This window comes from Polypterus senegalus, chromosome 12 (assembly GCF_016835505.1).
Source record: "Polypterus senegalus isolate Bchr_013 chromosome 12, ASM1683550v1, whole genome shotgun sequence".
NCBI lineage: Eukaryota > Metazoa > Chordata > Cladistia > Polypteriformes > Polypteridae > Polypterus > Polypterus senegalus.
In genome coordinates this window covers 76,943,009-77,001,409 of record NC_053165.1, presented here as the reverse complement: position 1 = coordinate 77,001,409, position 58,401 = coordinate 76,943,009, and the positions used below count along the sequence as shown (strand labels likewise).

The 58,401-nt window shown below is 50.7% G+C and overlaps 4 protein-coding genes across 7 annotated transcripts; 1 reads left to right on the top strand and 3 right to left on the bottom strand.

The window, feature by feature from the left end:
- Positions 1-13,703: 13,703 nt before the first annotated feature.
- LOC120541117 (C-type lectin domain family 4 member M-like) lies at positions 13,704-22,664 on the bottom strand. The gene is made up of 11 exons (XM_039772450.1): positions 22,541-22,664; positions 21,476-21,577; positions 21,075-21,116; positions 20,598-20,651; positions 19,547-19,600; positions 17,686-17,715; positions 17,073-17,126; positions 16,713-16,754; positions 14,891-15,069; positions 14,685-14,788; positions 13,704-14,513 (listed from the first exon to the last, which is right to left on the bottom strand). Exons 1-11 carry the CDS (start codon positions 22,599-22,601, stop codon positions 14,378-14,380), a joined length of 858 nt encoding a protein of 285 aa, XP_039628384.1. The 5' UTR covers positions 22,602-22,664; the 3' UTR covers positions 13,704-14,377.
- Positions 22,665-22,667: 3 nt separating this feature from the next.
- LOC120541113 (CD209 antigen-like protein E) lies at positions 22,668-36,226 on the top strand. 4 transcript variants are annotated; one of them, XM_039772443.1, is made up of 13 exons: positions 22,668-22,760; positions 28,490-28,561; positions 28,895-28,996; positions 30,243-30,299; positions 30,436-30,498; positions 30,900-30,941; positions 31,103-31,156; positions 31,758-31,799; positions 32,954-32,995; positions 33,097-33,150; positions 34,308-34,444; positions 34,731-34,834; positions 35,963-36,226. In XM_039772443.1, exons 2-13 carry the CDS (start codon positions 28,510-28,512, stop codon positions 36,099-36,101), a joined length of 888 nt encoding a protein of 295 aa, XP_039628377.1. In that variant the 5' UTR covers positions 22,668-22,760; positions 28,490-28,509; the 3' UTR covers positions 36,102-36,226. The 4 variants fall into 4 exon arrangements, with proteins under 4 accessions (XP_039628377.1, XP_039628376.1, XP_039628375.1 ...); XM_039772442.1 differs by lacking the exon at positions 22,668-22,760 and adding an exon at positions 28,152-28,232 and having other exon boundaries at positions 34,311-34,444; XM_039772441.1 differs by lacking the exon at positions 22,668-22,760 and adding an exon at positions 28,152-28,232.
- A 3,049-nt stretch (positions 36,227-39,275) lies between these two features.
- On the bottom strand, positions 39,276-51,828 carry LOC120541115 (C-type lectin domain family 10 member A-like). The gene is made up of 11 exons (XM_039772448.1): positions 50,844-51,828; positions 50,528-50,623; positions 44,499-44,600; positions 43,572-43,613; positions 43,417-43,476; positions 43,095-43,148; positions 42,779-42,832; positions 42,467-42,517; positions 41,581-41,711; positions 41,205-41,308; positions 39,276-39,766 (listed from the first exon to the last, which is right to left on the bottom strand). Exons 1-11 carry the CDS (start codon positions 50,902-50,904, stop codon positions 39,628-39,630), a joined length of 894 nt encoding a protein of 297 aa, XP_039628382.1. The 5' UTR covers positions 50,905-51,828; the 3' UTR covers positions 39,276-39,627.
- A 13-nt stretch (positions 51,829-51,841) lies between these two features.
- Positions 51,842-54,889, bottom strand: LOC120541120 (hemagglutinin/amebocyte aggregation factor-like). Its single transcript, XM_039772454.1, has 5 exons — positions 54,799-54,889; positions 54,320-54,398; positions 53,460-53,648; positions 52,172-52,324; positions 51,842-52,004 (listed from the first exon to the last, which is right to left on the bottom strand). The coding sequence occupies exons 1-5, from the start codon at positions 54,875-54,877 to the stop codon at positions 51,881-51,883; spliced, it is 624 nt and encodes a 207-aa protein (XP_039628388.1). The 5' UTR covers positions 54,878-54,889; the 3' UTR covers positions 51,842-51,880.
- Between the last annotated feature and the right edge of the window lie 3,512 nt (positions 54,890-58,401).

Genomic DNA, 58,401 nt, shown 5'->3' with positions numbered 1-58,401 from the left:
TGGCCAATTAGACGAGACCCCCGCCTACTCAGTTCTTCATTTATGATTCTTGATGTCCCCAACGCTGACCGGTCCACAAATTGGTCTGTGGAGGAAACTGAACTCCTCGTGGACGGGACGCAGAGTCTGGCATGGGAGCAGCCATAGAGGGTCTTGACTGAGTGACTTTACAGGGGGTCCTTGCAGACCACCGAGTGCACACGTTCGACAGGAAGGCCCCTCTCAAGTACTTACTGTTTTTGGTGCAGTTGCATTGCAGGTTTTCAAGGATGCACAACAGCTTAGTATCTGAAAAAGAAGACAAGAGGGTGAGACGGGGGGCACAGCAGTTCTAGTGGGCTCAGGTCATGAAGTGCCCATGTGGGGGCTGACCTCTGCAGAAAGGCCGAGCAGCTCAGTGACAACGGGGACACCAGAGGGACAAATAAGAGCCCACCTCGTCTGACGGACACACCAGGAGTACGTCACTGGAGTTAAGTGGGGGACGCCACCATGTCAGACCATCGTCACCAGGCAGCCCACCCCACTGTCCAGCGCTGTAACTGGCCGGAGATTGCCTTCTGCTGGACACTTTTAACTCGTCCACATAGAGAACTGGGAGGTTACTGGCGGACCAATGAAATGACAAGACATGCTGCTGTGGTCACAGTGTGTCCTCTTAGTTCTGATGTACGCTTCACTTGTTTATCTGATTAGTGTCACATTGTCCTTTACAGTAGGAGTGGAAGATACTGGGGTGGCAGCACTACGTGGAGTGTCCTACATCTCCCAGCAGCCCCGGCGGTATGACGCTATTGGACAGCTTCTGAGGGAAGAGGACTGAGCAGGTGGGCCCTTCGAAAGGAACCTGAAAGACCCTGGGGGGGATCACAATCACCCGTCTGTTCTGTTAATACACGCCGCTGGACGAAGACGTGACCACCTGTGTGTCTGTGCTGTCCTGCGCCGGCCCCCCAATCACCTGAGCCACACACCGCATCAGGAACCTGGTAGGACAAAACTTTATGTCGCTTTCAGGGAGCTTCATTCACATGCCCATCGTCACCCGCCACTGCTGTACCAGGCTGTGTTGTCACTGGGGAGGCGTATGTGGCTTTTGCTGAATTGTCCCTTCTTTATTCATTATTTCTCTAATATATTTCAATGTCATTTATCTGTTCATTGTGCCACCACCAGTGTCACTGTGTGTGGTCAAGGCACGCTGCGTTCCTGGGGTCCCCGTGTGAATCTTAGCACCCTGTGACCGGACACTGAGTATCAGATGTGACAAACAAGACAAGTGACACCACAAGAGGGACAGCACATGAATCAGGTGACATACTCACTGTTTGTCCTCAAGTCGTTCTGCAAGGCATGGAGTGTGGAAGACGTTTTGTTAACTGAAAAAGAAGACAAGCGTGTCAGGAAGTGGCGCGTAATCCTGTGAAGAAACGTCCTCACGCCATCCTGAGCAGAGGTCCCTTCATCCTGTGGAGATCTCCTCAAACGGTTTAAGGACACCAGACTCGTAATGACACCACCTCTAATGCACCTGAAGGTCCCCTGAATGACCAAAGCCAGCAGCGGCTGACAACATTCAAAACTGTCACAAAGGGACAACTCATCACTTCAAGATGGCAGCTCGGAATCGACAGGTCAGCCACCTCCAAATACTCACTTGAGTGCATCAGCTGTGACTGCAGCTCTGCCAGTTTGGTGGACGTGGCACTGACTGAAAAAGGCGACAAGAGCTTAAGAGAGTGGCACCCATGAAGTCACAGAGGAGGACATGAAACCTTCACAACAAAGACGTGCATCCTGCCAAAGCAGTTATAGGACTATCTATCTATCTATTATATAGCCTTTCATCTATCTATCTTAGAGACTGCCTTTCATCTATCAACATATAGTGCCTTTCATCTATCTATCTATCTATCTATCTATCTATCTATCTATCTATCTATTATATAGCGCCTTTCACTCTATCTATCTATCTATCTATTATATAGCACCTTTCACTCTATCTATCTATCTATCATATAGTGCCTTTCACTCTATCTATCTATCTATCTATCATATAGTGCCTTTCACTCTATCTATCTATCCATCCATCCATCTTCTAACCCGCTAAATCCGAATACAGGGTTACGGGGGTCTGCTGGAGCCAATCCCAGCCAACACAGGGCACAAGGCAGGAACCAATCCAGGGCAGGGTGCCAACCCACCGCAGGACACACACAAACACACCCACACACCAAGCACACACTAGGGCCAATTTAGAATCGCCAATCCACCTAACCTTCATGCCTTTGGATTGTGGGAGGAAACCCACGCAGACACGGGGAGAACATGCAAACTCCAGGAAGACAACCAAGCGAACCCGGTCCCTAACATGAGGCAGCAGCGCTACCACTGCACCACCGCGCCGCCCATTCTATCTATCTATCTATCTATCTATCATATAGTGCTTTCACTCTATCTCTATCTATCTATCTATCTATCTATCTATCTATCTATCTATCTATCTATCTATCTATTATATAGCACCTTTTCATCTATCTATCTATCTATCTATCTATAGTGCCTTTCACTCTATTTATCTATCTATCTATCTATCTATCTATTATATTATGTAGCACTTATCTATCACTATCTATCTATCTATCTATCTATCATCCCTCCCATTACTGTCACCTATGGACGTTTATTTTTTATTGTCCTTTTAAATTCTTCAGGGAGTTCAGCAGTCAAGCCTTTCCCTCGATGTCCTGCTGTGTGTGTCATTGTATGTGACAAATAAAACTTGATGTGATTTGAGGTTAAATCAGAATCAGAATCAGAAAACTTTATCCATTAATTTATTAAAAATAACAAAGGGGGCCGAGTCCCCACGTGTGTAACTGTGGCTGAGACCCTCAAGTGACGGCTGACCGGACAGAAGTGACGAGCGTACTCACAGTTTGTCTTCAGATTTGTCTCCAATTCGCTGAGCCTGGAAAGCATTTGAACATCTGAAGAAGACAAGAAGAAGATTGTGAGGAAGTGGAGACCACCCGGTGACTGAGCAGCAGCCCACCCTCTGGCCGTCATCTACCTGCTGAGCCACTCGCGTTGCCTCCTTCAAGTCGTCTGCAGTTTCTCCATTTGTGTCAAATCGTCAGAGACAGGAAGAGAAGCAGAAAGAGGAGAGGAGAGCTTTGGACTGAGACAACGTCCTCCTCCTCCTCCTCCTCCTCCTTCACACCCTGCTCATCGTCACCTGAAGCCCCCTTGAACAGAAGTGGCACACTGGGGGTCACATGCCATCTGAACTATTGGCTCAGAAGGAGGGCAGACCTGGACTGATAAGTGACCCGCTGTGGGACCCCCGGGACATGGAGGTGTGAAGGTGTGTGGTGGCACCTCCTCCTGTCCTCTTTTAAGGGTTAAGGTGACCTCCGACTGCCGGTGGGCTCCTGCACAGGCCCCTCAAACGATACAAACAGCACGAGAAGAGGGGGCCGGTAGAGGACCCCAGCACCACAACACCAAGAAGGGGAGTCGGGATTCGTTACGTTTGAATGATTTATTAGCAGAGACGTCCAGACTCAGGCCTCAGTCACAGTGACAGCCCCTCATCGGCCACGAGACCCCACACTTCCTTCTGCTTTTGTGTTGCGGTTCACGTTTGGTGTTCTGCGACTTTGGAAACTCAAAGAGGGTCTCATTTTATTAAATTCAAAGAGGACCTCAAGGAAGACATGAAGTCAGGTAAAGTGACCCCAGGACCCCGCTGACCGCTCAGTGGCTGGACGGCGTGGTCTGCGCCCGCCACGTTTGCCTTTCGTTTTCTTAATTGAAGTCATCAATGGAGGCAATGCAGAGAGGCAGAGGAAGGCGAGACAGAAAAAGAGGAAGAGTTGGCAATGGGGGGCTTCTCTGCTCTGCCATGTCTACTCACAGCTGAAGGACATCAAGATCAGGACGGCTATCCAGACTGCAGCGCCAACACCGTGGACCACAATGACTGAACAGACCGGGCAGTGCCACCTCCGAGTACCATCTGCAGGGCAAAGAAAACGTGAAAGAAACGTCAGCCTCAGTCAGGAGAACAAAGAGCCGAGACGCTGAACTGCACGCTGCATGTGGGGGGCACCGCTGCCCACCAGGAGAGCCACAGAGAAGCTGCACCCTGTGGGGTCTCCGCTGGGACAGAAAGAAAATGTCAGTACAGTTGAGGCTGCGGGGTCTGCCTGGTCGAGACCACCTCCCATGAGCACAACCCATTAAGAAGAACACCACAAAGTGGGAAGTGGAAGACAAAGGGAGTGCGCAGCTCAACGTGCCCAACATGTCACCAGCGAGTCACGGAGAGGACACCAGGCTCATTAAGGTGACGTCTGAGAAGTGGCTGGACACTGGGGGGCCACATAAGCAGCGCCAGGCTGGCCGGCCCCTCAGTCCTTCCTGTCCTCCCTGATTTGCTCCTCATGCTGCGTTTGCAGCTCCTTGGACCCCCATTGTGTCCTCTAGTGGGTCTGCTGACTGCTGTGCCCGCTTCACTGGTCATCCAAACCACAAAGCACTGAAATGGACCTGAGGGAGGCCACCACAAGAGAGGTGACAGTCCTTTCTTGTGTCACATCTCGTTCTCGTCACCGTCTGCTTCACGTCTGCCGTGTCAGGAGAGCCGAGACGTTCATAAAATGGAAGAAGAAGAAGAAGAAGAAGAGAAAGAGCAACTCGGGCACAGCCTCACAAATACTGAGCGATGAATGAGGTGTGTGTGCGCGTGCGGAGGGGACAACGCAAGGTGGAGGTGACATAGCCTGGTATCTAGCAGAGTATTCTGGGGGGCACTCCTTGTGGGAGGAAGACCACCTTGGCGAGTCAGAGATTGTGCATCCTGGCGATGTGTGACTTTGTGTGACAGTCTCTTCTGTCACCGAGCTCGTCACATTGTTAAAAGTGCAAGTCACCAAATGCCGAGGCCGCCAAGTGTATGCGGACCACCTCAGCGGGTGGTCACCTTCATAACTGGCACAGCATAAGCAGGAATGGCGCCGCAGTGGGCTCGTCAGATAAAGAAAGAAGAAGAGAAAGAGTCCAAAGTCGGCGGCCCCCCAGCATCACAATAAAGGTAAAGGCGGGCGAGCGAAACCACAAAGGGGCAGCCGAAGAAAACAAAGGGACGAGAACGATGGGCGCCTGGCGAGCCCCCCGTGCAGCTGAGTGCAGCACAGCCCACCAGGAGTGAAGAGCAAAGGTGAGGAAACCTTAAAAACGACACACGCAGACCACAGGGGGTCCAGGGGGTCCGAGGGCTCATAGGTCAGGTTTACAAACCTAGGAGTACTTTAATTATATAGCGCCCTTCACAGACAAAAGGCCACAGAGCGCTGAGCAGCAAATACAAACAGTGAAAACCAGTACAACCAGTAAATAAACAAACTGGGACTATTCAGCCTTTTAGTTGTTTTTTAAAAGAATCGACAGACTCGACTCCACGCAGACCACCAGGCGCGCTGCTCCATAGTGTCGGTGCCACAGACGATGCCCACGGGCTTTAAGCTGACCGACTGCGTGCCCCGTTGCCCAAATGTGTATGGCGCTGGAGCAGGCTGGTTAGGACCTGAGGGGCTCGCAGTGAATTGTATGAAACACTGGGTGCCAGTGCAGCGTGTGCGGCGTGTGCAGGATCGCCAGTTAGCAGCCTGGCACCATTCTGGACTAACTGAGGGCGTGAGAGGCGACTTGTAAACCAGTAAAGAGAGCGTCCCAGTAATCGAGCCGCGAGGAGGTGACGCGATGAACAAACATCTCCGATTCTGACTTTGAAAGAGCATTTCTGAGTTTGGAGAGACTGCAAGAAGCACGAGCGGCTGACCGACTGACCGACTGACCGTACACGTCCATCAAGCGTCAGGGACTGGTCAGAAATAACCCGAGGTGACGGAGACTCGACTTGACAACAATTTCAACTGACCTCCGAATGACGAACAGGAGGAGCACCAGTGGGCACCTCCGTCTGTCCGGAATTCAACCAGCGAGCCAGTCGGCATGCAGACAATCAGCCAAAGTGACCAAAGTGGTCATTTGTTTAGGCTTCTGCACATCGAGAGAAGATACGAGACATCCTTAAAAGAGCGAAGAACCTGTGATAGGGGAAGGAAACATAAAGAGAAAAGTCCAAGAGCCGAGCCCGGTGGCACCGCACATGTCGCATGAAAAGGCAGCCGCACCGACTGAGAAACTCGGAATGGACAAGTAAGAGGAGAGCCGGAGACGCCCACCAGCTCTGAGCGAAGAATTGAGACCCGGTGGTCCACCGTATGGAGAGCTGCGGTCCGATGTGACAGTACAGGCGCAGAGCACCGGCGGCGATTAAACGATCGCTACAAACTCCTAGAAGAGCCTCCGAAGACCGGACTGAAACGAATCAAAGAGCCGCCGCTCCGCTACGAGGGCACACAGTTGCTGTTCAACCAACTTTTCCAAAACTTTGGCAATTAAAGGCAGGCCTGGAATTACTCGAAACAGAGGGATCAGAATCCAGTAGAACGAACCGCAGCAGATCTCAAGGAGCAATTCATGATATTGAAAAGGCGCGGACCCGAACAACTCAAAGATTTTAACATCAGTGACGCTGCCAACGGGTCAGGAGGACAGGATGAGCGAGTCGGAAAGATCTGGAAGTGAAACTGAGCACACGAGCGAACGGGAGCAGCAGGTACGACATTAGCCCTGCCAATAAAAATGTAAGAAAATGGTTACAGTCGCTATCAGAAAAAAAAAAAAACGAGTAATAAACTGGGACGGAGAAATAATATTGGGAACAGGATCGAATAGCACTTTGGGATTACGCTTGTGAGTCTGAATACGATGAGAACAATAAGCTGTGCAGGATTTACGTATTAACTTCACACGCTATAGCTTAGGGCCCTAACCCTAACCCTGCTTGGGGACCCCCAAATCAAATTGTCCGAGTGAGTAATTGTCATATGTACTTCGAAAGGGCCCCTTAGGGTCTAAATCCGGCACTGACAATAAGCGCTTCCAGCATCCCTCACCAAAGCTAGTAAATCCTTACGTTTGAACGACGAACTTCCAGATTAGCTTTTCGGCAGGAGCGCCTGACATTCCGAATGGAGCTGAGTGGGTCACAGATTTTAAGAGGAGCCATCTTATTCCAAATATCAGTGCAATGGTCATTAAAACATCCAACTGCTAACTCCACATTGTCGACATTACTGCTGGCATCAGACGCCACAAGCGGATTGATCACCGACTCCCAAATGAAACGAGGACGCCTGGCGTTAACACAGGGTGACAACTCTGAGTCTGAAGACAAGTCAAGCAAAGCACACCTCTGGTCACTAAAAGTTACGTTACAAATTGTAAATCATTCAAGCGAACTGCATAAGAAAAACCAAACGCATTGTCACGTTGTACAGAATGAAAGGAGTCGCTGATACACAGAAGCCACGCCACGTGAAATGTCACCACATGGATGCTGAAGTCACCCAGCATTGTTATTCTATCCAGCTTAACAATGGTGACCACTCAACATGAGAGGAAGGCACCGCAGACCCCTGAACCCCTCAGACGGCACGCCGTACCTGCTGGCTTCTCCTCTGCTGGCTTCTCCTCCGCTGGCTTGTCCTCCGCTTTTTCTTGCTTTTCTTCAAACACACAGCCTTCTGTGCTGACATTTTCATAATCAAACTCATCAGTGTCACTGGGCTCTGGTGACAATGACAAAAAAATCAAAATCAGAGAAGTACAACAGAGAAGGAGAAGAGCAAAAAATAGAAAAGAGCAACGAAAAGTCACAAAGTGAGCTCTGGACACGTCTGTCTAAAGATCCCCCCGCTATATAGCGCCTTTCACATCTGCCTGTGTTATATAGCGCCTTTCACATCTGTCGGTGACATGGCACCTTTTCTATTATCTATCTATTACATTTTGCCGTTCTCATCTGTCTATTATATAGCGCCTTTCACATCTGCCAGTCTAACAGTCTTCAGCCCATCAGGCCCCTCACCTCGCTGTGCCCCCCTCTCCTCCATCAAGAAGTCATTCCCGTAGATGCTGTCGTGTGCCATGTCGGCGATGTGCGTCTTCTTCTCCGTGTGAGTGAAGCTCGAGTGCACCATTGGTGATGCACTGAGTGCTAAAATGCATGCCAAGTGCTGATGGATAACCACAAGAGCAAACGCGAGGGTCTGCCCAAAAAAGCACAACTCTGTGAAAGCAGAAGTTACAAAGAGGAAGACCCCCTGCTTTAATGTGGCATGGCTGGCCAGATGAGCTGCTAGGCAGGCTGAGCCTGGTGACACAGAAGTTGACAGCTGGCAGCACTGAAGGAGAAAGACCAGGAGCTCCCAAAGCTACAACACCTGGCAGTGCCAGTCCACTGTCACCAGGAGAACCAGTGGTTGAAGTGGCCAAGTCCTGCAGGCCTGCCACCCAAAGTGGCCTCAACCCGTTCCCAGGATGGGACAACAGATGAGTGTGGTGGCCCTCAACAAAAGGACATTTGTGAAATGCGCACACATCTTCTGAATGTCACACATTTTGGAATAACTCCAGTCTACAGCAGGGTGGCACAGTAGGTAGTGCTAATGTCTGACAGTGCCAGTGACCCGGTCTGAGTGGCATTGGCCTGCTCTCTGTGTGACTTTGTGGATTTTGCACCCACATTCCAAAGATGTGCCCATCAGGTTTTATTCACAAATCTAAACTGGGCACTTCTGGTGTGTTTATGAATGTGTGCCCATCACCAGCTTGGCACCCCATCCAGGATTGATTCTTGCCTTGTGCCACCTTAAAGTAGATAATTAGATTAAAAATGGATGGACCATAAAAGGACAAGTGGGCTTCTTTACTTCATGCCCCAACATGCTGGGTGCAGGTTGACCAGAGGGCCCCCATATTGTGACATCCTGTTTGGGGTCCCCAGCTGGGTGACTTATTTATAACAACAATGGAAGATGAGGTGAGTCACACAAGTTTAAGATACCTATGCTCGTCTTCAGCTGTGTCAGTCACTGTCCAGAAATAAAACGTGTACAAGAGCCTGGTGACAAATGACAAGAAATGACAGTTTCATTGTGCAGCTCGCTGACTACCGGCAAGCTTGGGGACCAAATGCCCTTGTTTGTGGGTTGCAGGGGCATAAGCAGAATTTGATGGGCCTGGCAAAAGTGGGTGACCTGAACGGCAAGGGGCCATTCAGCCAGCATAGAGGCAGTCCTGCCACAACTGGCGATGAGGTCCTTATGTGTGCCCATTGCCACCGACTGGCACACACACACAGTGCTTGAAGTGGAAGAAATCAGTGCCAGTAGTGCCCGTACTGGCATAAGAGCTGGCAAAGCAGACAGCATTTTCAGTTTGTGCTGTTATTAAACTGCAGGGGTGGAGTCTGCTGATGCCCACCTCACCCACCTCAGCTGGTCCCGCTTGGGCGACTCAGCAAATGGCCGGCCATGAGAGATCAGAACGCTCGACAAGTCGCGTGGTGTTCGGCCCTGCGCCTTTCTCGATTTTTTTGTGAGGCCATCTTAGGCGCTCCTGCAGTTTACAGTCTTTGGCTTCCTTATCTTCAGCGTCTCCAAGTGGGGGGGTTGAAACCTCAGCGCTCGGTGGTCGGCCCGGTTCAGTCACATTCAGCGCGTGTGGATTTGTATTTACGGTAACGGGATGCGAGGTGCGGAATGCAGCAAAGTGGAGGCCGAAATGAAAACGCGTGTGAGCGGCGCTACCGACAGAGGGCGCTGTGGAAGGCCAGCGAAAGATAAAAACTTAAAGGACACGAGAACACGAGGACGCGGAAATACACGTAGACAACGGGGGAGGGCATATGGTGGCATTGGCCACCTTAACAAAATTATCTGCCACCGCATTTGCCCTCAATTGTAAATATAATTTAATTATACAGTTATAATCAGTAACCAACTTTTATAAAAGTTATTTGACGCAGAGCATGTCCTGCGGTCTGCCTTTTTTGTAAACTCTCCCCCTCTGAGAGTAATGGTTTGTCCCACGCGCCTGCTTCCTGCTTCTCCTCCTCTCCCTTCAACGGCGCGCGTCACGCAGTTTGTTTGTGACGTCAGGTGAAGCGCCGCGGATGTAAACTTCCGAAGAATTCACCGTTTCTGTCGTTTTGTTCTTCTGGATGTTTAGCTGACGTTAAAGACTGTGGCAGGCTTAAAAGAGAATTAAATGCGCTATAATTCCGTGTTTCAGCGGTGGGCTGGCACCCTGTCCGGGGTTTGTTTCCTGCCTTTCGCGCTGTGTTTGCTGGGATTGGCTCCGGCAGACCCCGTACCCCTGTGTTAGGATATAGCGGGTTGGATAATTCCATGTTTTATGTTTACGGCCTTTCAGACTCTGTTTGTTGTTATTCTTGTTTCATGCGAATGGTTTGAGATCTCCGAGTTACCCAAAGACTTCCACCCTTACGTAGTTAAACTTCGCGTTTCTACTCCTTCGCCATTATTGGTGTCGATACAAAAAAAAAAACGGCGAAAAGCAACTTTTATTTTCCGTTTGAGGACGACGCTGCTGCAGTTATACGCCCGACATGCCGGTGTGCGTGCGTGACGTGATGTTCGCCTGGCAGACATTTAGTTGAAGTAAAGTAAGAAAAGTCATCACTTGCACTTTTGTAAACGAGAAATAGAAATCGGAGTGCGTTTGTAGCGCCGCCTGTCGGTGTGTCGTGAAGGGGCTGCAGTTTGTAGGTGAGGGGCGCCCGTCATTAAAGCGCTGGGTCGGTGCTACAGATGTACTGGTGGGATACTGGGAGGTTTGACTGCAGTCGTTTATTAAGTCAAATAAACGTGGCGGTCTGCTGGTAAAGAGAGCTGAACGCCCCCGGAGCCCCCGTTTGTGTTTGTCTTGACACTCGTGATGTTTCTCTGTGTGCTTTGTAAATGCAGCATTTCTGTCAGGCCTATCGTGGCTTTGTTGTGCACATTAATAGACAAGAACGCCGGAGAAGAGCCGGGAAGAGTGAAATAAGAGCAAGGAGTTGGAACAAATGTATAGAAATAAGTATAAGAGATGGAGACGAAGGATCAAATGTGAGTCGTGATGTTCATAAAAGGTGCTGAGCTGAGGAGAGAATGGAGAACACAGCACAGAGAGTGAGGTGCTGCTGACACGGCTGAGCGTGTCGAGTCTGACATTCGAACAATCAGGACGAGAACAGGACATCCGGCCCAACAAAGCTCGCCAGTCCTGTCCCCTCCACGTCAAGTCGAGTTGTGAAAGTCCCTTACGTCTTACTGTCCACCACACTCCCTGGTCGCTTATTCCAAGTGTCTCTCGTTCTTTGTGTGAAGAAAAACTTGTTAATGTTTGTGGGACATTTACCTTCACAAGTTTCCAGCGCTGTCCCCCCCGTGTGTCCTTGATGAGCTCGTTTTAAAGTCACCGTCTCGATCCACTGGACTGATAACCTTCATCATTTTAAACTCTTCACTCGGGTCTCCTCTTCATCTTCTTTAAAGGCTCAGCTCTTTTAATCTTCCTCATCGCTCATCCCCTGTAGCCCTGAATCAGCCCAGTCGCTCTTCTCAGGACCTTCTCTTGTGCTGTTGTGTCCTTTCTGTTGCCTGGAGACCCAAACTGCCACTTCTTTTAGCTTGATGCCCACCTCTCAGGTGGCACCTCATCAAATGCTTTCTGCCAGTCCACATCACTAATCTCATCTGCTCCTCTCTCCTCGTATCCTTTTGTTCCTCCTTATTGAATTCCAGCTTGTTGGTCAAACACGACCTCCCTCTTCTGACCCCACGCTGACTGTCCTGTCCTTGCCAGGTGTTGCTCCATCTTCTCCTTAATAATTCCTTCCATTAAGTTTCCAGTGATGCCCGTTAATCTTACTGGCCTGTTTAATGGGCCTTATTAATCATTCGCTTCCTTCGCCAACCTGCTTGGCTTTGTGTCGTCTCTCCTGGAGTTCAACAGGCAGAAAGGTTGAGCGCTGACTGGAGAGGATTATAACCGGAAGCTGGCAGGTCGACGATACCATGGAGCAGCAGTTATGCATTCAGGTGCCCAGGCCAGCACAAGAGATGAGGCCGAAGGTGCCCATTTTACGTCACAAGTGTACCCGACGCCTCGTTCTATCTGTGCACATTCACGTCAGGACCCCCCGTCCATCAGAGATGGTTGGATGAGCCGTGTGAGATGTTTGTGGGGCGTCTTAGCGCCACACGCTGGGCCTGCAGCCACCTAGCAGGTCCCAGTGGGATGGACAGGCTGGCTGCTTGAGGACAATCCACAGAGCGCTGCTGGCTCACGTGGATTTGAATTCCGTGGGGTGCCTTGCTGTGTTCACAGAGGTCTACGGTGATTCCACATTCAGAAGCACTCGATCTTCTAAGGCGGTTGACTTAATTGCGTCACTGAAGACACGAGGACACAGCATCGTGACGTCTGATTTGATGAGCTGTGGAGTGACAGAGTGGACCACCTGAAAGACGGGATGTTTCTGCATCTCAGTGCTCCTCGAAGCGCTCGGTGACTCAAAGATTGTGTTGTCACCAGCAGCCTTTGTAGAAGCAGACAGCACGTCAAAGTGTGCCACCCAGCTACTGATGGGCGAAATGGAGAAGCAACTGCCATTTCAGGGTGGGCACTGAGGCTCCAGATCCATCTTGTTCTGTCAGAGGAGGATGTTCTTGTTTTGGCAAACGCTGAAGAGTCCGTGAGCAAGAACTTCACCAGGTAAGGAGAGTCGCTGGAAGTCATCCAGTGCATAGAGCGGTGAACTTGTGGGCCACACCAGGAAGTGTGAGAGAGCGTGAACGGGACCCTTGGGTGGTCTGCTGGGACAGAAAGCAGCTTGTCAAAGTCGAGTCCCAGCACAGTAGATCTGGGACGTGGTGACACTTGGGGTTTGCTGGCCGTCACGGTCGTCGTCGTTTTCTGTGGCTGTTTTTGGGGCAGGGTGGTCTTTATATCTTCGTCACGACGCGACACTCCAAGGTACAAATCAGCACATCTGGCCGTAGTTTGTCTCAGGGTGTAAAACATGATAATCGATCGATCAATGAACTGCTGGTGGAGTTTTGTAATTATCGATCTAATTTACCGCACATGTGGACTGTGCATCTGAACGAGCGATGTTTCCATGTTGGGACCCTCGTCACAAATTTAAACTTCTCTGCACTCCTGACTTGGACCCAACCACAGAACTGCTAGTCTCATGGAGACCGACGGGTAAAGTTCGGGTAATGTCGGCGAACTGGGACCATCCCGCCACCGCCCACCGCACAGAGAGGGTCACCTTCACCTCCGTTTCTTCGTCACTCTTTGCGGTGCTTTAGCGGGGTCCCAAGTTGCCTGTCGAGGACGCCGTTCCGCTGATCCTAAAAGTTTTAATTCTAGTGTTCCCACTTTTCTCGTTGTGCCCTTTAAACTTTCTGACCCCCAGTGGTACACGGTGTGGTGGTCCCGAACCTGACGGCGTTACGATTAACGGCTTCTCTTCTTCACTTGGGACATTTGTGACAATCTGAAGCCCAAGGACCCCCGATTGCTCACTTCAATGCTCAGTGGGGTTTACTGTCCGCTGCAAGAGGAGAGAAGAACCGCCATGAGACCACAAGCCCCCTTTTATCAACTTACTCACATAAGGAGGCTCCTCTAGTGATTGGTCGGCAGGAGGCCAATCGGCTCACGGCGAGAAACTTGACCAAAAGGCGCTATATGGCCAGGGAAGCTGCAGGTCGAGGATGAAAATCACGTTTATTTGAGAAACAAAAGTTCATTTAAACAAACAAGTGAAGGGTCCACAGAGTCAGGGCTCTTAAATGCAGCATCAGAAGCTCCGCGCGGAACGCAGTCAGCTAAGCCATCGTTATTTTATAGCGCCTTTACAGGATTACAGTTTCAGGTGTAATGATTAAACAGCTCAGAATCAGAAAGAACACAAAACTAAAAGACCGAGGGTCTGCACCACTGCAGGGGGCCGGGAGCATCAGGTGACAAAAAGCAGAGGTCACAGGTGACTAAATGTGGAGGACAGGCCATGGAGTGACAGTGACAGACAAAGGAACATGGCGGAGCACTGAGTGGCCTACCGATGGGACTCCAGCAGAGGACACTGAGAGATGTGATTGAGACGATGACATTTGTGTTTGGTGTCCCCAGTGAGTGCTGTGACCAGATATCTGAGGCAGGCGCTGATGGCATTCTGCTGTGTGTCCCTTGGGTGTCCCAGTGAGGCCCTAAAGCCAACACAAGCTGTCCAGGTGCCACCTTCATTGTTGTCATGATGGCCTGATTGTCACTCCTGACTCTGACACCCCAGATATGGATGGGGACAATCAGTGAAGGACATACATGAGAAAGAATGAGACAGAAGACGTGACATCGGGACTTTGGAGGACTCGGCAGGTCTTCAGATGACAAAGTCCTTCTCACAGACCCAGTATTTGCGGTCTTCACAGTTGGAGTCGTTCAGATAGTCATTGTTCATTATCTCTCCACAGTCTTCATTGTTCTTATCATCGTTTGGTTCTCCTTTGGCCCAGAAACTAAACGAGAAAACACAGACATGTTGTTAGGGCAGCAGAGCCAAACCCTGAGCCCTTCTCTTCCATTCACTCCTCCACAAGGAGTGCTGCAGTTCATGCCAGTGGCCAGCAGTGGGCGCATCTACAGCTCTGGAGACAGCCCACCACCCCATAAGTTTAAAGACGCCCCACCTTCCTTGAACCGATTCTCCAGTGGTCCACTTCCAGACGCCTTCTGCTTCCGAGTCACTCAGGCCCACCCAGGACCTTTCTGTCATAGAACGGCTGATAAATGTCTGGAAAGGAAAAGAGAGGATGGTTGGAAACGGAGAAGCCCACTGTGAGGAGTCTGAAGACCATGGAGGTCCTGTCTGCCCCAAACCCTCTGGGGGGCTCACCTTCTCCTCACTGCTGGAGATCACCACGAGGTACGAGTCCCTGGAACGGCACCACTCCTTGGCTTCTGCCCAGTTGGTTGTTGTCTTGGAAAAGTAATAGTGGTGCCCGTTGAAGCTGCGCCAGTCTGGATCGTCCGGCAGGTGAGGTTGCAGCTTGGGGTAAATTGGGAAAAAGTCATCTAAAGGAATACAAAAAAAGAGTCTGAGGAGCAGAAATGTGCCTGGCAGAGCCCATCTTCATACCGGCCCACCGCCCTAACTGGTGCTCGCACTGCCTGTTGGCCTGAAGATGACAGCCCATGGGTGGAAGAAAACGAGCAAAGGTCTAAGCCAGGAGGACAGACATAACGACTGAGCCGAGGGTACAACGTGAAGGGAGGTGTCCAAGCTGAACCAAGTCGTGTTGACACCTCAGACTCGTAGAACTGTAAAGCTTCTTCAGTCCAATTGAGGGATGAAGGAGGACAGCACCATTGTACTCCATGAGCCCCAAAGATGTCACCACAAGCAGGTGACAGCAGCGAGAACGCCTACCAGATGTAGCTGTCACAAAATGCAAAAACAACTTAAAGCCACCAAACAAACCAAACCCCAAAAGGAAAGCAAAGGGGACATCTTGGAGTCCCAAAACCTCAGACAGTTCCTCAGAACTCCACGTCCATTTGTATCGGCTATGACTCCCCATGCGGACCCTCCCTCACTCTTCTCAGCAAGAACAGGAAGTTTGGCCAAAGCTCTCGGCAACCAACCGTACTGACAGGTGTCCTCAACCAATCACCCCAACATCTGGTGTGGGGGTGGAACTTGTGCCCAATGTGAGGCTCTGATTGGCTGAGCACTTTGACTCATGGAGGTGCTGCCTGACTCCCGCACTGCCTCCACTGTGAGCTTCACTCAGGACACGTGTGACAGCAGAAGAGCTGGAAAGAGGCCACCAAAGGCTGTGCTTGTCACTCTGGGAAGGCCCACAAGGCCATGTCTAATAAGAGGATGTCCAACGCCCTTCAGGGGGACAAGTTCTGGACACACGGAGGACATTAAAGGTGGTGGCCAGTCCTGAATGGAGTGAATTCAGAGATCAAGCTGTGTGACCCTCTGACTGGTCACCGAGGACAGTCAGGTCTGTGTCATCAGACAAACACTTAACAAGGAGACTGTGTGCTTGGAAAGTGTCACCTGAATGGATGACCAGACTGGTGGAGTGATAAACTCTGGAGAGACGTGACCAAAGTAGACAGAGCTGTGTGGACATCGAGCTCCGCATCACATGGGACGAAATCCAAAGCCATCATGTCGGCACAGGTGCCCACCATATTGAGATGTCCCAGCAAAAGACCTGAGGCCGTCTATCAGACCGCTGAGTCAGAAATCCAGTCAGGCAGCTGGACAGCAAGTCCACTTGGGGGGCCAGAACTGAAGAAGAAGGGAATGGAGGACCTGAACTGGTGGAGTCAAAGTGCAGACCTCAGCCCATTGAGAAACCTGAAGAGGGCCGAGTGTAAAGAAATGGCCTCAAAGATGGAGGAAGTGAAGTGGTGTTAGGAGGACAAGTGGGCCAGAGAACAGCAGAGATGGAGAAACTCGACCAGAACAAGAAGACCTCACCTTCAGCCTGACTTCACTTTCATCTCCAACACCACAAAGGGCCCTTAGGCCTGTCCCTGAACTTCTGACTCTCCTGTCCCTCTTTGCCCTTGACCCCCTGTCCTGGCCTGTCCATCCTTCTGTCATCTTTGTGGTCTCCTTCCCTTGTCTCCTCCCTTCATGATGTGATGGACTCTACAGGCCAATACCACGTCTGAAATGGCGGGTGGACCCTTACCCATCACTGGCCCATCGTCAGTCTTTGGTCCCCTTCCAGAAGCTGAAACACAAACAGAAAAGTCAAGTCAGGTGACCAGCGAACCTGCAGGGATGGCCAATGGTGGCAGCCACCGAGGCGTTGAGGGAGCCATCAGAGAAGATCAGTCAGAGCCGCGGCATGGAGGTCAGCATGTCTGACTTGGGCTCCACGCTCCACGATTGAAAAGGACATCAGCTGTAAAGAACGCAGCATTTTAGACGTCCTTGGATAGCAGGAACACATTTGGGGGTCTTTGGCTCAGTGGACCCTCCTTGTTGAATCGTCTTTTTGTCTGCTGGATAAGAAACTCTGCTAGAAATGTGGATGTCAAAGACTCACCCACTTCCCTCAGCTGGTCTTCCAAGTCACTCAGCCTCAAAGACATTTCAGAATCTGAAAGAGAAGAGAAGAAAGTGAGGAAGAGGAGGAGGAGGAGGAGGAAGTGTCCATCAGCACTGAGCGGAGCGGACCGCCGAGCTGTCACTCCGACTCTAATGGCGGTCACTCACTTGCACATGAAGCCCACTACAACACCGAGTGGACCACACAGATTTGACCCCTTGAGATGTTTGGTTTGTCATCATGGGGGTCTTTAGTTGTGTGACTGGTGTTCGTCATAAGAGCTTCTTCACTTGCTTCTCTGGTTTAAGTGAATTTATCTTCACTGGAATGACTCGCTTATGACAAAGGCAGTTGGAGACGAGTGCCCACCAAAAAGTGCCCACCAGCTGTGTTTGTAACTCGTCTGCTAACAGTCCCTGCCAGCACCTTCTCCCTGAAGGACCCTTTAAGGACCCTTAGGCCTGTTCCTCTTCTCCTCATTTGTAACTGACCCCACACCTGGCCCAGTTCTGTCCATCTCTCTCCCATCACTTGCTTTCCTCACCCCCTTTTACATTGTGATGGACCCTCCAAGGCTGATGCCCGGTCAGAAATGGTGAAGGAGCCTCACCTTTGGTCTGCAAGTCTTGGATTTGAGAATCTGAAAGAAAACAGAGAGACGTCTGGTCAGCGTGTGGGCACCGAGTTATCTGACTGACCCCTCAGTCCAACTGACCCCCTTTTGTGTACTCGTACTCCATCGGGGTCTCTCTAGACAAGAAGTGGTGCCCCTCGGGTGTACTGGTGTGGCCCCAGTCCACTGCTGCTGTCACCTGGTCAGTCCTTACAATCGGAGACCCCATAAAACTGACAGGTGGACAGGAGTGGCGCTTTCGGTATAATGGAACGTCAGGTTATATAGCGCCTGCGCTCTCTGCACTACAGCATGGAGAAGGTGTGTGTGTGTGTGTGTCAGTGTGTGTGTGTCTCTCTCTGTTTTTGTGTGTGTGTGTGTGTCTTTCTGTCCGTGTCAGTGTGTGTGTGTCTGTCTGTGTGTCTGTCTGTGTCTGTGTGTGTGTGTGTGTCTGTTTGTCTCTCTGTGTGTGTCTGTTTGTCTCTCTGTGTGTGTGTGCGTGTGTGTCAGTGTGTGTGTGTGTCTCTCTCTCTCTGTCTGTGTGTGTGTTTCTGTGTGTCTGTCTGTGTCTGTGTGTGTCTTTGGTCTCCAATTCACTCAAAGCAGTGAGGCGCCTGAGGTGTGTGTCTGTCTGTGTGTGTCAGTGTGTGTGTGTGTTTGTCTCTCTGTGTGTGTCTTTCTGTCCGTGTCAGTGTGTGTGTGTCTGTCTATGTGTGTGTCTGTCTGTGTGTGTGTGTGTGTCTGTTTGTCTCTCTGTGTGTGTCTTTGGTCTCCAAGTCACTCAAAGCAGTGAGGCGCCTGAGGTGTGTGTCTCGTGTTTGGATGTATGGAGTGCTGAGGTGGGTGCTGAGGTGCCATCCATGTTTAAATAGACAAGAGTGTGTGTGCTGGCTGCACTGGCATCTCTAGACTGGCTGGGATGAGTGGGGGTCCAGTGTGCCCTGTGGTGGCCTGGGTCCCCGTGCCCAGCCTGCTTCTGTCTCGTGCAACTGCTGTGTCCCCAGTGCTTGTCCGTTCACGGCCTAACGCCACACTTCTGCCATCTTTGTTCCTGATTTGTTTGCTCTCCTTGTGGGGGTCGTTGCCAATGTGAGCAGAAGCTGGCACAGCTGGGATGACAGAAGCAGAAGGTGAGTGTTGTGACTGGCAGTGAGATGTTTCACTGGTGGGCCTTAGAAGGCTTGGACTTCATTAAATGTCTACAAATCGGTGTGAAGCTGCAGCAGGCCCATCACCTCCGTGTCACCTCCATGTCACCTCTGTGTCATTGTGACGTCACATCCCGGACAGCCCTAAAACGCCTCTTGGGACTTTGAAACGGTGAAAGTGCTCGTGGTGGTTACGGACCTCCACTGCCCGCTCTGTGCAGCCGATCCTAACACATTCTTCTTTCGGACACTTCAGCCAATTCAAGTAGGAAGCGCGCAACTCGATTTGCTCTTCCACTGTCTGCCCTTCACTTTAATGTGTGCCACGTGAAGGCGGGCCGAGTGATGCGTGATGGGGTCCTGGCCTGCCAATGACACATCTTAACCTAAGAAGTTGCAGAGCTGAGCAGAAGGCCTTTTCAATGTGATGTTTTACCAAAGTCAGCAGTTAGGAAAGAAGAACTCCAACCATCTGGACAGTATGGTGACGTTCTTGACTGAATGCCCGGGCCTTGTGGCTGTCGGGCACTTCTGAGGAGCTTTGTGGCTGTGCCAGTGCTGCTGATGGCATTTCTAGGAAAAGACTTCACTGAGTAGTGCCGGGCATTGCCCTGTCAAGTCACCAATGCTCTGGGTTTGCCAGCTGGCCCTACTGGGCACCTCTCATCTTCTGGTCTAAAGTACAAATGCCATGTCTGGCGCTCACTCACCCTGCCTCTCCAGGTCCATTTCCAGGTTCTTCAGCTTGGCGGACGTTTCAGAGCCTAAAAGAGACACAAAGAATTTGAGGAAGACGAACGTCACCAGCGAGTGGAGCCCCTTGGAGCCATCAGCCGTCACTCACATTGGCCATTGACTCCTGCCCACCCTGCATCGACCCTTTGAGGACGCCTGGCGCTTTGGGGGTCTGACCTGCTAGGGGGTTTCACTTACTGCTCTCGGTGGGTTTCTTATGTGGGGACACTGAATCAACTTGAGCGAGAAGCCCCCTGGACGTGAGAGGCCCATTTACAGTGCATGTCCAGCTGCTCAGGTGGTCTTCACCCTGCGTTTCTTCTCTGGCTCGGGTTGTCTTCCTTTTTCAAGTATTTGGTGTGCGTCTTTTTGATTATTTATTGATGATTTGGTGTTTTATGTCCCGTACCTTTAAGTGCCCCTTTGCTTTTCTATAAAAGCCTCCATTTTTGTGGTGCTGCTGTGCTTAATGACCAGAGGTGTGCATCACGTGACGTCACCATGGCGATGGGGTCAAAGCTGGCACCACACGTGTCTACACTTCCCGAGTGTCACAGGGTGTCATGCAGCTCGCTTTCCCAGTTTGGTCCCATGGGTTTGATTCTACTTGGTCTCCTAATTGTGATTCTGGTACCTTAGTTGGCCCTCCTGGCTCCTGTCCCTTTTGACCCTGCTTCTGGTGTCACATGGTTGGCTTCTGTTTTAATTCTCATATTCTTACTTTCTGCTGTCGACCTTCGCTTGGTTTTCTGTCTCCCACCTACTGATGGTTTCATTCTGGGCAGCCATGACAGTCGGTGGCTGCCTGGGGTGAGGCCTCTTCTGGGCCTGTGTCTGGAGGACCACTCTGTCTGTGTTGTGGGTCTGCCAGCAGGTCTCATGTGGTCCCACTTTGTTTAACAACACATGCCTGTGCCCTCCACTCCTTTGCCCGTGGTGTCTGCCCCCTTTGCGCTTGGCCCCTCTTCCTGTCCTGTCCTGTCCTGTCCTGCCATTCCGTTTATCTTCTCAAGCTCAAAGACTCACTCGTTCTGCTGAGCTCCATGTCCAGCTTCTTCAGTTCAGATGACATTTGAAGATCTAAGAGAGAAGACAAGAAGGTGAGCACATCGGGCAGAGTCCAGTGCTGGTCTCTCACCGATCACCTTAGCCAAGTCCAAGCGGCACCAGCCCACCACCTGGACGTGAGCCCCTCGGGTGTTTTGCAGGCTCCCTGATTTTACTTTTAGTTTTACCCGGTGATTTTGTGAGACTTCTCTTCTCTTCTCTTTACTTCTACCGAGAATTCAATTCTAAGTGACTCTCGGTGTGAGACCCCGCCTGTCAGTCAGGGTCTCCTTCTCACTGACGTCACCTCCACTTCTGTGATGGACCCCCAATGCCTGCTTCTAATTACCCAGTCTCTCTTGACCCCAAGTCCTGCCCTGCTTTCCATCCTCCCTGTGCTCTCCTTACCACCCTTTGTGTCCTAATGCCCGGGCAGACATGGCGGGGGAGTCTCACCTTTGAGTTGCATGTCTTCAATTTCTGCCTCCAATCGAGAAGCTGAAACAAAAGCAGAGATGGCAGGTCACCAGGAGCACAGCGTCACTCACCGACCCCTTCATTTCAAGTAAGTACTTCATTCACTGCCATGGTGGCTACACAGTGGGCACTGCCCAGTGACACACATGTTGGACAGCAGCAACCTGAAGACTGACAACTGAGGGGACAGTGAAGATGACAGTGGTGTCCCTCAGCCGTCCTGGTCTGGAGCCACCATAGAGCTCTGCTGGCTCATCTCTTAATTTTGAGAGAGTAACTGATGGAGTCACCTCAAGTAGCTCAGGCACAGCAGTGGCATCTCACGCCACACAAGAGGACCTTACCTGCCTGGCCTTTAATGAGCCATCGTGCCAACTTACATTTGATGATAAAGAAGGCGAGGATGACGAGTGACAGAGCCACACTGATGGCCAGGGTGACATACATGAAGGCAATTGCGGTGCTCCGCTTCTTGGGGCCATCTGCAAGAAAAGAGTTTAGAAAAGTTGGAGTGCAACCTGAAGAATGAAGAGAGAAGATCGAAACTAACAGCGGAGAAAAGAAAATGAAAGGCAAAACGCAACCAAAGGAGCAAACGAGAGGCGGCCATTCAGTCAAATGCAGTCAGCGTGGATTAACAAAGACAGAAACGTAGCCTGGCCACACAGGGCCAGCAGAGGGTGCCAGAGAACTGCGTCCCTCCGAGTCTCTGGGATTTGGGAAGGGCAGAGGCGGACCACCCAAGACCACCTCGTTTAGGTTGGCCTTTGTTATCAGAGTCACGAGAGGAAAGGCAACCTGCAAAATGTGAGTGATGAGCGACAGATGATACGGTGGATTAGAATAAAAAATATGATAATTATATAGCGCCTTTGAGTGGGCGTCACACACTATTATATAGTGCCTTTCACTTATCTATCTATCTATCTATCTATCTATCTATCTATCTATCTATCTGTTATATAGCACCTTTCACTCTATCTATCTATCTATCTATCTATCTGTTATATAGCGCCTTTCACTCTATCTATCTATCTATCTATCTATCTATCTATCTATCTATCTATCTATCTATCTATCTATTATATAGTGCCTTTCACTCTATCTATCTATCTATCTGTCTATCTATCTATCTATCTATCTATTTATCTGTTATATAGCGCCTTTCACTTATCTATCTATCTATCTATCTGTTATATAGTGCCTTTCACTTATCTATCTATCTATCTATCTATCTATCTATTATATAGTGCCTTTCACTTATCTATCTATCTATCTATCTATCTATCTATCTATCTATCTATCTATCTATCTATCTATTATATAGTGCCTTTCACTTATCTATCTATCTATCTATCTATCTATCTATCTATCTATCTATCTATCTATCTATCTATCTATCCTTTATAGTGCCTTTCACTCTGCACGCCCATGAAGCGACTCACCCTGGTCTGATGGGGTCTTCTTTAACAGCTCCCCCGTTCCCTGGATGTTGACTTGTACCATGCTGGCGATGAGCTCCTTCTCCTTTGCCTAACCACCGAGTGAATGGCCGAGATTGAGTGCGAGGGTCCGCCTTTGAAGAAAGCAGAAGTTCCAATAAGAGGAAGTGGTGGCACATTTGACTTGGCAGAGCCTCACGTGTGGGTTTCATGTGAACATTGGGTGAGTTCCACTGAAGACCTTGGTGGGGGGTCACCGGGGCCGAGATGGGCTGAGTGTTGGGGGTCCTGACGCCACATGTTTACTGAAACTCTGGCCTTTCAACTTGAATGTTGTCCAGCATGCAGGGTTGAGGGCTGCTGCCACGTGTGCCCGCTGTCCTGGGGTACAGTTCCTGCCCCTTACAGACTGGGCTCAGCCTGCTCCTTGTGGTTTTCCACTCGGGTCTTACTGGCCCTGAAGCCCTGAGCCTCACATCATTCCAGCGCTCTTCTATTGCAGGGTCTTTCCATTGTTGCAGCCCACCATTGTTTTCCGGTGTCAGTCAGCAGTACGGGGGGCCATTTGTGATGAAGTGCGCCGTCAGAGCAGTAAAAGAAATGAAAACGTCTGCTGAAATGAGTCAGGCTGCCGCTCTCTGAGTTCCTGCCAGTTCAGCCCGAGGATGCCAGCGGTCAGCAGGAGGAGAGACCCCACAAAGTGCTCGGAGCAAAAGGCCACTTTAGACCCCCAGAGGTCTGTGCGCTCTGCCCGGCCCCCCCCCTGCCTCGGCCCCCTTGTTCCCACTTGAAGTTTCATTTCTTTCTTTTTATTTTCTGCCTTTTGCTTTGTTTGCAGTTTGATTTCCTGAGTTTTGTGGGTTTTGTGTGTGAGACAAGCTGAGGGATTCATCAGTGAGGAGGACCCCCCACCTGTGCTGGGCCTTTGAACCTGCTGGTGGTCCTGGTGATGGCCTATGAGTGGTCTCTCTAAAGTCAGTTTGTTGGAGACCCTCAAGAACGAGACCACCAGTCTGCGCCTTTCCAATTCATGAGTGAAGCACCAACTGGGGTTGTCCACTCTGTCTGTCTGTCTGTCCACTTGAAATCATTTGCCCCCCCCCAGGGACGCCCCTATTCTTATTTGCTCCGGTGGTCCAGTTTGTGTTGAGACGTCGCGCCGAATGAAGCTTCAAACACACCGGTGAGCTGGCGGACTCGTCCATCGTAAAATGGAGAAACGTTCAGCGCAGCTTCAGATGTCCGATGTGAGTGACTCTGATGCCACGGTGGGCGCAGCTGGGCATACGCAGACTGGCACCTTCTGCACCGCTTTAGGTGAGTCAGCCACATACGTACAGAACTCTCTGGAAAGCAAAACTGAGATGGCTGAACTGAAATGCCGACACTATTGAAGAGCGCGGACAGGGTGGCATGGGGCAGGGCGGGGCAGGACTGCATCGCCATGGAGATGGGCGGGGCTGAATGGATGATTGACAGCAGAAGGTCACGCAGGAGCGCTGGTGCTGAAGGACGTGCTGCATGGCACATGGAGACTGGTGGGGCTTAGGGAGAGGGAAGGTGATCTGGAGACACAGGCCCAAGATGGATGGCTGCGAGGCGAGGAAGGTGAGGAAGGCGAGGAGCGCGGGGTCACTCACTGGTAGAAACTCGTGTTTCGGCGCTCGCTGCTGCACATCCGACTTGAAATCGCTCCTGTCATCTTCCCGGTCCCCAGTTAATGGGGTCCGTCCCACGTTGATGTCGTAAGTGACGTTCACAGCTCACTTCGGTGTCTTTTCTCCGCTCACACAGTACAAGTGGCCATTTTGTGTTCATTTTTATTTCTCAGTTGATGATGGCTGCTGCCCCCCGCCCGTCTCCTTGCTTTCCTTTCAGAAGCGTTAAAGAGAACAGACCCCCGCAGAGCCTTCAGCCTGGTCACTGGGATTGGCTCTGCTGCCTGTTGGGCCCATTTGGGGTCCATTTGGGGTCCTTGGTGTCTTTAAGGTGCTCTACTAACACAGGGGCTTCCATTCTCTTCTCTCTGACGATGACGGACTTTTACTTAATAAACACGCGACTCTCTGATGAAAAGAACGCAAACTGCTGAGCCGCCAAAGGCCCCCAGATGGCTGACTTGTTTGCTGACTTGACTGCGTCTGCCGCCTGGAGCTTTAACAGGAAGGCCTGGCATGCCCTCAGGATTTCACAGCGATGGCCTTTCATTGGAATTAGAAGACAAACACACCCGGGCATAAATTGGGCACTTCCTTAGAAGAGCTGAGGAATTTGACTTTCAAAGCATGAAACAAGCAAAATAAAAAAAAACGGAAATGAAAGAAACAAAAGCAAAGGAGTGGCAGAAATGAATCGCGGTGACAAGTGACGTCACGTGACCGAAGGCCCTGATCACGCAGAGCGAGCCGAGGAGCTCAACTGGCATGGGGGGACATCAGCGACTCGGGGGGAGTAACGGTGGAGGTGAGTCCAGAAGAGGAGCTCGAGGCCGCTGATGGAGGTCCTGTCAGAGCGTCGCCCACCTGATGAAGTCTGAACGACACAAAATGTGATTTGATTGGGCGAGAAAGCCACTAATTAGGCAGGTCCGGGAGGTCCAAGGTGGGGTCCCGTCTCCTGGGCCTGATCGACTTTCAAGGTTCAACCCATCATGGAAACATGACCCGTGATGGAGAGATTTGGGCATCAGTGCCAACTGCCATTGAGACACAGAGTGCCCCCAAGGTGAGCCCCACCTGAGACCCGCCATGAAAAATTACAGAGTCAACTCAATCATCTCATTCCTTTGGTAAGCAGAACACCAGAAATGAACAAAGCGCGAGAGCCAACAAATGGACTAAAAACCAAAGAACTCCAAATAGCGAGCACCGTTACGGCCCCCCGCACAAAGGAGGAAATGCCACAAAGACACCGGGCAACAAGAGTCGTCAAACTGCAGTCCTGGTGCCAAGCCAAAGAGATGCCAGACACCAAAGAAACAAACTAACTGAGACAGGGGGGGGCACAGCCTGCTAACTCACTTCTCGATACATCTGCACAACACGCGGACCTCCGGACCCTCAAGACCGAGCTGCCTGCCCCAGGAGTTTGTGACTACCAGCAGTGGATGCTGGGGCTCTTCTTCTTCTTCTTCATCCTATCACATAATCTGCTTTAGCAATTTGCCTCACGCTCAGCAGATGTTGCTGCCACATTATTTTTGCTTCATCAGCACATATCACGTCATAACACCAAGACCAGGGTGCAGCGGTCCACAGATAATCCTGTGACAGTTGAACGCCAGATGGACACCTCAGCTTTTCCAATGTTTAGATCCTAATGGACGGGCACCCCCAGCAGAGCCTTGTCCACCGTTTGGAGAGGCTGCATCTTCCCATCTCCACCACAGATGGGCCTCCTGCTCCTGCTGGTCTCCACCTTGCTGTGCTGTAAGGTAATGACAATGGCTTCAGGTTCTCCGTGACAGCAAATGAGGCCGAGCCGTTGGGTCCAAAGTTGTGTCTTTTTGGACAATCCCAGAAGTCCAAGTCCTCGATGTACGAGTGGTCTGCTCAACTCAAAAACGCTCATCTGTGAAATTAGAGTCGGGCTTCATGACACACACTTGGGCTCCCAGGATATTCGGACTGAAATATAAACCTGCCGGAAATTGAAACCAGTTAGCAAAGATGGAAACCAACGCCGACTCCAACGCAAAGCACCGACTTCGACTTCTTCTGCCACGAGACGAGAAGCTCAGAGCCAGGAGTTGAGACGCAGCCTGTGAGGGTCAACAGCAGAAAGAGCGGGTGACAAACGTGAAAGGCCACCACCACTCGGAGAGGCCAAATGTACTCCAACGGGAAAAACTTTCAAGGCATCGTGGACTGGCGGGGTCTGCCATTGTGGAGGGGACGTCACTCATCGTGACATTCACTTTGGGCCACCCTAGCACCACAATCTGGTGACACCCATGAAAGAACAACATGAAGTCCACCGTGATAATACAAGCAGTATAATAACGGCGAATGTCAAACAAAAAGACCCCCAAGTCAAGCCACGGGAATCTCCATCGCTGAGAGGGAAGGAAATCCGATCCGAAACGACAGCAGAAACCCAAAGAAAAGACCACTTAAGTGAGACGGTGAAGGAGAACCAACAGGACCCACAAAGGAGGCCGCACTTCAGCAGGCCTTGTATGGGACTCGGGTGGTCCCAGCAGCAATGCTAAGGCTCAGCGTCCGAGAAGAAACAACGAAAAGGAAGTTCAACAGCCAAGACAGCAGCCCCCCCTTCATGAGGCCATCCAGGAGCCCACCTGGCGAGGGTCTTCTCTCGGTGCTGGGAGGCACTAGAAGGGCTTCACTGTAAGTGATGCCCGCTATTAATGCCTCTCTTCCACAGACCACCGGAAGGAAAAGCCAGCTAAGACTCCGCCCACTTCCTCCTGATGACCTCACTGAAACTCCTCCCCTTCCTCTCCTCTACCTGTAGCCTCTGCTTGTTCTCGGTTGACTTTGTGGTTTCTTTTGCTGCCCCCCACAGTCTAGGAGGTGGGCTCCCCAAATCTTCATACATTTTCACCTTACAGCCCGACAGACTCTGCCCGTCTTTTCCTCGTGTCCTTCTACTCCTGCGCTGTTCCCCTTCTTCAGATGTCGGGTCAGTTGTACCCACCATAGTGACAAGGCTTGGCGGCATGGAGACCCCGGCTCGAGGGAGCAGACGCTCGTCGGTGACACTTGGTGACCACAACGCTGCCACTGGGTCCTTATTGCTGAGCGGATGTCTCGTCCACAATACTCGTGAGCCGTTGTTACTGCCGGCGAAGTCACCTTAAGGGGCAGCAGCACAAGTCACCTGAGCGTATTCTAAGGGGGGCACAAAACCGCGGATTTCTGGGGTCGGCCCTTGGACAGTCCAGTCGCTCAGGGTGACAGACCCCCATTAATCTTTACTTTGTGGTTCTCCTTCTCATGCACTTTGACTCAACACCATGGTGGTCTCGGTCACTTTGATGGGTGGATCCTTACAGGCCGAGGCTGTTCTTCCCATCGTACATGAGGGTCCCAAGTCTCTCAGCCCCCTGCCTTTCTCCTGCTCATCACTTTGACCGGGTGGTCAGTCCATTGTCACGGATCATCACAGGATGGTCACTGCACCCTCATCAGCACCACCAGGACTGTCATGGAGATGTTTCACAGAGGGTCTCGCCACACCTCTTTTTTCCTGATGGTCTTCTCACAATTGAGAGGCGCTATATTATGGGAAAGGGGCTTTATTAATAAAATGGGTTCCCGTTGACAGAAGGTGCTGAACACACTTGAGCTACGAGAAGTTCTCCCTCACAACAGTAAAACGCAGCCCTTCTAATGCACTTGATGAAGCTGGCACTGAGCGCCCATTTAAGTGCCAGCCTAAAATCATCAGAAGAGCCCGTCACACCTGGTCCTCTTTCACCCTCGTGTGGTGCCCTGCTCTGCTGGCGCTCGCCTGCCCACACGCCCCGCCAGTCTGCCCTACACTAGTCCACCATGGCGGAGCTTCTGACCTACAGAAGCCTCTCACAGACCTGCTGACAACAATCATCTCACTGCCAATGGGCACAGGGCAGGGGGGCAGGAGCTCAGCTTGGGGTTTCACTTCCCTAAAACGAGAGTTAAAAATGCAGGCGGTTACTGGAGATCACAACTGGCAGACATGGTCAGGACGATAGGTGAGGGACAACAGGGTCGTCTTCATCGGAGGATGACGATTGATCGCTTTAGGGGTTCAATGAGGAGGACATGCAGGCTGCCCCAACTGTCTGTGTGCTCCGTTTTTAAAACTGCTGCACCCTCGAGGGGTCAGAAGGGAAACGTCACGTGTGGAAAAGACCAGATACCCAAGAGAAGAAGTGTTGGCACAGCTCAGCTGGAGGGTGCCCAGGAGCTCTTAAGGTCATAACGTCGTCTTCTTCTGCTTGCTCTGCAGATTATCAGGTTTACACAGAAATGGAGACGGACCCCCAAGCAATGGAAGAGCCGGCGACATGGAAGACAAAAGGTAAAAACGGGCAAACAAGCGAGCGGGCAATGCAGGAGAGGAGTCTATAAGGCTTCTTAGGCTGTGCCAGTCTGTCTATCTATCTATCTATCTATCTATCTATCTATCTATCTATCTATCTATTAATTATATAGTGCCTTTCATATCTATCTATCTATCTATCTATCTATCTATCTATCTATCTATCTATCTATCTATCTATCTATTAATTATATAGTGCCTTTCATATCTATCTATCTATCTATCTATCTATCTATCTATCTATCTATTAATTATATAGTGCCTTTCATATCTATCTATCTATCTATCTATTCATTTATTCATTCATTCCAGGTGTTCCTGCCAAGCCGCACTTCCCAGTCCGGCCACTTTACGTCGTTCTGGCTGCTGCAGCACTTTTTGGGATTGTCATTGTGTGTTTGTTCCTCAGCAAATGTAAGTACAACCTGGGGGGTATTGGGGACACAAAGGAAACACACAATGACAAAATGTGGACAGCGTGTCCGGTCTTAGGGTATCTGGTATTGGCAGTGTGGCACATGATGCCCGGCGCCTCTCCTTGATCTGCTCCATTTGCACAGTTTCCGTGAGGCAGACACAGGAGAACGCGCTGAAATGGGGGTTCTTTATTATATAATATAACTGCTGTCCTCAGACTTCCTCACCTGCTCGTCAGAAGAGCTGCATTTTCAGCTTACCAACAACGCGCATTTCGAAATATGTTGTTAAAATTAATAAAGTTTAAAAAAATGTCTTATTTTAGAAAGGTTCTGTCTAAGAGTTATACATCTTGTTTTATGTCTCTAAATTTGATCATACAGTCGTACTTGAGACAGTCAGGAAACTGTACGGTATGCCATCTCCTGTTCTGTTTGCAATCACATGTAACGGTCAACATGGCAGTAGGACGACCGCCTCACTGAGTCCACTAACAGTCTGCTAATGAAGTTCTGTCTCATGTTAACTTACTCGGTGCCTGAATTCTCACGATCTGCAAACTATCATATGGTGCCTTTCACTCGTATCTATCTGCAGCGCCCGCCACAATTATTGGCACCCCTGCTGTTACCCCCTTTGACAATAAGGCCGCACTTAATCTTCTCCTACAAAATCTCACAAGATTGGAGAATAAAGAGACTGGGATTTTTGACCATTCCTCTTTGCACAATCTATCTATCTATCTATCTATCTATCTATCTATCTATCTATCTATCTATCTATCTATCTATCTATCTATCTATCTATCTATTATATAGCGCCTTTCACATTTATCTCTTCTTTCTGTGTTCCATTTGAAAGTGGCAGCCAGGATTCCCACATTCCCTGCACTCCAAGTTTTCCCAGGACTGCCTCCTCAAGTCTCATTTCCAGTTTCAGTCTGCCAGGTACGCGTTTGTCGGTACCCATTGGCGCCGCACACCGCGAGTTTTACTGATGGCGGTGCTTACATCCTGGGTGGTTTCTCAGCACTCGTGCCTCGTTAAATGCTGGCCATGTCGCTACGGTGTTCGGTCGCACAAAGTCACGCGCTGCATGACAAAGCTTTTCTTGGCACATTTCGTGTCGATTTCCTGAATGTTTCCCTGGAATGCGACGAGCTCAGGTTTGACGTCATCCCCAACTCCAATATCAGGAGGCAAGTGAGCTGCCGTGTCACTCCCGTCCCACTTTTGTCTTTCAGCTTCAGAAATGGCGGCAGAAACTCGGCTTCTGAGGGCCGAGCAGGCGAAGGTCCAAGGTGAGTACTGCGCGCCCTTCATGTGTGCCAATGTTTGAAGCTGACAAGAGAGCGGGTGCCCTGCCCTCGTGTGGCACAAGCAGAGAGCGCCTTGGCACAGCCTCTCGACGTTTTGTGTTTGTTTGATTTCTTCCAGAGAACTACAACTCCTCGGCGATCAAGTCCATGGAGGCCGAAATCGAACAGACGCAAAGCAAAGGTGAGTGCGGCCACATGTGGACTCGAGCCGTGATGTCCAGCGGTCACCTCATTACTGAACGTCTCTCTGTCCGTCTGCGCTCTTAGTCTGGTACAAACTGGCCACTCCTTGACACTCAGACCCTACCAGTCATTCGTTGCCAGGGTGTTTGTGTGGAGTTGGCACTGATGGCACACAAAGACACGTCAGGAAGGCAGAAGGCCTGGCTGGGCAGAGGACAGCCGAGTCCCGATGACCTGCTATGACCTCCTGATGACCTCCCATGACCTCCTGTCACTCTTGTGTCACATTTCATTTCAATTAGACAAGTCAATGATGGGTGACCACGGAGGTGTGCAGGGTGGCAGAGGGTGACGTCCCTGTCCACAGCCTTCCTCACTTTCCTTGGGTTTCTCTTTCAGTTTCTGAAGTTTCCTCCAAAATGGAGAATCTGCAGCGTTCAGGTGAGACAGAAGACATGAAGCGGACCGAGGCGTCCATTAGCAGCTCAGCCTGTCACTGTCACCCATGGTGTGAGGAGAGGCTTGGCTGTGGCACCCACATGGGATTGGCAGTCACGGGTTTCGTCTCCATGTCCTCCTCACACTCCTGTCTGTCGTTGCAGTTGCTGAAATGTCTTCTCAGCTCGAGAACGTGGGATCAGCCCTGAAGGACATGGGTGAGCGCCTTCTGATCGCTCCTCTCACCCTAATCGCAGGAGACCACCCGAGAGCTCGTCCCACTTCTCCATTTGGCTGGTCGCCTTTGCTGAGGGTCGGCCCAGGAGTCTCCTGCCGTACCTTTGACTTGAATGGCCTTGAGACTGAGACAGTGTGGGGTCATGTGGTGCCAGTCATCTGGCTGCTGAGGGGAGTTCTGGGTGCACTTCTGGGGGGGTTCTAATGTGGTGGGCACCGAGTCGTGCAGCGGGCAGTAGGACTGTTCGGGGGTCTCAGTGTGATCAGCTTCAATAACAATACATTCTATTTATATAGCGCCTTTCCCATGTTGAGACTGTACTTTGTCTTTCACCTGCTCAGCTTTGGTCCCCCGAGTCGGACTTCACCCTCTTTGCTCAGACGTTTTATTCCTGGTGGTCCGGGCCTTTGCCCCCTTTTTGCTCTTACCCACTGCCTACTTGACTGGATGTTTTGCTAGTTGATTGCTGCCATTCAGGTGTGCCAGGTGGCCAACGTGGACCGCCAGTGTCGTGTAGGGTGAGGTGGTGGAGGACCTCAAGGGTGACAGTGGTCCTCACTACCATCCGTTTTCTCTTTCAGCCTCAGATATGTCAACACAAATGAGGAAACTGCAGCGTGAAGGTGAGACAGGAGACCTCAAGGGGAGTCCATTAGGGGGGCCGGCCATTGTGCCCGCATGGGAATGACGCTCAAGGGGCGGCCGCTCGGTTAATTCAATGTTTTAGGACTTGTATCCTCGTCTTCCTCGCCCTCTTGTCTCTTCTTCTAGATACTGTAATTCTTCTCATTTGAGGAGAACCCAGCACTGGCACTTGTCACCGCTTCTCAGGGACACAGCTCATTGTGTGTGTCATGTGCCCCTCAGACTAATGGAGCACGTCATGAAGTCATCGCCCAAGCAGCTCCCCTAACGTTACCACTCATCATTCAGTCCGCCTTCACAAACACATGGCAGGCAGGAGTGACATCACGTGGCACCAAGTGAAGGCCATTTAAGGCTCTGACCGCTGGCCCAGGTCTTTATGTGGTCCCTTCTGCGATGGCCTGCTGACCCTCTGGAATGAAGAGCTGAGGTGGGCACCCATCACCCACATGCCCTTATTGGCAGCGGGAGGCTTCAGTTTCTGGCTTAGGTGTGTTTATCACGTTGAGTGATGCCACAAAGTGCCACTCTGCTCAGACTCGATGCCCCATCCACTCAGGTCCTCGGCCTTTCAAGGGCTCGTTCTTGATGCCAGCCCTTTTGCCACAGTGACTTGGTGGTAGCAGCAGGGTTCACATCCAGGGTCCTTCCTGCATGAACTTGCCACGGTCTCCCCTTGTCCTAATGGGCTTCCTCAGGGTGCTCCGATATCCCCCTGCAGCCCAAAGGTGAGCAGTGGATTGGTGGATCAGCCCCTGTGCTGGACTGGCACCCTGTTCAGAGATTGCACAGACTTTGTGCCCGATGCCTGGTGGGCAGCCTCCTCGCCATGATTGTTAGAAATCCAAATGCATACAAGTGTGGCTCAGATGGCCTGCGCTGTCCTCTCATTGTCTTCTTCTTCTGCTCCTCTTCATCGGCTTTCCTTTGCTTTGCATCTCTGGGGTCTCTTTGCCCCTCACATTGCACCTTCCTTGAGGTCCCATCTCAGCTCCTTTTTTATTTTTCCTAATTCACACACGCTGAGTGGCACCTCAAGGGTCTCAGGTGGCAGACAAAAGCCTGGCTGGGGTCTTTCTGGGTGGCATCTCCATTGCCAGCTCTCCTCACAGCCTTCTGTTTTCTCTTTCAGTCTCCAGAGTTTCGTTACAAGTGAGGCTTCTGCAGATGGGAGGTGAGACAGAGGGCACCATTGGCAGAGTGGGGCTTTTGAGAGGGCAGCGCCCATCTTCAGGTTGTCCCCTCGCTTCTTCACACTCTTGTTTTCTTTTCCAGGTGGCGATAAGTCGTTCAATCTGCACGAATGGGAGACGAAGGTCAGAAATGAGAGTGAGTATGTGGGCCGCCATCAGAGCTTGGTGGTCTTCAGCGACGGACTGCAGGGTCACCTCATACACCCCGGGCTCTGCCCATTTGCCTTTCCACCCGTGGGAATCAGCATCGTGTCCTTAAGGCTTCCCAGTCAGGTTTGTGAATGCTGGTGCCAGCGTGAAAACAAAAACCCTGGCAACAAACAAAATGGCTGACTGGGTAACAAATGAATGGCAAAAACTCACAATGCCACCCAGGCACGAGACTTAGAAACACAAGACTGGCAAATATTTGGGAAAAGAGTCAAAAGTCCGAAAGCAACCCAAATGTCCAAAAGTCAACCTGAAGGTCTTCGCATGGAGACAAGACGAGAGGACATCAGGCGAGCGAACTGCAGGGGCGGCGCGGACTAGGACGTCAAGGCCCAGAGTGACCATCCGTGACATGGGACAGCAAAGGGCCTGCAGCTGGCAGAAGCAGAAAGGACATCTGAAGAAAAGGGTGGGCGTGGAGGACGGCACTTGAGCGGACACATAGGACCTCCTCGGCCAGTGCTGTCACTGGCGTGGTCACCTCCTCTCATTCTAGCTCCCTTTCGTGACAGCCTTGTCAATAGAAGTGACCTCCTTGTCGAGTCTCTTAGGTGGAATTCGAGACTCGCTTTTCTTAAGGTCAGTGACATTGGGGGTGACCATCAGATGAGGTGGGCTCTGTTGTCCCACTGAGACGTTTTGTAAGTCGTCCCTTATTGCTCCAATTGTTCAGGTCCTTCAGGTCCTTTATCTTCTTGAAGAGGCCTCAGCTGTTCACAGAGAACGCATATTTGGTGGTCTCTCTGAGGTCCGCTCCTCTTAGACTGACCCCACAATTTCCCGTCCCTGGCGCGGTCTTTGTGCTGATTTGTCATTTGGTGGCATTTGACGGACATAAAGATGAGGTCCCTGATGTGGGTTGTCCCCAAAGCAGGACATTGCATGACATCTTTGTCATCTGAGCATCATGCCTTCTCATGCTTTACTGACTAACTTGGCCTCTGAGCCTCTTCTTCTTCTTCCTCGTGTTTCTGCTCGGCAGGTCAGCCTCACATGAGATCAGCAGAGAAGCCCACCTAAGTGGGTTGGAATCGAGAAGTTGCAGACCCTTCTGACTTGTTACTCTCTTTGTCTTTTCGACAGCAGCCAACAGCAACTGGAGTGACTTGAGTGGACACCAGTACTACTTCTCCAGTAACAGGCTCTCCTGGACGTCAGCAAGGGACACCTGTACCTCCATGTCCTCCTATCTGGCAGTGGTCACCACTGAGCAGGAGCAGGTGATGTCCCACTCAGCCGTCCATGTTGTTGTCTTCTCCTCATCCTTATCTTCAGGTTGGCTTGTTCTTCTTGTCTCCAGAAATCTCCAATGGCGTACAGCAGGTCTGTGTCCCCCACGAGGGTCTCACCCTGACATACTTGGGGACACTTTGGAAAGTCAAGAATGGACATGTAGGGGCATTGCAATGAATGACGAGTGCCAACAGAAAGGAGTGACGTGGACAGGCAGTCATGGGTGGTCCCATCTGCACTTTATGCATCTCACAGTCTCCTCTTTCTTTGCAGGACTTCATCATCAGCAAAATGAGAGAAAGGTCCTGGGTTGGACTGAGTGACCTGGAAGAGGAGTCCGTCTGGAAGTGGACAACCGGGGAGCCCGTGGAGCAAAGGTGGGAGTCGCTGGGCATGTGGCTGTGGGGTGGCCTGGTGATGATGGAGGTTTATCCCGTAGCGTGTTAAGGTCGTCCTGTGGTCCTCTCAATGACACGGGGGCTCCACAGTGAAGGCCACACCCCCTGCCTGCTCACATCAGGTCGACACGACAGCCAATCGGCCGTCTCAGAAGACTCCTTGGCCGGCTTAAGAAAGGTCATTGAATGTCATGTTGCATTATATAGCGCCCCCATGTGTTGTCAGCAGAGCTTACCAGAGACAGTGATGGCCTCCACCTTACCAAGAGACATAGCAGCACTGGAGGAAGTGACAACCAGGATGATCAGAAACTGAGCTGAGTTATGGGGAGAGGCCGAGGGACCTGACTGACTGAAGTGGTCTCAGATATGAGGGGATGCAGCGCTGGAATCCATCTGTCACTTTAAAACAGGGGACAGAATCCTTCTCTTCACCCAGAAGACCAAACCACATGGACTAAGTGACCACGCGGTAGGCAGGGGGTCTCGGGGACCTTTACATTTCGACCACATGACAGCTGGTGAACTGGACTGGTGGGGTGGAGTGCTCAGTCCTTGTCAAAGCTCTTCAGATGTCCTTCGTCTGACGTTCTCTTTGCCAGTCCATTCAGGTCAAGCGTCACACGCCACTCACAGCTTTCTACACGGCGCTCTCTAGGGGTCACAACAGGATGATTTAAGTTAACAGGCCACCACTCTGTGCCTCCCAACCTGACTTTGGTGGCTGTGCAGAATTAGGTGACACTTAGATGACACGATTTCACTCTCGGTGCTTCTCCTTTGGCCTCAGATGTCCTCATCACAGCTTTTCCTCCCTCGGCCTCCCATTCGTTTCCAGAGGTCCTCTGAAGCCACTGAGTCTTCTTGTTCTTCCGCTCCAACTTCACCCCACAGCCCTCTGAAGACCACCGTCAATTCACATGTGCTGCTGGGTGGTCTCACTCTCACGGCCCCCACAGTCCTGGGGGGCTCATCTCTCTAGGGCCCCCTTCATCTCGGCCCATCTAACTCTTGGCACGTGTTGTGATTCTCTTTAATTTGTATTTCTTTCTTTCTTTCTTTCTTTCTTTCTTTCTTTCTTTCTTTCTTTCTTTCTTTCTTATCCAGCTTTTGGGAATCTGGTGAGCCAAACAACGAGTTTGATGAAGACTGTGGAGAAATCAAGGAGAATGGAAAGCTCAACGACATTCCCTGTAATCTGAGGAGACGCTTTGTCTGTGAAAAAGACAACGCGGGCGCTCAGTGAAAGATGGAGACTGGCGGTCCTGCTAGGTGGGACTCAAAGTGCCCTCCTCACCATCGGCTTTGGTGTCTTCAGTCCTGAGAATGTGCAGGACATCAATAAATAAATAAAAGACGTCAAACCACAAACTGTGTGCTCAAGCGTCGCACTCCACCACACGTTCACAATCGGTGGTCTGAGAGACGCCCACAGCAGGGGGTAGGCTACACCATCTGTCCAATCACAGTAATAGGCAGTGAAGGGGTGGAGCCTGTGGGAGTCCCCTGTTCTGATTGGTCAGCAGGAGGCCCTGCTCTTACTGCCAGGCGAGGCGCTTGACTTACAGGGGGGTTCACAGATTGACTCTAAAAGTTCAAGTGAACCAAACTGAGGGACCTCTAAACGCAGCAAGTCGCTGTAGCATTCAATCGGCCAATCAGGCGTCACCTTTATAGCGTCCTCAATGGAGCACAGACTCTGGTAAGTGGAAGGCCTGTAACGCCTAAGATGACCTCAAGGACAAAATGGGGGACATTTGGGGTGTAAAGGTACAAGCTGGCAACAGAACAACAGAGATGGGCAAAGGGGCAAGAGGGGGCGCCAAGTGAGCTGAAGACTGATGTCACTGTCTCCTCCAGGTCCCTGTTTGACATGGGGGTACTGAGAGTAGGGATGGAGTGGCACAAGAAGACCTTTAATTTGACACAACATGGTCTCCTTCTCCCCGTTGGCGTTTCACAGCCCCTCGGCTCTCTTTGTGTTTTTCTCCGACCCCTGACCCTCGTCTTGTTTTCCCTTCATTTTAGTTTCTCTTTTTCTCAGCCCCTCGTACTCTCGGTTGGTTATCAGGTCGTCTGTCACCTGCCACTTTCCAAAGCCCCTGCTATCCCACTAGGACATCTGCAGGTCTTTGCTGTTAAACACACAAGGTGTCTGCCCACTCCGCTCTAAAGGCCTCAGCCTATTGGTCCAAAGCCTGCCTTCCTCCCCTTCATTCGTTTCATTCCATGGGTCCTTGAAGTTCCCCACGCTGGCCAGCAGAGGGCGCGTCCGGCCAACACGTGGACCTCCAGGACATTCCATTTTGCTTTTGGACACCTGGGCCGGCGTTTGTGTGCGACTTCACCGAGTTCTTCACTTCTGAGGACTGCGTTTGGATCTCGGGGGGCTTCTTCTTGTGTCCTGGCATAATGGTGTGGTCCTCTGGGAAGTCCTGTGGATCTGTTTGGTGAAAGCCACACATGTGGCATTGTTTTCGTACATTTCTTCTAAAGCACCTTGAGATGTGGCACAGACATTAATGTTGGCATTGCTGCTGTAACTGACAGGGTGCCCGTGCCCTTTGACCTGCATGCCCAACCCAACTGTTTAGGTGTGTGCCAGCTGCCAATCAGCTGCACCTTGGGTTGCACCTCATGTGGCTTTATACTGTAGGTGGCACTGCAGGGTAGGCTGTTACCAGCTGCACGTACTTGTCACTGTCCCCACTGGCCCTCGTCACAGTTGTCACTGTGCTCTTCCCTCAGCATGCATTTGTTTTTTTTTTGAAATTTTATTAATTTTATTGCAATCATTCCATACAAATCAATCAACTTGTACAAAAAGTAGGATTGAGAACAAGTCGACCCCCACCCTGGCAGAGAGCAATGCCAATGGAGTAAAACTTAAGGCTGGTAAACAAACCTAAACTGATGAGTTTGATAGGCCAATAGAGACGAATGGAGAAGAAAAGAAATTATTCTAAAATATCACTGATGAGATCCTGCCGGGTTATGAAGACATTCTGCGCAGACCCTCTGACTGAGAATTTGATTTTTTCCAATTTCAAATAATATAAAACATCGTCACCCACCGACTTAAAAGAGGAGAGTCGGGATTCTTCTAGTTTAGCAGAATAAGTCTGCGTGCCAAAAGTGTAGTGAAGGCCACCACAGTTTGTTTGTCCTTCTCCTCTTTAAGCCCCTCTGGTAGCCCACCAAACACAGCTGTTAGTGGGTTAGGAGGGATTGGGACCCCCAAGCTGTCTGAAAGGCACTTAAACATTTTGGTCCAAAATGAAGTTAATTTGGTGTCATGTGACCCAGTGAGGCTGGCACTTGACTGCAGCGTTCGCAGGTTGGATCTCGTCGTGGAAACATTTTGGAGGTTTTGGGCGAGACAGATGTTAGATCAGATCGATCAGTTGGAGTTAAATAATTGAATGCTTTGTGCATATGGAGCTCGAGTGAAGTCTCTGCATTGCTGTTTTCCACTCCTTTTCTGAGATGGTGATCTTTATCCGAGTGTCCTCTTGGATCTTTGAAAGGAAGGGACTGTAAAATAATTTTATATATTGCAGAGATGAGTCCTCAAAATTGAGCAATATTTTTTTCCATCATGGACGAGGGTGCAAGATGAGGAAAATCGGGAAGGTTCTGTTTAGCAAAGTTCCTGATTTGAAGATAGTGAAAGAAATGTGAAGCTGGAAAGTTAAATTTGGAATGGAATTATTCATGGGATGCAAAGACGTCGTCTATATAAAGATCTCGAAGCAAGTTAATCCCAAATCTTTTCCAGATATTAAAAACTGTATAAGTTTGCGAGGGTTGAAAGAGGTGGTTCTCCTGCAGAGGTGCCACAGATAGAAGCTTCTCCGTCTTAAAATGCTTTCTACATTGGCTCACATTCTGAGTGAGTGGAGCACAACTGAGTTATCAGTCTATTGGTGACAACGTGTGTTTATTGGGACACAGAGCAGGGAATATAAAGAAGTACTGCAGGATTTTACTTCCAGGCCTGTGTGTGTTCATCTATTGGTGTCCAGGTTTTTATCGCTTGTACGTTTGCTGCCCAGTAATAAAACTGGAAGTTAGGTAGAGCCATGCCACCTTCTGCCTTCGGTCTTTGTAGGGTCGCTCTTTGGATGTTTTGAGTTCCAAATAAATGAAGTTATTGTTGAATCTAATTGCTTAAAAATGATTTATTGATGTATATTGGAATGTTTTGAAATAAAAAAAGGAGCTTAGGAAGAATATTCATCTTAACAGTGTTAATTCTTCCAGCTAGAGTGAGATGAAGGGTTGACCGTCTATGCAAGTCTTGCTTAATTTCAGCATGCATTTGTGATGCCACCTTACAAAGAAGCGGGACAGAGGGTGGCATGGGGGCCTTAGAGGTCAATTTGACTAATGAATCAAAATCAAATCATTCTTAGTCTCCAATTAAGAGGAAAATAATCTGTGGAAATGGCTGAGGTCACCTGGTTTGAATTACGGCATGCCACGCATTCTCAGTCAGCCTGGCATCTTGTGGGCATTCTGTGAGGGTCAGATGGGGGGTGGATGAGCCTGCAGGTGAAAGTTCAAACTCATCAAATAATAAATTAATTCTTTAGCATCTGTTTGAGTTCATTACGCAACACATGTGAATTGCATCATTGATGTCTTTATTGATTTATTGATTAATTGATTTTCTTTGAAATTCGAATTTCAAGCATAAAACAGCCCACAGCAGCAAGGCCCAGGCGGTGACGATCAGCTCCTCGACTTGCACCCCGGCAGCCCCCCTTCATCTACCGACTGCTCGCCGAGTTTTTTTCACAGACCCACCGCCTCTCAGCTGTGCAGTGAATGTCATTCAGCATCCCTCCTTTCTTAATTTCCCCACAGTCTTCTTCATTCTGGTTGTTTGGCTCACCAGACCCCCAAAAACTGAAGAACAACAAGATAAGAAACAACAGAAAACTTCAGTAGGATGAGCGACCAATAAGAGCCTTTGGTGTCTGACCCGCGCGGCGCCTGCAGGTGGCACTTGGCCACTTTTGACTTTGCCCTTTGCTTTGCCCCCAGTGGGATTTCACTCAGGCACGGAGCCTGTTATGGATCTAAAGGATCTTTCTGGAACCTTCACATGGAGGGGTCTTTTGGGAATCAAGACTGGCTCCCCTCTGGCATCGCTCTGAAGACCCCCTCTGGCACCCACCCACTCCTTCTCATTCTCTGTGTGCCCCCACACAGCTAATCACAATTCTGGTGCAGTACATGTTGGTGTAGCTCTAAAAGATAAAGACCACCTTAACTCTAACCTAACCCATTGTCTGCTCACTGCATTAATGAGTTCAATTAACTGGCAGCGCCATTCTGCCCCCTGGTGTTGCAGCCACAAGCACTGCATGCACTGGTGATGGTGCGGACTCTGAGGGAGGGAGGCCCTGGTGCAGAATGGGGTCTGGGGGGCCGGAGACCTCATGTTCTGCCATTCCTTCCTCCTTTCTTAGTTCTTTTCATTGCACTTTTTCCTCTTTCCTTCTCTTCTGTGGTGTGTCTTTGTCTGCTCTACAACATTTCAAATGGCAGATCCCTGCCCGGCGACACGAGTGGACCCCCAGAGATTGGACATGTGACCTTCTGAGCCCCTGACACGAGGGTCTCTCATTCCCAGAAAGGCAGTGAGGGTCTGCTAAGCTCTCGTCATGGTTTTGCTGATCGTCGGTCTCTCCGTCTTCCTCTGCCTCATCACTTTGGCATTCAAAGACCACAGGAGCCGAGAATGGGCAGAAGGTTGGCAGTCAATGGGGCAGAGCTGATAGGCCATCACATAGGAGGTGTGGTCATCAGTGGGTGGGGCCTTTGGTGTGTCACTCTGTCCAATGACAGCGCCAGGTGGTCTGAAGACCTTTTAGTTGGCACAACTGGCATGAAGATGGTGGGCAACAAGCTGGCGAAGCTGTCATTCTTAGGGGGCTTTCATGTGACAGAAGGGCCTTGTCAGAGTACTCGATGGAGTCAGCGTCACTCTGCTGCGCCAGTCGCCCATGTCAGTCAATCTTTAACGTTTTTTGACCATTCTGTGCCCTTCACTGAGTGCCACCTCAGAGTGCCATGACAGCTCACTAGTAAACATGATAACAAACACCCCAAATCATTGATAACGAGGACACACGATGACAATCAGTGGGCCAAGGAGCTACAAACCGGGTGACATGAAAGGACCCTGACAATGTCTGCCCATTAGCACTGAGATCTGGCCAACTCCCTCCGCAGCATCAGTGGCACCACTCTTGGGGCCACTTTGTCACTTCACAGACCCCTAAGCCACCGGGCAGACCCCAGCACTCCCCCCAAACCCAGATGTTCACCCAGCACCCACCTTTTGTCCACAGACTCTCCACTTATCCACTTCCACACGCCCTCCTTCTCCAGGTCACTCAGTCCAACCCAGACATCCTCTGTGATTTTATTGTTGATGAAGTTCTGCAAAGAAAGGAGGAAGGACAGAGTGGGACACAAAAGGACACAATGGCTGCCAGTTCATGTTCCTCGCCTCTGCTTCATTCATGGCGGCCCACCAGCATGTCCACCTCCAACTTTGTCTTTTTCCATTCTTCATGCCCACCTCTGGTGCTTTAGCAGGAGCTCCTCACGTGACCTCACGGTAAGCCCCCCCAAACAGACCCCCATCAGCAGACAATGTGTGCTTCAGAGAGACAAAACAGGGAAGGGTGGTTGAGGGAGGCGCTATATACCTTCTCGTCCACACTGTTGATCACTGCCAGGTAGGAGAACATGAAGACACAGGCGTCCCGCGCGGCCGTCCAGCTGCGCCTCTCGGTGGAGAAGTAGTACTTGTGTCTGCCGAAGTCAAACCAGTTATAGGCTGTCAAAAGAAAAGGACAACGTCCAGCCTGGTCAGATGTGCCCACCCAAACAGGACAGTCTGACTCTCAACATGCACCACGTGGAGTCGGAGAGATGAATGGGGACTCACCCACAACAAATGACAAAGAGATTGGGGACATGTAAAAAGGCAGAAAGGAGGCGGCAGTGACAGGAGTGACAATGAGTGACATTCTAATTTGGCCGACGCCTTTACCCAAGCCCACGTCTCAGATACACTTGGCTCCGTGTCTTGTTGTCTTTCCACTTGGAGCCCAGACAGGGTCACACAGTGGCGTCAGCGGTGGGATTTGAACCTCAGGGTGTGACGTCCAACGCAACAGCAGGACAAGCAGAAGACTGCAGTGACCCCGCCTCCTGCTCCACCCCTTTCAGGCGCTGTGACTCAAAGCTCCACCCACATAGACAGCAGGTGTCACTTAGAGGACTGGCAGACATCTGCTGGCCGTGTCATTGTCTCCTTTGTTACAAAGTGCCATCGATGTGCCACTGGATGGTGTAAAGTCCCACCTCATAACTCGTCTGTCACCATCAGAAAAACAACTTGGTGGGTACAGAGCACTGAAATGGCGTGGAAGACTAGAATGTCACTTGCCTGTCCTCTGACTGTCTATCACACAGACCAAACTCCTCAAGGACATTACAGGTCTGTCAAAGAAGGTCACCAAGAAAATGATGAGCCTGGGGACACTGAGGGGATAGCTGTGTGACAGGACCACATGGAGGGACACTCACTGTTTGACAGCAAAGCCAGCTCTGTTTTGCGAAACTTGACCATTTCAGCATCTGAAAAAAAGCCAAGAGTGTGAGGAATCGCAGAAATGGCCACTGGCCCATGTCACCTGATGGCTGGTAACCACCAAGACCCTCCTAATATCTCCTTCTTCTTTAACTCCGAGGGGCAGATGGACTCCCCTGTTCTTTGGTCTCCTTAGTGTCTTCTGTCTCACCTGAGAAAGAACTGCCAACCGAGCCCACCCATGTCCTCCACCACACCACGCTTGGTGCCCACCCTAACCCTAAACCTCTCTAGTTTCAAACACTCACCCATCTTGTTCAGGTCCGATTCAATCTTCTTGAGCTTTGAAGACAAGTCATTTTCTGAAAAAGAAGCCAAGAGTGTGAGGAATCGCAGAAATGGCCACTGGCCTGTGTCACCTGATGGCTGGTCACCACCAAGCCCCCCCTAATGTCTCCCTCTTCTTTAACTGTGAGGGGCCGATGGACTCTCCTGCTCTTTGGTCTCCTTAGTGTCTTCTGTCTCACCTGAGAAAGAACTGCCAACCGAGCCCACCCATGTCCTCCACCACACCATGCTTGGTGCCCACCCTAACCCTAACCCTCTCCAATTTCAAACACTCACCCTTCTTGTTCAGGTCCGATTCAATCTTCTTGAGCTTTGAAGACGAGTCATTTTCTGAAAAAGAAGCCAAGAGGGTGAGGAGTCACAAAAATGGCCACTGGCCTATGTCACCTGATGGCTGGTCACCACCAAGACCCTCCTAATATCTCCTTCTTCTTTAACTCCGAGGGGCAGATGGACTCTCCTGCTCTTTTGTCTCCTTAGTGTCTTCTGTTTAACCTGAGAAAGAACTGCCAACCGAGCCCACCCATGTCCTCCACCACACCATGCTTGGTGCCCACCCTAACCCTAACCCTAACCCTCTCCAATTTCAAACACTCACCCTTCTTGCTCAGATCCAGTTCCAGTTTGTCAAGCTGGGACGAGACATTAACATCTAAAACTAAAGAACAGAAGGAGTCAAGAGTGTGAGGAAGGACGCCAGTCAGAGTGATGGACCCCCCTGCCCTTATACCCCCTCCATGTCTTCTGTCTCACCTGCACTCTGCAGATTCTTCACTTGGGATGAAACTTCAGAGACTGAAAGAGAAAACAGGCGGACGGGCATGAGGAGAGCTGCGAGCCTCGGGGTCCTCCACCGTCACAAAGACCCTGAGGGCAGCTTGGACTTCAAAGCATTTTGGTGGGTTGCCAGTGTGGGTTCATCAAACCTGAGACCCAACTGACAGAGGGGCAGAAAATGGGAAATAAAAGACCCTGTAACTAAAGGGCACGGGGGGCACCTTGAAGGCTAACGTCGTACATTCAAAAGAAAATGCGGGTGAAGAGCTTAGAAAAGAAAAGAGACGACAGAACAACGCGAGTCACCGAACAGACTGGTTGAGATGGCGTTGTTATCTTGGCAGGAAGAGGTGGGTCCAGGTGGGCAGAAACCGGACCGCCCGCAGTGGATAAAGGGTTACGGCAAGCGCAATTAGGTGATGTTAGGAGTGGCGCCCAGCAGAGGATGCGCAATGGGGGGTCCAAAGCTTGAGAGCACCTCGCAGGAGGCGGACCTGGGGGGTCACAGTAGACTGGTAATGTATAGTGTCCTGCTGTGTAGGGGTCCAGGGGGCTGTCACTTATAACACTTGGGGGTCTCGATCTTCATATTACAAAATCTCCACAGTGGCACTGGAGAGTGAGTAGGTCGATTCAAAGCATCGGCAGTGAGACGTTAAGATGTGAGCCAAGCAAAGCGTTAAGAACGCAAAGAGGGCAGCGGCCAACATCGAAAGGGGCACCGCTGGCGGGCAGTTAAGGGAAAACTTCACAAACCTTATAAAATGGAGCATGGAATGAATGAATGTATGAATAAATCGAGAGTATACATGGACCCTCTGTTCAGGTCCACATAATAAAGACTTGTTAAATGACAAAGGGGGCACCCCAGGACCCCTCGCAATACCAGTCATGTCTACTCACATTTGAAGAAAATGACAATCAGAACAGCAATCCAGAGAGCAGCACCGGCAGTGTGGAGCCCGTAGAGCGGCCAGACTGGACGGGGCCTCTTCTCAGGGACATCTGCAAGGACAAGTTGAGGGGACAGTTACAATGTCAGTCAGGTGCCACCCAAAAGGAGAGCCAGAAGAGATGGAGGAGGAGAGCCTCGTGGGAGCGTCTTTCTACTCTGCCACTCAAAGTGACGGGGCGTTGTGACCACACGTTGCCTGTGGAGGGCGCCACTGCCCACCAGACGAGGCTCAAGGAACCGTCACTGGAGGAGTCTCAGCCACCACAGGAAACAAAAGTCAATGGAGTGGAGGGGACACATGTGACACACCAGTGACAAGGAGGATGTTGGCCTGCGGTTTAACCACTTGAAGCCTGACAAGAATGGGGGCCGAAGCTCCTTACTGTGTGATGTTGTCGCCTCTGCTAATTGACTTCATGGTCTCAGGTGACAAAGCGTGAGAGGACCTGCCGTAGCTTTAACTTATCAAGCCCACTGAGAGGACCACGTCCAACGAGTCAGCCTTGGTGTCAGGTGGGCTCAGTTCTAGAAGATCGTCACCTGCACGTGTCCTCAGAACAACTCACACAAATACAAGAGAAGAACAAATCGATAAAATCACAGAGAAGACGATGGACTGAACATCAAATAAACGCATGAGGCTCCAGCCGCCTGTGCCACCTGTGCCGCCTGTGCCGCCTGTGCACCCCTTGTGGAGTCGTTCTGGACAGAGATGACCATGCGAATTAATTGGACGTCAGGCCAGCCTCAGATCTTTCACCCGTAAATCTGGTAGACCCCCGGACCTTCATAGAGGGGACTGTGGCCAGTGGAACAGGTGAAGTTTAAAAGGAAGCTTCAATTTATTGTACATTGTAAAGTATAATAATTAGAATTCTTTACATTTCTATAGCGCTCTTCTCACAACTCAAAGCGCTCAGCAATTGCAGGTTAAGGGCCAAACACAGCAGAGTCCCGTTTGGCATTTATGGGATTCGAACCGAAAACCTTCCGAGTGCCAGTGCAGATGCCCAGCCTCAGAGCCGCCACTCCGCCTGTAAGATTTGCTGCACATTTACAGAGAGCTTCCCACAGGATTGTGATGTAATCTCTTTACACAGTAACACGCTGTAAGATTTTAATTTAAAGAATGGCCGCACATCTACGGCAAAGAGCTCTTGTCAACACTTAATACGGTAACATGCTGGACAAGCAAGGCATTCTGGGATTGGTTTGTGACGAGGAAGTAAGAGCGGCCCGAGCTGAGCTGAGGTGTCAGTTCGGAAAACCACGTTAGGACTTTGAGAACTTCTCTTACGTCCTGTTACTTCCGTTATAGCTTAGAATTATTATCTTGTTCTCACTCACTTCATTTATTTATATGCTCGTAGTGGAAAGCCGTTAATTCCAGTTCATGTTTAAATGACGTCTTTACTTTGAACTGGGCACAAAGTGCTCTGCATATGCGTCTTTGCTGACCGGATACGTTCATTCTAAAGTAAAATGTCAGCCAGACGTCCAGACGCCATCAATAAGAGATGTCACAGAGCTCTGGCATCTTACATAGAAGGACCGAGTGGCTGAAGTACGCAAACTCACTGAACTCAGGAAACGTGAAAGTTGGTCAGAGCAGGTGTGGCAGCTTAGCTGTTTGGTACCAGTCAGTGCCCGCTGGGCACCCTGCTTTAAGCCATGAGTAACAGACTAACCAACTGCACCTGAAACGCTGCTGCCGCGTCGATTCTGTGATCAATAAAGTCGTCCTGTCAGCACATTAAACTTATAGTTGTGTTCCTAATGCTGATTTTAAAGATGGCTGGAGACCCTTTTAGTAAGTTCACAGCTTTCAAGTCCTAAATATACGGGGGGCTTGGCAGCAAAGCAGTCTGTCACACCGACCCACCCAGAACCTGATGCTTCCGCGACTCAGCCTGTGACATTTAATGGTGTTTTAAAGAGAAGCTGAAGTCTCCAATGAAACACGAGGCCAAAGAGTCACTTGAGCAATGAATGCTGCTTCTTATGAAGCAACTGGGTTGGAGCAAAAACCTGCAGCCACTGCGGCCCTCCACGACTGACTTTGCCCACCCCGACCCAGACGTTGCTGGACGTACACGACACGACATTAGCCATTCGTCACACCAACTAAATGAGGAATGGACAGTCTGGAGTTTCAGAAGTGACAGACTGGTGGCTATTGGTGTGACCGGAGCCGCCGGTCTTTCCCAGGTTTGCGGTATCCGCGCACTAAACACAAATCAGAGGACGAAGTCTTTTTGTGGATCGGGTGTCCTTCTACCTTCGAAAGCTGATAGCGGTGTGTAACGCTGACTCCGACTCTTTAGGGTTCATCTTCTATGAGGCTGCCTTTGACGTTGGCACTTGACGTGACGTGACATTCTCGCTCTTCGTGTCGTGTCTGCAGTCCCGTTACGTTTCTGGAGGTCGAGCATTGAGTGCCAGCCGTTAGTTTAGTTGTGCAGGATTTGAAATACTCGGCTCGAGACTTGGACTTCACGGCCCTGGTGGTGTAAAACACACACATTGTGTGCCAGAGCGGCAGGAGAGTCGCAGCTCACTCCACATTGGTGCAGGATCCGTCGTAAAGTTCAACATCTGCAGGTACTGTGAGACTGGACGGCGGACATTCCTGTCAGGAAACACTTTACACGAAGACAGGAATGACGACGGTGTTGAATCTGAGAACATTCAGTCGATTCTCACTCAATGTACGGCACATGATGTGCCAAAGAGATATCGGCGATTGGCATCACAAACTTGGGTGACGGTAACCTGCCAGCCTCTACCTGAATGCTCCTCACGCAGTCGGACTGCGATGGCTCCTCGTCGTTCTGCTCCATTACTAGAATGATGTCTGAGGTACAAAAAGAGCTGAAGAAACCAAAGTGTCAGGAGTACCGGGGAGCCGCTCAGTCAGCTGACAAACGTGTAGGCCGAGGAGCAGAAGATTAATGGACGTGAGAGAGGAGGACATCTTGAGAGTTCATAAGACCGTCAAGTGACGAGAACCACTCAGCGCCGGGGACGATCGCGGGACGTCAGACAAGAAGCGAAATCATTACGTCTGTTGTGCTGCGTTGTTTGCTGCGACGCTCCTGATCTGATATTTCATTCCATTGTTCAGAACAGAGAAGCAGCTCGGTGGCTCAGTAATTAGTTTGACTTCGCTCTCCTCACAATTCACCACAAATGAGCTCCTCAGTAAGAACATGGACGGACTCCTGTGTCAGGCAGACGTGACTTAAATGTTTTTTGAAACTCATAAGTGTGATTCCTGCGTGACTTGTATGTTGTAATGTCTGCGTGAATGCTGTGTCGGGTTTTTTTTCCTTTTCACTTCAGCAGATGTCCAGGATGTCCCACACTCACCTTGGCTGCCTGACACTCCTTGGATTCTCATTCTTGGTGTGCGGACGTCTCATTGTACCTGATAACGGAGTGCCATGTGTCACAGGGTCATGAATGTCATTTTTTATTTTCAGGTCAAACTGCATGTCGAGCACTGAAGGTCACGCTGCTTGTGAGGAACGCGACTCGCCGGGCGGCCGCACTGCTGTGCTTGTTTCAGGTGTGGTAAGAGACAGCGGCGCCCGCGGTTTGGTTCAAAGGTCAACTAGCGGCTCGTTTTCCATTTCATTATCTTACACGTCCACCAGACCGGATTACACACTCGCTGCTCACGTCTGCGCACTCCGCACTCCTCACTCCTCACACACACACACAGCCAGCTTGTTCCCCCTCTCATGTCTATGGAGGAATATTTCGGACAAAATGAAATAAATAAATAAATGCGTAAATAAATAAAAGTACTGTGAAATGAGAGCATAAATAAATAAATGTGTCACGAAATATGTTTTTCGTTGCTTATTTATTTATTTCATTTTGTCCGTAACGTTCCTGCAAACCGTCATGAAATACGGCTTGAAATCAAACTGTCACTTTCACTCGTCAAAGTTGAGAGGGCGGGCTCTAACACGCCCTCTAGTTACTGATTGGTGAATCGATAGCACAAGAATTAATTAGAAAAATGCTTACTACTGCCGATGAAATGGATTCTGCCGAAGATATTACGTATTTCAGAGAGAATTGAAGATTTATCGGAAGAAATTACAATGTTGGCGGCCCTTTTAGACTCCGATGTTGAAACTATTACTGAAAATATCGAAGAACAGGTGGAAGGGACTCGACTACACTCCAGTTCAGGTGACAAAGTTCTCTGCTCTGGACGTCCAATCTTTGACATTCCAGCTGAGTCAATAGAACGCCTTCTGTTATGCGGTTTAAAAGTACAAAAGATTGCAGATCTATAAGGTGTATCGGAGAAGACGATCACAAGGTGAATGAGCCAGTTTGATATACGGTGAGCTGCAACGGCTGTATTAGTTTAGGTACTTTGACATGGAATGCCCAAAGCAGCTTCACCTAATATTTTGAACTGAACAACTTTACCACTGATCAGAGCTGTACAGTTGTTTGAAAAAGTAGCTGCGATTATGCAACTGACTTTCTACTCGTAAAACAAGGGTCAAATACTCAGTTCTAAAAGGGCCGCCAACATTGTAATTTCTTCCGATAAATCTTCAATTCTGTCTCTGAAATACGTAATATCTTCGGCAGAATCCATTTCATCGGCAGTAGTAAGCATTTTTCTAATTAATTCTTGCGCTATCGATTCACCAATCAGTAACTAGAGGGCGTGTTAGAGCCCACCCTCTCAACTTTGACGAGTGAAGTGACAGTTTTATTTCAAGCCGTATTTCATGACGGTTTGCAGGAACGTTACGGACAAAATGAAATAAATAAATAAGCAACGAAAAACATATTTCGTGACACATTTATTTATTTATGCTCTCATTTCATGACATATTTATTTATTTATGCTCACATTTCACAGTACTTTTATTTATTTACGCATTTATTTATTTATTTCATTTTGTCCGAAATATTCCTCCATAGACATGAGAGGGGGAACAAGCTGGCTGTGTGTGAAAACAGATCAAGGAGTGCACTTTCACAAAAGTGTGAAAACAATAAATAGTTCTTAAAATGTGCAGTAAAATGCACAATAAATATCTGAAAAAAAACCACAAAAGTGTGAAAGATGCACACACCCAAATTCACTTCCTTTTCTTTCCTGGCACAGCACATTCAGTCCAACAAACTTTCTTGCCACCCAGAACGACCCCTGATCTCCCCGCTTTTTTCCTCTTCTACATGAACGCCCGGCTTTAATAAGCTTCTGCCAACATCACCCATTCCCCTGTCACGCGCACCGCGCCCAGTTAAAGTTATAAGTGAGCCGGCCGTAGTCGCGCACGCGCACACGCGTGCTCCCCGGCTGACGAATTGCCGCTGATGCGCGCTCACGCGCACCTCCGGCCTCTCGCGCCCGCTGAAACGCACCTTTCCGATCCGCAGCCGCCAGCCGGCGACAAAGTCTCAAAAAGCGCGCCTTTTGAAACCTTACTACACTTTCACGTCCCACCGCTTCCAAACCAGCGACAGCAAGTAAAAGACACCAAACAAAACGGCGACACAACTCCCCGAGGGTCCTTCGAGAACGCCGTCCATAATCCTCCAAAGACGCGACTGCCCTCCGTGTGCGACTGAACGGGTGCAGCTGCGGCCGTCTGTCTGATCTTCGTTTCGAGGGCAGGACACCGCAGGGAGAAACCATAGGGTCGTGTAGAAAGCCACACAGGGAGTCACCTCCTCATTGGGGGCTATCCGAGAAAGTGTCACTTCAGCGCCACTCTACAATAGCTAGACAGTCACTGTATAAGGCACTATACTGTATATGAGATACATAGGAAACAAAAACGGACTATTATACATTGTGTCCAGTGGTCTCCCTGTGTGCCCAGTGGGCCGGCCACACAATAAGTCCATGGGGACAAAGTGGCAGGTTTGAGTGTAGGACCTGCGGGTGGAATCACATGCCAAGTGCCCAGTGACGCCCTCCATTTCAGTGCCTCACCCTTTGGCTTCTCCTCAGCTTTTTCTGTTTTGTCCTCCGCCTCACAGATTTCCTGGTCAAGGTGTTCATAGTCACCGTCATTGGCGTCACTGGGGTCTGTTAAGAAGGACGATAAACAGAAATTAACAGAGATGGGCAGAGGCCCCTTGTGTTGGTCTGCCTTTCACACCCATCTATCGATCAGTCAGTTTTGCGGTGCCCGTCTCCAGTCATATCCCGCCACCGTAATGAGGCCCCCCTTTACCTCTCAAATGTCACCCCCTCCTCCGTCTGACTTTGGGGTCTGCCCAGCAGTGGAGGTTCGATGGCTGCTCACCTCGCTCTGACCCGATCATCTTTATAAAAATCTCGTTCCCGTAGATGTTCTCTTCCGCCATGCTGGTTCGGAGTGACGAGGATCTTCTTGTGTATCTGACTGAAGTTTGAATGGCGCACTCGAGTGTTAAAATGTGACCACAAAAGTGACCCTAATGGTTTGTGTAAAAATAGCAAATGAAGCAGAAGTCTAAAGAGAGGAAGTGCCTTTCATTTGGAAGTTAACTTACAGTACAGTAGCTTGGCACACGACTTTCGAAGTCAGCTGGCACGAGTGACACTGAGGTGATGGCCGTGTAGTTGAAGGCTCGACCTTTGGTGGACTACAGTGGCATTAGTGGACATTCATGAGACACCAGGTGAGATTCACAAGATTTTACATTTGACGCCCTCCAGAATAGAGCCGTGGGCGCTGGTGCCTCCTGTGCCTGCTGTACCCGGTCCAGACCCCTGCCCATGTACAGGCGCATTCTCATTTTGCTATTGCAGCTTTTTTTCTGAACTCCCAAAGATCAAGAGTTGTTGGTCATGGGTATCTTGCCCACTGTCATTGTGTCCTGGGTGGCATCGCCTTACTGGTGATACCCACTGATGATTTGAATTTAAATGAACTTAAAAGAAAATCCTTTGAAAGTAAAGTCTGTGTGTGTATCTGGTGACAGAAAGGCCAGCAGCAGCCTAACCCTAATGGCCAACAGAGGACTGGCACTGGCGGGTACCATTTGGCTCAGTCGTTATGACTGCCGCTTGGGCACAGGAGCTGGTTATTGGGGGCTGTGCCATAGCCATTTGGGTGTGACAGTGTAGGATTTGAACATGCCAGCTCCATGCCAGCCATGACATCAAGTGCAATCTCACCTGCTGAGGGGGTGGCATCAGTGCCATCCCTGGCATGGACAGGACCACCTAATCACCCTTTGCCCCTCACTGTGAACACACCTAACAGAACCTGTAGGGCATCTCAGCAAATTCTGGGCATCATTAAACCACAGCTCTTAGTGTGAATTAATAAATCTCGTTTATTTGAACAAAGGCACGTCAAGCCAGCGGCCCGCTGTCCTCGCCCTGTCCCTCCTGTCCCTCTTGTCCCTCCTGTCCCTCTTGTCCCTCTTGTCTCGTACACGCTGACCTCGTACAGAAGCGATATTTCCAGCGGCGATCCCTACAAGGAGAGAAGAACAACGAATAGCCGGTGAGTGCTAAACGCCTGAGACTTCACAGGGGGCGCTGCAGAGCAGAGCAGACACACGTGGGCAGAGCGCCAGCTGCAGGGCGCCAGCTGCAGGGCCGCCTCAGATGTCATCGCTTGAACATTAAATGGCGTCTCACTCTCGCCCGTTGTCATGGTAGCCACCGGCCCCGGTCAGGTAGTAGTGGGTTGGGACGGACGTTTCAAACATTTCGTCAAAGTTGTTCACGAAGTTGGTCCAGTAGCAGTCGTAACTGCAGACCCCCGGCTCGTCACAGCAGTAGAACTTCCATCTGCAAAAGAAAAGGCGACGTGACAGCAGGGCCAGGAAAAAAAGCACCTGGGGTCTCAGCGGCATCGGGGGGTGCAACGTGTCTGAGGTGACAAGAAGAGCACTGAGCGATGACACAGACTGTGACACACCGAAGGGCACTTTGTGACTGTGGAACCCAACTGTGTGTCTGGCCAGACCTGTGAATGAAGGACACTCGGGGAGAGGAGACGGACGGATGGACGGATGGACAGAAGCATCTGCTACTGCTAAAGAGGTGAGAAGACCCCAAGTCCGCTCTCTTTAATTGTCCCCGTGTTCTGCTCTCCTGCCTCTCATTCCATGAGACCCCCATCACGTCTCGAGCGTCTCCAGTCGCAGCTCTCCTGGTATATCCCACAGACAGAACTTGTCATCGTCTTCTTCTTCTTCTTCATCTTCGTCTTCTTCATTTGCCAGACAGTCGTGTCCTTTCCCTTCTGATCTTCTTTCACTTTTCGGACCCCCGCACTTTCTCCTGCCTTTCTTTCTTTGCCCCTGGACTTCCACTCCCATCATTCTTTTGTCCACGTCGTCACCACCTGCCCCCTCCTGTCCTTCCTTAGTCTTCTCTCCCACTCCTGTTGTCCCTCTCATTGTCTCATGTCTCGTTCTTCTGTCCTTTCTGGCTTCTTCTCCTGCATGCCCCTCACTGCCCACACCTCTGCTCCATACGCCAGGGCTGACCTTTAACCCCCCTCTCCTTAAGTCCTTGATCACATGATATGTCCCATCCCATTCTCTCAGCTGTCCATCGTCACACCTAGCTCTCCAGCTTGGCCCCCTCTTTTCAGTGGCTGATGTCTCAGGGGGTCCATCTCCTTCCCGTTTTTCATTAACCCTTTGTGTTCCAAAGCCCTTCCCCTTCTTCTCTGGTGTCACACAACAGCATGTCACTGGCACAAAGCCTGCACTTGGACTTTCACCCCAGGACTCAACACAGACCACCCTGGCGTGGACCTCCTCTGACTGGGGGTCAGCCCAGGTCCTCACCGCCTCACACACACACTTCTGTCTGACACGCTCTAGTGTAGGCCGTCTCCAAGGCGACAGACGCCACATGCGCCCTCTCGTGTCTCAGTGTGAAGCCCCTCTAGCCGCCCAGAAGATGGCCGTACCTGCGGTCCTCGTGCTTGTTGTCATGGTAGCTGTACATCCCACTCATGGCCGAGTTGCCCGGACAGCTGTAGTAGAACTCTTCATCAAACCAGTTGACGTAATTGGACCAGGAGCAGCGGGGGTAGCTGTCAAAGGTGGGCTTGCAGGAGAGGTCCCACAGGCGGTCCTCGTGCTTGTTGTGGTGGATGCTGTGGGGAGAGAGCAGAGCGTCTGATGGTGGCCGAGTTCATAAGGAGTCCCTGACCCGCCTGTGAGGGGATAATGAAATATAAAACGTAATCATCATCATCATCATCATCATCATCATCATCATATGACAGCTGACGTCCAGAGAAGGAGACCTCACCGTGCTGCTCGTCTGGCCAATGACCTGCAGCTCATTCTTCACAACACAGAGGACATCTGGCCGACCCACCAAGAGCCGTTAGCCCCTTAGACATCTGCAGAGGGCGCCAGAGCACCAGCGGGGGGCGAAGCCAGCGGGCACTGAGCACACACACCGGGGACGCTTTAGCCATGCCAGTCCACCTTACCAGCATGTTTTTGGACTGTGGGAGGAAAGCCAGGTGGACATGAGGAGGACATGCAGACTTCAGGGCGCTGCCACAGAGGAAGGTCCCTGATAGGACGTCTGATCACATGGACCCATCACCCAGCTCAGATCTGTGACTACCCTGGTGACATTTCTGCTTTGCCCTCATATTAAGAACCTTTCCAAGCCCCAAGAAGCACAAAGACCCCGTCACACAATGAGGTGCTTCTTTGTCAACGCGGAGCCACACAACCCAGTAAGGTGCCACTACAGACCAGTGGGGAGGATGGGGACACGAGTCCTGCTGGCCTCCAAGCGGCGTCTCACCTTTTAATGTAACTGATGGATCCCTCTGTGGGGCACATGAAATGCAGCGGCGTGTCGTAGTCGTTTTGCCAACGCAGTTCTGAAAATGGAACACAGAAGACCACCAGCGTCAAGATGGGAAACAAAACTGGGGACAATGGGGGAGGACTTCCAACCCATCAATCCACACAACGTCTGCTCTCAAAGGTCTAACCCGCTCATCCATCTCATGTTGGGGACACACGACCTTCAGGTGACCAGGTGTCATCGATCAAAACTTCAGGTGGAGAAAGCAGCAGGATGGTCACATGCTCAGCTGGCACCAAGGGCACCTGGTTGGGCATTCAGCTAAAATATCATTGAGCAAAAATGAAATGTGGCCGCAGCTCAGTGGTACCGTCAACATGTCGAGGACAGACCCTCACAGTAAGCGCCTCACATTTAAGAAATGGTGCCACACAGGAAGACAACAAGAGCACAAGAAAAGAAAGCAGCGTCACCTTGGCCATTGACTGCCACACCAGCGATGGCAATAAGAAGAAGAAGAAGAAGAGGAAGAGGAAGAGCGACGTCCCTCATGGCGGAGTGGGTGGCTGTGTCGTCTCTGCCTCTCCGTCTCTTTTTTATACCCCTGTGTGTGTGTGTAAGTGTGATCTCCTGGTGTGAACTGAACACATGCCAGCTGATTAGCTCAATGCCACGTCGCGTCATTGCAGTCGTGGGACAAACAGCACCTGCCTACCAATGAACCCGACTTGACCAATTGAGGGGCTTCATGGTGACCCGCAGCCCTGAAACCCCAAAAGGATTAGCGATCACCAGCTGCCCATCAGCCCGTCATGGACTGGCACCTCGTCCCAGTGTTGCTCCTGCCTTCTGGACAGGCCCCAGATTCACTGCTCAGGGTAAGTGGGTTTAGAAAATGGATGGAGGGACAGTTGGAGCCTGGCACCATCCATGACATGTGACCAGTTCTGGTGCCCTTTGTCACATGTGCTGCCTCCCTCTGCACACACATGTCAGTCATGCCACCTGACTCAAAAGTCCATATGTTGGTAATTATTACAAGTCATAAGATGCAGAGGCACCACACTGCCCTCTCTCTCAAGGAAGCACCCACTTGTCCACAGCAGACCTGTTGGCGTGCCCAGTTTGTTACTTATCTGCCAACTTCCACCCCAGCCTCATCTGCCCACATTGGTTGTCAGACTGCTGAGCATTCAGAAAGTTGGGCAAGAAAGCTGGCGTGACCCATGAGGGCTGATGAATTCATGAGCATCGAAGAAGAAGACGAGAGCTCAGCTGACAAGTTTCCCTTCATGGCCGGCGCCTGGGAACTGAACACGTGCAGGCCAGGAGCTCAAAGGCCCACCCAGCTGTTTGGTGCCACCTGTGGTGCCCTTGGCTGAGGGTTCATTTACAAGGGTAAACGTCGATGTTGGACTTTGTACAGTGATGGGCTTAGGCAGAAATGTAATGATGAAGACCCTTTTAAGATGAGGTGAATGTGAAGTTTCCCGTGGCACCGTGTGGCATCCCAGAGAGCCTCAGTGAGTGGAAATGGGAGTGGCACCCCAGCACACCTCAGCCCCCATGCCACTCACCAATTGAGCTGCATCTAAGTTTATGAGACCCCCCACTTTCACTCAGTTTCTCCAGGTCCCCAATTAGGTTTTTTCTGAGAGTCATTGCATAATAATAATAATAATAAATAATAATAATAATAATAAAAGGCAGATTGGCAGTGCTACTGTACATCGGCCATGTTTGTGCGAGTCTGTTCACTCCGTGTTGGACTAGCGCCCTCTTCAGGTGCTGCTGCTGCCTTGCACCCTGTGTTTGCCCTGCTCAGGATGAAGCCGATTTGGAAAGTGACGAGATGGACGGGCGGGTAATGATGATGATGACGATGACGATGATGATGATGCTTTTGGTTTCATTCTGGCCGACATCTTAGCTGTTAAGAGCTGATGTTCATTTGCAGCAGGGCGCGCATTTTGACTTCTTCAGCCCCTCATCGTTACGTTTACTTCAGCGTTTCCCTGCCTCTCGGGCCGCTAAGTGTGGTGACACGAAGGTTCGCGTACGCCATCTAGTGGCGCTGATGTAAAAAGATGAAAATGCCTCAAAAAACCTGTTGTGCTCGCGAGCTCTGCGGAAGAAACCGCCGGCCACTCACAGTCGCGAAGGAAACAACTTGGTCTTTTAGCCGCCGATTCTTTCTTTCTTTCTTTCTTTCTTTCTTTCTTTCTTTCTTTCTTTCTTTCTTTTTCTTTCTTTCTTTGAAATCCACGGAGCTGAATGTCAAATTGAGTGTAAAGCCGGCAGCGTTGCAGAGGTGGTCGTTGGGGCTTTGGTGTTTTGCAGGCGGTACTTCATTCCTAAGTGAGACCGACGCTCACCTAACGGCGGTCAGCTCGTCCCCTAAATTCGTCCCTAAACGACGAGTCCCTGCGTGGCGCCTCAGACACGCGAGGTCCCTTCACGCTGCAGCCTCTCAGATCCTCAGCACGGGTTCAAATTCCAGCGCTGCCGCTGCCCGCCTTTATCTGCTCCTCCGGTCAGGACTCAAATCTACCCGGTGTGACGAAATCAGCCGGGACAGTGAAATGGAGGTCTGCTGGGGGTGTTGCTGTGAAAACCCTTGAAGTCCTTTGTGTCTCCCTTGAGCGAAGTGCGGACTTGTATTGAGGTACACTTGTAAAGCCCCTCAGGATGGCACCAACGATATAAATTAACATAAAGACCTCAGTGCTACAGAAATTGTTTTGGGGTACTCTGATTTCTGCTTCACCCCGTTTAAACCGTTTGAGCTCAGTTGCAGTTCGTTTTATTTCGACTTTCGCCGCGACGTTTCCAGTGGCCTGAATGGGGCAGCCGCATTACCGACGGCGAGGGGGTCTTTATAGCGCCCTGAAAAGCGGGAGAGTCTCACAAAGTGACGTGCAGGCCGGTCTAGGCCACTTTCGACGTCCGGATTGTGCTTTAATTGTCGCAAGGCTCCGTTTGATTTGAATTGACCGGCGGATCATCCCGAGCCCCGACTGTACTGGCGCCGCTAGAGGCGCGCATGCGCGCAGGTCCGACGAGTTTGCCGCTCCCGTCTTCACAGTTAGTCCGGGGGTGTCCTCTAGAGGGCGCACTGTGCTCAGCGATGGCCTGTGAACGCAACACGTCCTCGAATAGCCGACAGTTCAACAGAATTTCAGATAAAATGTTTATCGTGGGGTCTTTGTCTCCATTACAGACTTGCGCAGCCCCCTTGGATTGGATGAGCAGGAAATGATGACAATTGGAGTGGAGTGAGGGGTACAGTAGGTGGAGTATAACTGTGAGTATAGGCAGACTGGCTACAAATTCAGCGCCCGCTTTTAGTGAGGCACAGGGCGCTATATATTACAGTTAACATGGGCCTGGTGGGGGGTCCTGACTGCTGTAACCCTTTAATAAACCCTTTGGCCACTGGCACGTGTGGACATCACTCCATATATGTGGGTGCCACCATCCAGGAGCTGAACTTAATGTGCACTGCTGACCCGAGGAGAGGGGTGACATGTGCCCGTCTGGGCTGGCTGAGCAGAAGATGCGCCACCTGCCAGCACAGAGCTGCAGTAGTCCAGAGGTGACGTGACCAGGGCCTGGAGCAGCAGTGGTGCTGGACGCTCCTGAGATGTGCTCTGAAGAGTGGATGTGCAGGACCACTTAGGTCAGCCGATCTCAGAGGAATCACAAGACGTGCAGAACCTTTAGGTCCTCCATCACCGTGAGCTGTTGAGGCTTTCAGTGGCTTTCGATTCGATCGGATGCGGTGGACGCAGGACCGCCAGACAGCAGTGGCGGATCGGGGGAGTTCTAAGGTCCAGCCGCTGCAGACCCCACTAGCCACCGCTGTCTGCTTCATCCCCCACACCCCTGGTCCACACTTGTCTTCACTTCTAGCGAGATGCCACTTCAGGTGACAACTCATCCATCACGTTGACAGCTTAAGTCCTCGGCTCCTGGATGGGCTGAGTGGACTCGGTGACCTCCATAAGTGGCGTCCCGTGTGACGTTTTTAAGATGACCAGCCTGCTCCTCTGTCCTGCATCCCGGGCCATCAGCTT

Bases quoted from the DNA above. Each gene is read 5' to 3' on its own strand.
- LOC120541117 (XM_039772450.1), bottom strand. From the start codon at position 22,601: ATGGTACAAGTCAACATCCAGGGAACGGGGGAGCTGTTAAAGAAGACC. The intron at 16,755-17,072 runs GTGAGTCTTTGA...TTTGTGTTTCAG, and splicing joins AGACCAGCTGAGGGAAGTGG to CTTCTGGAAGGGGACCAAAG. The intron at 14,789-14,890 runs GTGAGCCCCCCA...TTTCCTTTCCAG, and splicing joins TCTCCAGCAGTGAGGAGAAG to ACATTTATCAGCCGTTCTAT.
- LOC120541113 (XM_039772441.1), top strand. The intron at 30,942-31,102 runs GTGAGACAGAAG...CTGTCGTTGCAG, and splicing joins GGAGAATCTGCAGCGTTCAG to TTGCTGAAATGTCTTCTCAG. The intron at 31,157-31,757 runs GTGAGCGCCTTC...TTTCTCTTTCAG, and splicing joins ATCAGCCCTGAAGGACATGG to CCTCAGATATGTCAACACAA.
- LOC120541115 (XM_039772448.1), bottom strand. From the start codon at position 50,904: ATGGCGGAAGAGAACATCTACGGGAACGAGATTTTTATAAAGATGATC. The intron at 43,477-43,571 runs GTGAGACAGAAG...TCTGTTCTTTAG, and splicing joins GAAGAATCTGCAGAGTGCAG to TTTTAGATGTTAATGTCTCG. The intron at 41,309-41,580 runs GTATATAGCGCC...CTTTCTTTGCAG, and splicing joins TCAACAGTGTGGACGAGAAG to AACTTCATCAACAATAAAAT.
- LOC120541120 (XM_039772454.1), bottom strand. From the start codon at position 54,877: ATGAGGGACGTCGCTCTTCCTCTTCCTCTTCTTCTTCTTCTTCTTATT. The intron at 54,399-54,798 runs GTGACGCTGCTT...TTCCATTTTCAG, and splicing joins TGTGGCAGTCAATGGCCAAG to AACTGCGTTGGCAAAACGAC. The intron at 52,325-53,459 runs GTACGGCCATCT...TTTCTTTTGCAG, and splicing joins AACAAGCACGAGGACCGCAG to ATGGAAGTTCTACTGCTGTG.